This window comes from Alnus glutinosa, chromosome 14 (assembly GCF_958979055.1).
Source record: "Alnus glutinosa chromosome 14, dhAlnGlut1.1, whole genome shotgun sequence".
NCBI classification, from domain to species: Eukaryota; Viridiplantae; Streptophyta; class Magnoliopsida; order Fagales; family Betulaceae; genus Alnus; species Alnus glutinosa.
Genome location: NC_084899.1, coordinates 4,895,744 through 4,967,832, shown reverse-complemented (window position 1 = coordinate 4,967,832; position 72,089 = coordinate 4,895,744). Strand labels below are relative to the sequence as shown.

Here is a 72,089-nt window from a genome sequence, read left to right as displayed (position 1 = left end):
CCCATTTCAAATAACCAAATTCAAAATCAACCCATAATCAAAAGAGAAACCAAAAACCTCCATTTGACAAAACAAAAAAAGTAAAATAGAAACAGGTTTGGCCGGAGAACCGGATATGGAGCTAGACGTACCGGTGGAGGCCTTGTGGGTGGGCTGGACGTACCGGTGGCGGGCTCATGGTCATGGGTGGTTGATGGTAGGGTTGAGGGAAAATGCTTTGGGGAAGAGAATGGGTTGAAACGCTGGAGATCCGGAGATGGCGAGGGAGCTGGATGTAGTGGGCTCGTGGGTGGTCGACGGTGGCGGGCTCCTGTTAGCTCCATTTCAACCCTGGTTTTTCAAACTTTTTTTTTTTTTTTTTTTTTAAAAAAATAATAATAATAAAAAAAAATTAAATTAATGTTGACATGGTGTGATGCCACATTAGCACCGATGGACGAGTGATGGACTTTTAAGTACCGTGTAGAATTGGAAATGTTGAGGTACCCACCAACATCCCACCAAGAACCACCAAGCCACGTGGCTTTCAATTTATTTATTTATTTATTTTTTAAATGTAAAGAATTTCTTTATTTACTTTATTTTTGGATCTGCATAAAAAAAAGAAAAAAAAAAAAAAGAAAAAAAAAGAAACAAAGTCGAGATGTGGCTCATCATTTACCTCATTTCCCCCGAAATTTCTCCCCATTTCTCTTTGCCCCAAAATTTCTCCCCATTTTTGACGTTGACCACCGTCCCCCTCACACACCGTCCGACTGACCTCCACCAAATGGCCGACACCACCCCCCTCAAACCATCGATCTCGACCCGCAATCTCCATAGATCGAACCCATTTCTCAAATCTCCACCGTCTCGCTCCCCCACCCAACCGAGTGCCGGCCACCAACTCACCGACCAAGCGCTGCCCATCTCTGACCAGTACTCTCTCTCTCTCTCTCTCAGTTTCCTTTATTGTTGCAAACCATCAACCGCCACCCATTGAAGCACTGCCCAGCCGACCAGGAGCGCCGACCACCGTATTCTCTCTTTATGGTATCTCTTTCTCTTTCTCTATCTCTCTCCACCAACCAACCACGGCCGGTCATTGCCGGTCACTACTTGTTAACGTTGTGAAAATTTTTTCCTCTTTCTGTTGCCCTCAACGTTCAGGGAGATTCCAAACAGGTAATTTTTTCAAACTTATTTATTATTATTATTATTTTTTTTTTCTGCAATTTAAGATTTGCCTGTGACATTAATTATTTGTGGTGGCTAAGTTCTTTTGAAGCATTTTTTTTTATTTTTTTATTTTTTTAAAATTTTTTTTTTTAAAAAAAGAATCTTTACTTGATTTTTTAATGTTTGGATAATATCAAATAGATTTGCATAGTGAAATTAATTAATTAGTTTTGATACAAGTTGTTCCAGTAAATTATAGTGAATTTAGAAGCCATTTATGGACTTAGCTTGGGAAATTGAAATTAATTGGTTTTGATGATCGGATTTTCATCAGGAGGTTGAAATTATGCAGAAAAAACAAAATGAATGAATAAATAAAATCCCTTTTGGAGCATGTTCATGGATAAAATTTACTGTGGTTATTTCCTTATAAAAGTGGAGGTAATGGGGAAGTTATCCTAAACTTACTACTACAAATTCAAGTAATAAAGAATAAGATCTTCAAATATTAATATCTAGGAACTATTTTCAGTTGAACAAAGCTTATGATAAGGAAAAAACATGAAAAATCCTCTGCCATCACACAGTTGTAGAGTTATTGTAATGGGATTCGAATCTAATATGTTGTTGCTTCATCTTTGCAGTCTTTATTTGTGAGGACCTTTTTTTTTTTTTTTTTTTTTGTTATACAAATATAAAACAAGTCATCACAGTGGCACAACTATTTGTCGCTCAGCTAACATATGACACATGTCCCATAACATGTACCTGATAATCAGAGTTATATTTAATAGCAGAAGACATAATGATACCATCATAATTTCAGCGGAAAAGCACAACTAAAGCATAACTTGTTGATTTTACAAAAGAACCATACACATGTCTATCTGTTTAAGGCTTAACATCATTACATCATATAACAAAATAATGGCTTATACAAAAGAATGCGTGACACCCACGTTAAAAGCAAAATATACCAAAAGAGAGGACACCATAGTCCGACCCATTACAATTGTCGCTATGTGCCTCAGTTGTAATATCACAGATATAACGCTATTGGATCGTCATCTAACTCTGGAGTACCTGCAGCCAAAGGAGCAGCATCTATACGGTTGTGGGGGTTTGCCACATCCGTATAGCCGTATAGGTGAGAGGATGAGTTCACCATCTCAATACATAATACCGAGACCTCAAAGGTATACTATTCACTGAGTTTTCGCAAAGAACCAACTATTCTTTCTAGTCTTGCGTACGCTATAACAGCTACCAATTTTATAGACTTTTGTTTGAAAAACCCCCATAGTTGATATAACAAACACTGACTAATAGAAAACATTTAAAGCATACTATGTAGCTGTGAACATATATAGAAGTTCCAGTCATCCCACCTTGGAAGCTTCTACATATAAACTCATCTACAATATATTACTTTTGATCAGTGGCTTAGACATATGTGCATATGATCATCCCATTATAGGATTCACGCCTACACATAAGTCTTAAGCAAGAATACATGGCATCTTACTCTTCTATACTAAGATATCATTTCTCCAAAATACGAACAACATCATTTCTAATTATATTTCAGCTTCGTGCCTTGAACGTTAATTGATCATGCGAACATTAGAATGGAACTCCAATATGCAAGCACGTCTTTACTGAAGAGGAAGGACAGTTCACCTACTTACTTTTAGACATGTCATTACTCATACATGGGTACGTGAACATCCTTGTACATCAAAGTTCAATGCTTTTTAACACATGCAACTAGACGATAGAAATATACATAGGGAAATGCTTGCTGGGGGACACTCATCCGTCCCCCAGCACCCATTTATAACAAAAAAACCATTTTTTTTTATTAAAAAGAGGCTCACAGGGGACAGATGAGTGTCCCCTGTGTAGCAAAGCTCATATACATATGCTATTTTCCATTAAAACTCATATGTATACTCATACGTCTAGTAAAACTACTCATAGCATAAAAACATCACACTCATGAAAACAATGCTATACATGCTCATGCAAGTTTCCTCATGGGAGTTACCCCAAAGAACTCATCGGATTTAACCCAAGTACCTTATAAAATTAATCCAAGCCTCATGGGATTTAATCCAAGTACCTCATGAAAATTAATCCAAGCCTTATGGGATTTAACTCAAGTATAGTTTTTTGTGGGCTATAAACCTCACTTCGATGCACGTTTAGTGTTCATATACTTATGCCTCATGCGTTAAAACAATATAAATATACTTTATAATTTCATGAACATGCCTTTAACGCATGCTTTCAATGTAAATCCATAAACAGTTTAACACCTCAATTCATCAATCAACATTTGCATAATTTAAATCCTAACAACAGCAAGCAATCAATCTTTTCAAATCAATTCAAATCACACTTTCCAGTCACACATTATTTCTCATAAACATCATTAATATTTCAACATAATTGAAACTACTTAACACATCCAAAACATATTGTCAACATATTGTCGGTTCGGTTATAAAATCATATATCATTTACAAATCTATTAAATACATAAAAGTACATTTTCTCAGTGAGTAGAATACTCACCTTGGCTGCGAGGATTTTGGCTCAATTAGGTTTCCTAAATTATCCCTTGTAATATGCCACTGTAAAATTACACGTTGCACATTATTAACATTTTTCTAATATTGGACTCATTTTTAACTCCTAACTTGCCCCAAGAACTAACCCATGGAAACCCATATAATTTTTTAGGCTTCCAAATACACACCCATAAACCTTATTTATTAATTTAACCACAACCCTACTAACCCAAAACACTAGTTTAGGGTTAGGCACTCAGTGCACTCACTAAACAAAAATAATACTGAACCAAAATATTAAACATTAATCCTCAAATTATATTTTCACTAACCCATTATATAATAATGTTAACCCATGAGTATTTACTTAGGGTTAAACTTATAAAACAACACTAAAATAAAATACCCAAAAGTTAGGGTTAGGAAAAACTTACCAAAAGTTCACCAAACCAAAACCAAAGGTTTGGGTAGTTTCAAGCAAGTTCCAACAACTCAAACACCTAAAGAATAATAAGGATTAAACTCACATTTCAATATTTTAACCCAAAAATCTCAAGAACATGAGTTTAGTGTTTTGCCTCAAAATAAACGGTGGAAATGTAGATTCGAGTACAAGGATCACGTTTCTGAAGACGGATTGAAGATCGGACCGTTGGATCTTCGTAGATAGTGGTTTTTCTATGAAAAAACCCCAAAAGAAAAGTGAGAAACTCCACCCCCCCCCCCCTCCTTTTTTTTTTTACTTCTTCTCGATCTGATTAGAAAATAGGCTATTGCCTCTTTTCTTTTTCACCTGAGGGGCTCACGTCTGTGCCCCACCTCACCAATTATTATTATTATTTTTTTATAATAGAGGCAGGCGTGCTGCCTCTTTAACTGTAGGGCCATACGACCCTTCACTCTGATTCTCTTTTAGGAGGTGCACAGTGCACCCCTTCTTACTTTTTATTGTTATATATATATATTATTTTATTACTTCTTTTCTTTTATATATATATATATATATATATATATATATATATATATATATATTTTATATTATTTTTTATTTCCTTATTTAAATTCTTTAATTCTTTTCTTTTTGTAATTTCTTTTCTTTGGACCTAAAAATATTCTCTTGCATTTTAAAGGCACTAAATTAACTTAAATTAATTATTTACCCTAATTTCGTGTTTTTGTTATTACAATATGTCTTAGACATTACATCCCTCCCTCCTTATAAAAGTTTTGTCTTCGAAATTTGGATATTTATCCGCTTTATGAACATGTAAACATTCATTTTCATTATGAATTAACACGTAATCAGTATGAATCAAAGGGCCATACTTGGGTTCACTCGAACAAATAGGGATATCTATCTTGCATCTGCTACTTAAGCTCCCACGAGGCTTCCTCAACGCCGTGATTTCGTCATAAACTTTCACAAGAGGGATGGACTTGGTTCTCAACTGGTGCTCTTTACGATAAAAAATTTGCACAAGCAACTCTTCATATGTCAGATTCGGTTGGATATCAAGAGGTTCCTGACTAATCACCTGTATTGGATCATGAACACACTTCCGCAGTTGAGAGACGTGAAAAACATCGTGAACGCTCGCCAAATTATGAGGCATTTTGATCTTGTACGCTAGTGGGCTCACTCTTTTTAGCACTTGGAATTGTCCAACATACCTTGGATTGAGCTTGCCTTTATTGCCAAAACGATACAAATTCTGCATTGGCGACACCTTGAGATATACAAGGTCCCCAATTGCGAACTCGAGCTCACGGCGATGCTTATTCGCATAGCTTTTCTGTTGACTTTGAGCGGTAAGCATACACTTTCCAATGAGTGCAATCTTTTCCTTCGTTTCTTGCACCAACTTAGGCCCCAATAGCTGTCTCTCGTCAAATTCATCCCAATACAAAAGGCGATCGACATTTGCGCCTGTACAATGCCTCGTACGATGCCATGCCAATAGTTTCCTAGAAAGTGTTATTATAAGGAAATTCAACTAATGACAAATAGCGTATCCAACTCCCTTTAAAATCCAACACACATAACCTAAGCATATCCTCGAGAGTTTGAATGGTTCTCTTGGATTGGCCGTCGGTTTGCGGATGGTAAGCTGTGCTAAAATTCAGCTTAGTTCCCATAGCACTCTGCAATTTCTCCCAAAATCTTGAAGTGAACCATGGATCACGATTCGACACAATGGAGATAGGCACTCCATGCAAGCTAACAATCTCCCACACATATAACTCCGCTAGCTTGTCCATTGAGTCTGTAATTTTGATGGGAAGGAAATGGGCACACTTCGTCAATCTGTCAACAATGACCCATTTAGCATCTTGTCCGCTTAGTGCTTTTGGAAGACCAACGACAAAATCCATAGCAATTTGGTCCCATTTCCACATAGGCACATCAAGTGGCTTAAGTGGCCCTGCAGGTCTCTGATGTTCAGCTTTCACAAGCTGGTAAGAATGACAAGGTGCAACATACTCAACAATATCCATTTTCATGCCACACCACCAAAACTTCTTTTTCAGATCTTGGTACATCTTGTTATTTCCTGGGTGAACAATATATCGTGTTTGATGAACTTTATCAAGGATGTCTCTTCTCAACTCAGCATCATTAGGGATAACTGTCCTCCCACTGCTTGTCTTCAACATTCCCTCACCTGTGAGATAGAACCCCGTTGCTTCACCACGGTAGGTCCTATCAATGAGATCTTGCAGCTCAAGCTCATCTTCCTGCGCGAGTCTAATTCTGTCCAGACTACTACAAGTACTGCTATAATAGGAGGACCACCTGTCATTACCTTATCAATCTACACCATGGCGAACTACTGTGACAGTTGGTCCATAAGCTCTTCAGGATTAGTCTCATAATCACGAGACTTTCTACTCAACGCGTCTGCAACTACATTGGCTTTAGCAGGATGATAGAACATCTTGTTGTCGTAGTCTTTCAACACTTCAAGCCATCTGCGCTGCCTTATGTTTAAGTCTCTTTAAGTGAAAATGTACTTGAAACTTTGGTGATCAGTGTGAATTTCTCACTCTTTACCATAGAGGTAGTGCCTCCATATTTTCAATGCATAGACAAATGTTGCTAACTCCAAGTCATGAGTAAGGTAGTTCTTCTCATGTTCTTTCAGCTGTCTTAAGGCATAGGCCACCACTTGGCCCTGTAGTGCCTCTATATTTTTAGTGCATAGACAACTGCTGCTAACTCCAAGTCATGAGTAGGGTAGTTCTTCTCATGTTCTTTCGGTTGTCTTGAGGCATAGGCCACCACTTAGCCCTGTTGTATAAGCACGCATCCCAATCCCTTCTTGGACGCATCTATATACACAACGTACCCAACAGACTCTATGGGTAGTGTAAGCACAGGTGCTGTAACTAGTCTACGTTTCAGATCTTGGAAGCTTGCTTCGCATTTATCACTCCATACAAATGGAGTATTCTTATTTGTGAGGGCAGTGAGTGGCCCTGACAATGAAGAGAACCCCTCAATAAATCTCTTGTAATAACCTGCTAAGCCCAAGAAGCTACGGATTTCCCGCACGCTCATAGGCCGTTCCTACTGAACCACAGCTTGCACTTTTGTTGGATCCACTGCAAGTCCATTCTTGCTCACAATATGACCCAAGAATGACACTTCTTCAAGCCAAAACTCACACTTCTTCAATTTAGCAAACAACTTCTTTTCTCTTAGCTTCTCCATCACTGTCTTCAAGTGTACCATGTATTCGAGATGATTAGTTGAGTAGACTAATATGTCATCAATGAAAACCACCACAAAAGAATCTAAGTACTCATGGAATACTCAATTCGTCAAGTCCATAAAGACTGATGGTGCATTTGTTAATCTGAATGGCATCACCAAAAACTCGTAATGGCCATACCGTGTTCGGATTGCTGTCTTTGGAATGTCTTCTTCTCGTACCCTAAGCTGATGGTACCCCGAAAGCAAATCCATCTTTGAGAATACCGAAGCTCCCTTGAGTTGATCGAACAAGTCGTTGATCCTTGGTAAGGGATACTTGTTTTTAACCGTCACCTTGTTCAACTCACAGTAATCTATGCACGTCCGCATAGACCCATCATTCTTTTTCACAAACAAAACCGGCGCTACCCACGTAGATACACTAGGCCGAATGAAACCTCGATCAAGCAACTCTTGAAGCTGCTCTTTCAATTCTCTCAACTCAGACGGAGCCATACGATAGGGTGCCTTGTGGATAGGCTGAGTTCCCGGTATCAGGTCGATAGAGAACTCAACTTCTCGATCAGGAGGCAGTCCTATGATTTCCGAAAAAAAACACATCCGGATAGTTGCATACCATTGGAATGTCTTCCAATTTCACCCTGACTTCAGGCTTGGCTTGAACATAAGCAAAATAAGCTTGTGTACCCTCTCTGACACTCTTGATTGCTTGGACGGCAGAGACAAGTGGCGGAGTCGCTTGCACTCTAGACCCTTGGAACTTGAACTCTTCCATACCATGAGGTTGAGATGTGACTTCCTTCCTATGGCAATCAATGTTAGCTTTGTGCTTCGATAGACAATCCATGCCAAGAATGACATCGAAGCCCAACATGCTAAATACTGCTAGCTTTGCTAGCAAGGTTCTCCCTTCAATAACAATAAGACAGTTGTCCACACATTTTTTACAAGTAATGGTGTCGCCAACAGGAATGGCCACACATATATTCTATTCTAATGGCTCTGTACTCAATCTACACAACTTGACATGTGATAAGGAGATAAGTGAGTGTGCAACACCCGAATCAAACAACACACAAGCAACACTACCAAACAAAGGAATTGTACCTGTGACCACGTCAGTAGTATTCTCCTCAGCAAAGATATTGTCTGGTGTGAGTGCAAACACCCTTGTTGGAGCTATCTGCCTTGGCTGATTGACGCTTGTCTGCGACCCTTGTTCTCTTCCCGTACTTGCTTGCAGACACTCTCTAGCGAAGTGGCTAGTCTTGCCACACTTGAAGCACACATTCAGTCCTAGTTTGCATTCTCCCCTATGCGGCCTCTTGCATTTGTTACATTGTTGATAATTGCCACTACTCTGACTACCAAAAGTGCCCCTACTCCTAATAGGCCCAGCACTGCTACTCGTAGCATGTCTTTTGGATGGGGGTAGGGGAGGTGCCCTTGAAGACATTGACCGTTTCCTATTCACAAAGTCGACGACCACATTTTTAATTCCCTTGTCGGCCATGGTGACAATGTGCACCATATCGGCATAGTCGGTGACCTTGAAGCAGATGACCCTTTCAAGGATTCGTGGTGATAAGCCATCATGAAACCTCTCAATCTTGGTCTTTTCGTTGGGGATGAGGCGTGAAGCATACCTCGAAAGTTTAAGGAACTCCACCAAATACTGTTTAATTAACATAGCCCATTGCTTTAGATCTTGAAATTCTCGCGCACATTGTTGTTGTTGTCCTCGTCAGAAAAAGCGATCATTAAACTCCTTGAAGTGTTCCCATGTAATAGGAACTCTGCGACCCAGCTCCTCTGTGAGCAGAGTCTTTGTGGCCTTCCACCAGTGACGGGCTTCACCCTTAAGTGTCAGCTCTGCATACTTGACCTTTTGATCTTCCATGCAACTAAGTGTATCAGCCAGGTCTTCAAAAGATGTGACCATTCATCAGCTTCAAGTGGTCCCTGACTCCCATTAAACATAGGGGGATTGTGTTTAAAGAAAGCGATGGAGGAACAACCAATGACATCAACATTCTCTACTTGCCTCGGTATGGCGGCTATCAAAGCTGCCACAAATTGACCCAAACCCGGCATGGGAATGCATTGCCATCACTTCTGCTTCCATACCCCTCTTCCACATTACGTTGATGTGGCCTTCAAACTCTACGATACATAGCTCTGCGCAATCACATTGGAGTTAACCTACAATGTGAGAGTGAAAGATATGTCACATAAACAAATGAACGTTATGATAGATGCATTACAATATGTTAGTATTTTATGTTGGCTATATTCTGGATGACAAAAATACTTTATGTAATGACTGCAGATTAAAACAGGATGATTGGTTCTTATTCAGAATCTTCTATTCGGACAGTGCTCATTTAAAATAATGTGACTGATCACAAGCTTCTAGAAAATGTTCATGAAGAGTCCTTGCAAAATTCTAAGCTCTTTCAACCGATTCTTGTACTACTGTTCGGATGAGCCTTTAAAGGCGTCCGGACGCCACGTAGTGTCTAGCAAATAATGTTGAAGACCTCCGACCGTCCGAACACTAGGTCAATCATTATTCAACATAGAGTTGGATTTCAGAAGTCGACATTGTTTGGGAAGTTTCTGCAAGTCGTCCGGACGACATGGCAACACGTCCGGACACTGTCCAGCATTTTAGAATATTCTTGAGTTCCGTTCGAACGCGGAAATGAGTTATAGCAAAGATTGTCCGGACGCTCGGTCAAGTCGTCTAGACATGGACCTGATAAGGATAAAATTACGCTGTTTCTGAAAGGTTATCGCAGAAAATCGTCCGGACGTGGCTAACTTCCATCCGAACGCTCGACAGCCAAAGTTCGTTTTTCAGCAGATTTAGGGTTTCTTTAAGCCTATAAATAGGGGGCTCTAGGCTTGTAAATTGTATGAATTCTGTATCGAATTCCATAGTGCTTTGAGAAGGTGTTTAGGGAGAATTGAAGATCCGTTAACTCTCAAGCTGTTGTTGATGTGTGCTCAATAGTTCTTGTGAAGTCTATCTTAGGGGTTGACCCTAAGGTAAAGGAATCTATTGAAGACCCCTTCAAGTAGAAGACTTGGTTGGGAAGCGTTAACGATAGGCTTCGTGTCAAAGTTAAAGGTATGACTACTGTATAAAGGTATGTGAGTAAGAATGTCTTGTAATTAGCTTTGTTTTCAGTATAGTAGATTTCCTGGGTTTGGCTACCTCAGAGTAGTTTTTTTCTTCACAGAGTTTTCACTTCGTAACAAATATCTTGTCTTCTTTAAATTCCGCATTTAAGATGTTTTCTTGTACACAAACACACTTGGTTGTTTAAGAAGTCATTATTTTATTTTCAATTGGTATCAAAGCTTGGTACTGATAAGTCTTGAAATATTCTATCCAAGACCCCTTAATTTACATTTGTTATGCCTAGTTTGTGTTGTAAATATAATATTTTGTTGTGTTTTAGTGTTTTGTCTTATTTTCAGGTCTTAATTGAAATCTAGTTTTAAACACTCGAATTAGACCTAAAAATACATCAAGTGCGATGTGGTCATTTTCAGAGTTCAAAGTTGCTCTTGCCAAGTGAAGAATCAGCTAAGGCAAATAGATCGATCAACTTTATAATCGATCGATCGAGTCATCAATCGAAGAAAAATCGATCGTGCGAGATGCAATCGATCGAAACAAGGCAACCACGAATGCGTTCGATTGACTTTATAATTGATCAATCAAATTTGGATATTTTCGGAACAATCTGGAACAATGTTGACTGTCACTCTTCCTAGATATTTTTAGATATTTTCTAGATATTTCTTAGATATTTTTAGATATTATTAGATATTTCCAAAATATCTTAGATATTTCCAAATAACTCTTATCTTATCTTATCTTATCTTATCCTATCCTATCCTATCTTATCTTATCTTATTATATCTCCTATCTTATCTCTTCTTTAGATATTATTTTGTAATCTCTTACCTCTATAAATAGAGAGCAACATGAGAGGTAGAGGTATGCATCTTTTGGGGGTTTCATTTTCTCAGGTGTATCTTCTTAGTTAATTTAATACTTTTCATTTCCTTTTGTAGTCTGAATCTTCTTAGATTAATATAGTGTTCTTAGTTTATTTAAATCTCGTTTTCTTTACTGTTTTCTTTTATTTCATGCTTAGATTAGTTTACTTCATGTCTAGCTAAATCATTTCTTAGGGTTTTAATCAAATCTTTTCCAAAAGCCATGAAGTGTTCTTGATGTTCTTGAGTTTTTCTTGATATGTTTGATGATTGTGTGAGGCTAGAGAATTTCAAAACTCATGCTAAAAAGTTTTGTCTTCAATATTCCAATCCATTTATTCATGAAAAAGAATTATACTTGTCTATGAGTTTTCTTGATTTCTTGAATAAAACCAACGTTCTTGAAAGAAAACGATGTCTTTTGCAATGGTTGTTTTTGACATGATATGTGTTCACTTATTAGAGTTACCTAGTAGGGTATGCCAGGGAGCACTGATCATTTCATACCTTTGGTAGTATAAAATGTCTTTCCATTGTAGTTTAATCTTTACATGGAATAGATCGGTGTGAAACTAAGATGCCTTATCATTGTGGCCTAACTAGAGTTTTCACGTATTGTGTATACTTATTAGGATGTTTTATAGAGTAGTAAGCTAGGGAGCATTAATCACCCCACACCTTTTGCAGTGTAAACGTTTTTTAATTATAGACTAATCTCTACGTGGAGTTGTTTAATGTGAAACTATGTGCTTTATGACAGGGCCGGCTTTATATGTTCTGGGGCCTTAGGCGAAAATTATAAATGAGGCCTTTTTATATAAATATAAATATAATTAATTTTAATTTTTATAGCTTTGAAATTTAATATTATATTGTTAGTATCAAATTTATATAATTTATTTTGAGTTTCAGTTAATTTGTTAATTTTTTTATTTTTTAGAGTGTTTTATATATTTAAATGCATATTTCTAACAAATATTTATAAATAAAAAAAATCATAATGACCTAGGCACCAAAAAAAAAAAAAACCTCAAAAACAAAAAAAGAAAGGAAACGTGTGGACGTACAGTGGATGTGGACATGTTCTTGATGAGAAAAAAAAAAAAGGAAAAAGACTAGATCAATCAGACAGGTAGAAAAAGAAGAAGGAAAAAACCTGCCGGCCTGAGTTCTTTTTTATTAAACACCCTCAGCTACAGTGACGTGATGAGACAAAGCCGAAGGAAACTGAGCCACACGTCTAGCCTTATCTCTTGGTGCAGTGTTCCCTTCAAGGAAAGTGAAGAGCACTAAAAAAAAAAGGCCCGTTTATGACTATCTCTTGATGCGGTGCACACCCAAAAAAGAAAGTAGCAGATTTGGTATCCTGATGGTCAAGCTGTGAGAGATTACCGGAGGGAGATCCAGAAGTCGGACGCAAGATCTGGTAGGCAGCGTAGGCTGATGGTCAAGTTGTGTGGTCCTAGCAGCGGTTTTGGGCTCCTACCGCTTGACTGCCGAGGATTGTAGAGCATTTCAGGAAGTGATTTTGGTACTTTTCTGGAGAGATTGAATAAGATTTGTGTTTTTTTTTTAAAAAAAATGTAAAATGTCTTTCTTTGGCATGACAATTTGTTTTATAATGCGGGAGTTCTAGAGCCTCCCGGTGTGATAATAGAATTTTTTTTTGGAATTGTTGTGTTGGTAGGCAGTTGATTTTTTGTGAGAGATAATGAACTCTTTTTTTTTGGCATTAATGTTGTGTTCTTGAGCCCCTAAAACTATTGATTTTTCTGTGGAAGTTTAAGAGTCCCACGTAGAGATAATGAACATTTCTTTTGTCAAAATCGTTGTAGAGGCCTTAAATTTTTATTTATTTTTCTCTTTTTACAAAGTTTTTTATGGGGCCTTAATTTTTTTTTCCCCCTAAGATAATTGTAGAGGCCTTATTTAATTTAATTAATATTTTTTTTTTCACAAGCCTATTTTATCTTATGGGGGCCTTCTTCCACACGGGGGCCTTAGGCGGTCGCCTAAGCCGCCTAGTGGAAGAGCCGGCCCTGCTTTATGATTACGTCTTAACGAAAATATTTTCATGTCAAGGTCGACGTAATGGTTGACGTCCATTATGCGCTCATATCATGCATGTTAGGAAGATCCATATAGACTTTAAGCATTTCATTGATTGAGGATTAGATGAGATCAATACCCTAAGTTTCTTTTAAGTTGTTTCATTTTCCGTCTTTATTACCTTACTTGTTGTAGCTTCAATTGTACAACCTTTACTTTTGTTTTCTTTTCCAAAGTCAAGTTACATAGGATCTATAAGCATCCCATTACGCAAAACAACCCCCAATCTTGGTGGTTCGATAACCTTTACTATCGTACAATTGATTTGTACTATTGTAAAGTGGTAAAACTTATAAATTTAAAATCCACGTAATCGAGTTGAATACCAGGTACACTCTGTTTTAGATTTATTTCTTAAGTGTATTCTTTTGACTTCTGTTTTGATTATTTTTTTAATGTCTCAAAATCTTAATTCAGTTTGACCTTTTATGGGACGAACTATGGCTATTGGAAAGTCCGCATGCGCTTCTTTTTAAAATCAATTAACGTCTGAAAAATTGTTGAAACTGGTTGGATTAAACCAGAAGAAATAGACGAAATTATTGTTACTCAAACAAGCGCACGACTTTCCAATGATAAAACCCTCCATGCACTATGTCAAACACTTTCACCATGTGAATGTGCAAGAATTTCAAATTGTAAAGTTGCTAAAGATGCATGGCAAATTCTAGAAACAACATATGAAGGCACAAAATTGGTAAAATCTGTCAAGCTTCAAATGTTGATTTCTAAATTTGAAGAGATTAAGATGCTTGAAGAAGAGACCTTCGGAGAGTTCTACACTAAGATTGGTGACCTAAGAAACTCGATGGTGAGTCTTGGGAAGTAAATCTCGGATGTAAAACTCATCCGAAAGATACTAAGATCTTTGCTTGAGCGTTTCAGGATTAATGTGACAACTATAAAAAAAAAAAAAAAAAAAAGAAGCAAAGATCTGGAGGAGATGAAGATTGAAGAGCTGGTAGGATCTCTTCAAACATATGAATACTCCTTACCTCCAGCTAGAAAGGCAAAGACTATTGTTCTCAAGGCATCTAAGAACAAATCCAAAGTCTCATCTAATGAAGACTCAGACATTTATGAAGATGCAGTGGCAATGTTAGCCAAGAACTTCGAGCTATTCATGAAAAGTAATAAGTTCAAGAATAAGTTCTCTGACAGACTAAGAAAGGCTCCCCACACAACTGATACAGAAGAAGCAGAGAAGAAAGATCTGAGGGGTCCCCAATGCTTCGAATGTTCAGGCTTTGGGCACATCAGGATTGAATGTACAAATCTGAAGAAACAAAAAGGGAAAGCCTTTAATGCAACTCTCAGCGATGAGTCTGAGAAGGAAGAAGAAACTCCTGAGGAAGAAAAATTACTCGCCTTCGTGACCTCACATGAAGAAAATGAGGATTCTCAGTCCTACTACTTTGAGAATAGTGAAGAAGAAGATATGCAGTCAGCCTATCAACTTCAATATGTAGAATTCTTAAAGCTAAGGGAGAAATACAAGTAGCAGGTATTAGAGCTGAACAACCTCAGGACTAAGAAGACCTCTATGCTAATAAAGATCAATGATTTAGAAGAGAGGCTTCTGGAGACACAATTGCAACTAGAGAGAGTCGTAGATAAGAAACTCATTCACATGCTCTCCATTCAGAAGTGCCAAACCAACAAGACCGGACTCGGGTATGTTCCTCCTTCTACTTCTGATACTCTTTCTACCTCCAAGACTATTTTCGTGAAGCCAGTTATTCTTGAATCTCCACCCCCAAGTGTGGATAAGGGAAAAACTATTATGGAAGGGGAAGTTTTTGTCATCCCTCAGCCTTTGGCCAAGCTTCCTATCAGAAGAAAGCCTCCCACATGCCATCACTGTGGTGAGTTAGGGCACATCAGACCTAAGTGCCCACATTGGCAAGTTCAGCGGAAGAAAAATTGGCAGGCTCCTAAAACTTCCATGTGTCACTAATGTGGAGTTAGCAGTCATGTCAGACCAAGGTGTCCTCCACCTAAGCCACCCAGGCATCATAGATCACTGCCCAGAAATAATGCTTCAAGGCATCAGCAGCTGCAGAAGCCTATTTAAGCAAAAAAGACTTGGGCCCCCAAGAAGCTGTATATAGAAAAACAGAAGACTGCAGAAAGCGAAATCTTTTATGAAGGAAAATCCTCTGTTAGTTTTTTCATGCAAGATCTGGTCAGATATCTGACACTACAGTTAAAGAAGGACGAGACAAGGACAAGGACGAGGACACCCACTCCCCGAGGGGGAGCAGATCTACCTAGTAGGTAAAGTCACACATGCCTAGAATTTTTGTTCCTAAATCCTAGAGCATGACAGGTACACTTGCATAGTTTATATATATATATATATATATATATATCATCTTATAAAAACTTTGCATGTTGTCATGGAACCATCTTTTCTATTCCTATATTCCTTCTTGTTTGTTTTGAGGAAATTTTGCAGGTATTAAATAGGGATGATAGAAAAAGCACTTCGAGCGGCTGTTTTTCTATCTTGATACTATCAAACCTCTCTCCCTGAGGTCAGGTTTGTTTTTACCTTACATGCTTGGACTATACTATCCTCTTTATTGTGAAGCATGTTTTTGTTTGTTTATGTTTTTATTTTTTTTTAATAAAAAAAGGGGGGGGGGGGAAAAGGATGTAGAGTTTTAAATTTTTCTCTTTTATAGCTTCCAGATATCTTATGTATGTTTAACTGATGTCTTAGTTTTTGATGCGTTAATTACTTTTGCCTTTATATAACTGAGAGTTTTTCTTAATATTTGTAAAGTTCCCAGTTACATCCATACTATATAGTTGTTTTTCTCATGTGATGAAAAATGTGCACTATCCAAGGCTCCCTTAAGGTATTTTTTTCTCTCCTCTGACTTTTAGCTTCTAGAAAATGTAAATGAGAGAGATTTTTTTTTTTTTTTTGCTAAAATGGTCAAATTGACCAACTTGCTAGTTAAACCTAGAACCCATAAATTCTAGCATTCTTTTTAGGTTGCAGCACCAAGTGATAAAAAGCATTCAAACCTAAATAAATATGGATAAATAAAAAGATCCATTGCACATGCTATAAATTTGTTCTTGATCTTGTCCCTAAAGAAACAATCAATGACCAAATCATTGTGGAAATAGACGGTCACTAAATGACATAGTAAAAGAAAAGTGCTGCAGCTTAGGGGGAGTGTCTTAGATGATGGTGGCTAAGCCCTAGTAAAATAAGGTTTGACCTTTGACTGATCTAACATTGATTTTCTCTCTTATTTAGAAAATTCGGGTGATTTTTGTCATATCAGTGAACTTTATACCTTATTGAGAAAGCATTCACAAACACACACACACACACACACACACACACGCATTGCATGAGTTAAGTTTACTATTGAAAAATGTTTGTCTACCAGGAATTTTTTTCATCGACTCGTAACTCTCAATTATATCTTGGTATATTTTAGAAATGCTAATTGAACTGGGATATCAGCTTTTTATACATGTGTGTTTTGGAAATTATTTTGGAAATATTGTTCTGCTCATTTTCCTCTCATTTTTAGATTTTTTTCGTATGAAGCATCCGGACGGTGTTACGGGTTGTCCGAACGATCTTCCTGGTTGTCCGGATGGTGGTTCTAGTTGTCTGGACGATAGGGTTGTTTCGTCCGAACTTCCCTGCTCATTGCCCTGACGAGCGTGTTTGTGCGATCTCTTATGTGGCACTACGTCCGAACGTCACTTAAGTTCCGTTCGAATGGTGAACCCTGTAGGGTTAAATCGCATGCTCCTTAGTGCTGCACATCACTTTTCTTCTTCTCTTTTTATTTTTTTCGTCTTGTGCATTTTCCTTATGATATTTATGAGTATTTTTCACGTGCATGTGTCCTCTTTGCAATTTATCTCTGCCCCAGGTAGGTTTGCATATCTTTTTACTGTTTTATTTTAAGATTTTATGCTTAAAATAGTTTGTTTTGGGGATTATCATATTTTGCATTTAATATTGAAAAATGAAATTGACTTCCAAAATAAATAACCAGTGTGTGCAATAGTGTGCAACAAAATATCACAATGCAGAATTAAATGAGATAGATATTTTGTTGATAAAGTGGAAACTCAATTAAGAGAAAAACCACTTAGGGGCAGCCAAGCTCAGGATATCCACTATTCAGAAGACAAAGCTAAAGACAAAGTAATAACACTCACATAACCCTGATGTAGTGGTCGTACCTTGCTCTCTGACGTGTAACCCAACACGAACGCTTCCCAACCAGGTCTCCTACTTGAAGAGGTCTTCAATGGAATCCTTTATCTTATGGCCGACCCTTAAGATAGACTTCAGTTTATAGCTCAATAACAGCACACAATAACAGCTTCAGAGAGGCAAATCAGCTCCAATAATCTCACAAATAACTCTCTAAGCTCTGATGGAATTCAATACCGAATTTTTGTTGTTCTCAATGCTCAGAAGCCTCTATTTATAGGCTGAGGTTCAAATGGGCGACTGTTGTAAAATATACGGGCTCCGTCCAGACAGTGGACATGGGTCATCCGGATGGACAACTGTGGGATCAGAATTTTTGATATTTTTCCTGAAAATCTTTCATGTTTGAGAGCCGTGTCCGGACGGTGAGGCACCGATGTCCGGACGGTAGCACGTCTGCTGGAAGTAATTTTCATATAAGGCTTTGCGGGTCCGGACCATGGGAGATGGCCGTCCGGACGGTTAGTCTTCAACATGCAATTTCCATATTAGATGAGCGCACGTCCGGACCATGATAGGCAGGCGTCCGGACGGTTGAAGTTGAATCCGCAATTTCTATATATGTTGAACGCGCGTCTGAACCATGCTGACAGACGTCTGGACGGTTGTATTTGAATTGAGATTCTTGCCTTATAAATGAGCGCGTCCGGACGGGAATCCACGTTGTCCGGATGGTCGAATTAATCTTCCCTTAATTGAACTTGGAAAGAAAATCTGAAGCTGATCGATCACTGGACAACTTCTGGACGGGCTGCTGAGTCTTTCAGACAGATGCAAGCTGGCACAGAAGCTTCTCGATACAGTGAAGGGTTTGGACGGAAATCCATGTCGTCCGGACGAATAATGCTTGGTCTATCGAGCGTCAGAACGATATGATACGTCTTCCAGACGGATGGAACAGTGGATAGATAAGTGTCCGGACGGGATGACATGTCGCCCGGACGGCTGACAGGGGACCGGAATTCTTCTGACTTTCAAGCAATGTAGAATCTTTTGAAATACTTCTGAATAGCGGAATCCCCTTGATAAAACATCTTTACAAACAAGTGATTTTGTCCAAACACAGAATAAGGCCAATCATAAACTAATAAATATGATTCAGTGCTCTTTTTCAGTATTGATTGGGTTGAGATTTTGACATATTTTCTAAATTTTGGTATTTTGTTATTGTTTGGGTTGTGTTTTATGTAGTTGTAATTTTTGGGATAGTCTATTTTACAGTCGTTATAATGTCCAATTTTTTTTTTTTTTTTTTGGACTAACAGAAATTAACGCTTTCATGGATTTGTTTCTGTGATTTTTTTTTTTTAGCTCAAGAAATATGTCTTCAGACGACTCTCCTCCTCGAGTCAGGCAAAGAACTGAAGAGTCAGTTGCTAACAGGTTGCACCGCATGCAATCGCGGCAGGTCCTATCAGAGCAGAATCTTCTCCGCGTAGATCTGAGAGATCCAGTTCTGCTCCCCATTGCTCAGATGCTACTGGAGAACCACTAGGAGTACTTGTACAACTGTGCCTGCCCGACCTTTCCTAGACTGGTACAGGAGTTCTACAGCAACATCATCATCATCTAGTAGGATGACAAAGGACTCATTATGCAGACCATGGTCAGAGGATAGCCGATTCAGATTGATCCACAGCTTATCAGTGCTGTGATCGGAGTGCCTGTGTTACCAGTCTCAGGAGTTCCTTTTCTTGATGAGGCTCCCAACATTGATTTCCTGCATGATTTCTTTGGGACAAGACCACAGAGAGAGGACGTCACACTCCTAGATCAACATCGGTGCCTTTGCTCCTATGCACTGATTCTTAGCAAAGGTTGTTGTGACAAACCTTTTGCCTCAAGTTCAACGTAGTGAGCTTACTCTCAAGAAGGCCACCCTTCTCTATGCCATTGTGATGTAGACTCCTTTTTCCTGTGCAAGCACATCTTGCACACTATGCTCGAGGTTCATAATGAGAAGAACACGAGTCTGTCTTTTGGGTGTTTAATCACTCAAATCTGTCTTTAGGTCGTGACAGATATTTCAGACTCTGAGCCTCGATCACGGATCCCAGATTCCCTTGGCATACAGACTCGCATGAAGTCTAATGTGCAGTTGCGGCATGAGGCTCAAGGCGCTATTCCTCAACCTCCACCAGATCTCTCCACAGCAGCTGCATCATCATCACAGGTTGTGCCTCCCACTTTTGACATTGAAGCTGCTTTTGCACAGCTTATGTCTTCAATGTCAACTCTTCAGCGGGAAGTCAATCTTATAGGAGAGTGTGTCGAGCATAGCCAGATCGACATCCGAGAGTGCCTGACGTATCATCATCCAAAGCCAAATGATGATGATGATTGAGTGGTTTTTATGTTATGTCTTGTTATTGTTTATCGAACAATTTCTTTTTTATAAGACTTTGTTTAAAAACGTATATACTTATGGTTTTTTTTATTAATACTTTGTTTACCCTTTGTCCTTGTGTGACAAAAAGGGGGACTATTTTTTGGTTTTTGGATTGAGAATGTATTTCCAAACCGGTCAAGTGTTTTTTTTTATCTTAGAATGGCCAAATGGAGAGTTTGTTAGTATTTTATGTTGACTATATTCTGGATGACAAAAATACTTTATGTAATGGTTGTAGATTAAAACAAGTTGATCGGTTCTTATTCAGAATCTTCTATTCAAGCAGTGCTCATTTCAAATAATGTGACTGATAACAAGTTTCTAGAAGATGTCCATGAACAGTCTTTGCAAAATTCCAAGCCATTTCAACCGGTTCTTGTGCAACCGTTCGGACAAGCCTTTGAAGGCGTTCGGATGCCCCGCAGTGTCTAGCAAATAACGTTGAAGACCTCCGGACGTCAGAGTAGCACCGTTCGAACGCTAGGTCAATCATTATTTAATAGAGAGTTGGATTTTAGAGGTCGACACTGTTTGAAAAGTTTCTAGAAGCCGTTCGGACGACATGGCAACACGTCTGGACACTGTCCAGCATTTCAAAATATTCCAGAGTTCTGTTCGAACGCGGAAAGGAGTTATAGCGAAGACTGTCCAGACGCTCGGTCATGCTGTCCGGACATGGACCTGATAAGGATAGAATTGTGCTGTTTCTGAAAGGTTATCGCAGAAAACCGTCCAGACGTGGCTAACTTTCGTCCTGACGCTCGACAGCCAGAGTCCATTTTTCAGTAGATTTAAGGTTTCTTTAAGCCTATAAATAGGGAGCTCTAGGCTTGTAAATTGTATGAATTTTGTATTGAATTCCATAGTGCTTTGAGATGGTGTTTAGGAAGAATCGAAGATCTGCTAGCTCTTAAGTCGTTGCCAGTGTGTGCTCAACAGTTCGTGTGAAGTCTATCTTAGGGGTCGGCCCTAAGGTAAAAGAATCCATTGAAGACCACTTCAATTAGAAGAATTAGTTGGGAAGCGTTTATGATGGGCTTCGCGTCAGAGTTAAAGGTATGACTATTGCATAAGGGTATGTGAGTACGAGTGTCTTGTAACTAGTTTTGTTTTCAGTATAGTGGATTTCCTGTGTTTGGCTACCCCGGAGTTTTATTCTCTTTACAAAGTTTCCACTTCGTAACAAATATAGAAGTTCCAGTCATCCTACCTTGGAAGCTTCTACATATAAACTCATCTATAATATATTACTTTTGATCGGTGACTTAGACATATGTTCATACGATCGCCCCATTATAGGATTCACACCTACACATAAGTCTTAAGCAAGAATACATGGCATCTTACTCTTCCATACTAAGATATCATTTCTCCAAAATACGAACAACACCATCTTTAATCGTATTTCAGCTTCGTGTCTTGAACACCAATTGATCATGCGAGCACTAGAGTGGAATTCTAATATGCAAGCACGTCTTTACTAAAGAGCAAGGACAGTTCACCTACTTACTTTTAGACATGTCATTACTCATACATGGTTCGTAAACATTCTTGTACATCCAAGTTCAATGCTTTTTAACACATGCAACCAGACGATAGAAATATACGTATGCTTTTTTCCATTAAAACTCATATGTATACTAATACGTCTAGCAAAACTACTCATAGCATAAAAACATTACACTCATAAAAACAATGCTATACATGCTCATGCAAGTTTCCTCATGGGAGTTACCCTAAGAACTCATGGGATTTAACCCAAGTACCTCATGGAAATTAATCCAAGCATCATGGGATTTAACCTATGTACCTTATGGAAATTAATCCAAGCCTCATTCGATTTAACCTAAATATAGTTTCCCATGGGCTATAAACCTCACTTCGATGCACGTTTAACGTTCATATGCTTATGCCTCATGCCTTAAAACAATATACATATACCTTCTAATTTCATGAACATGTTTTTAACTCATGCTTTCAATGTAAATCCATAAACAGTTTAACACATCAATTCATCAATCAACATTTGCATAATTTAAATCCCAACAACAGCAAGCAATCAATCTCTTCAAATCAATTCAAATCACACTTTCCAGTCATACATAATTTCTCATAAGCATCATTGATATTTCAACATAATTAAAACTATTTAACACATCCAAAATATAATGTCAACATATTGTCGGTTCAGTAATAAAATCATATATCAATTGCAAATCTATTAAATACATAAAAGTACATTTTTTCAGTGAGTAGAATACTCACCTTAGCTGCACAGATTTTGGCTCAACTAGGTTTCCTAAATTATCCCTTACAATGTGCCATTGTAAACTTACATGTTGCACATTATTAACATTTTTCTAATATTGGACTCATTTTTAACTCCTAACTTGCCCCAAGAACTAACCCATGGAAACCCATAGAATTTTCTCTGGTTCCAAACACACTCCCATGAACCTTATTTATTAATTTAACCACAACCCTACTAACCAAAAACACTAGTTTAGGGTTAGACACTAACTAAACAAAAATAATACTAACCCAAAATATTAAAAATTAATCCTCAAATTATATTTTCACTAACCCATTACATAATAATGCTATCTAACCACAATAATGTTAACCCATGTGTATTTACTTAGGGTTAAACTCATAAAACAACACTAAAATAAAATATCCAAAAGTTAGGGTTAGGAAAAACTTACAAAAAGTTCACCAATCCAAAACCCAAGGTTTTGGTAGCTTTAAGCAAGTTCCAACAACTCAAACACCTAAAGAACAATGAGGATTAAACTCACATTTCATTTCAAGATTTTAACTCAAAAATCTCAAGAACACGAGTTTAGTGTTTTATCACAAAATGAACGGTGGAAACGTAGATCCGAGTACAGGGATCACGTTTCCGAAGACGGATTGAAGATTTGACAATTGGATCTTGGTGGATCGTAGTTTTTCTATGAAAAAACCCTAAAAGAAAAATGATAAACTCCCCCTTCTTTTTTTTTTTTTTTTTTTTTTTTTTTTTTTCTTCTTCCCGGTCTAATTAGAAAAGAGGCTACTACCTCTTTTCTTTTTCACCTGAGGGGCGCACGTCTTTGCGCCACCTCACCTATTATTTATTTTTTAGAAAAGAGGCAGGCGAGCTGCCTCTTTAACTGAAGGGCCGTACAACCCTTCAATCCAATTCTTTTTTAATGAGGCACACATGTTCTTACTTTTTGTGTGTGTGTGTGTGTGTGTGTGTGTGTGTCTATATATATATATATATATTTATTTATTTTCTATTTCCTTATTTAAATTCTTTAATTCTTTTCTTTTTGTAATTTCTTTTCTTTGGACTTAAAAATATTCTCTTGCATTTTAAAGACACTAAATTAACTTAAATTAATTATTTACCCAAATTTCGTGTTTTTATTATTACAAAATGTCTTGGACATTATATTATTTGGTGTATTTGATGGGCATGGAGGTGCAAAAGCTGTTGAGTTTGCGGCAGAAAACTTGGATAAGAACATAATAGTCTTAATAGATGAAGTGATGAGAAGGGGTGATAAGGAAATTGAGGAGGCCGTCAAGCAAGGTTACTTGAATACGTACTCTGATTTTTTGAAAGAAGATGTACACAGTGGCTCATGCTATGTGACAACGTTGATCAGGAAAGGGAACCTTGTTGTATCTAATGCTGGTGACTGTCGTGCTGTCATGAGCAGAGGTGGTGTTGCTAAGGGTCAAAATTGAGGCCACGGTAAGTGTTTGTGAATCAATTTTTCATTGCTGAAATCTTGTGTTAATTGCATGTATCGCGTTTCATTGCCTTCGGTTTGAATAATGGGTTGTTTTGAATTTCATTTTGTAGGGTGGCTATGTTGATTTTTGCCATGGTGCTTGGAGAATTCAGGGATCTCTGGCTGTGTCTAGAGGGATTGGTGATTGGCACCTTAAACAATGGGTCATAGCAGAGCCGAATACAAAAGTCATTAGAATCAAACCAGAATATGAGTTCTTAATCTTAGCATCGGATGGTTTATGGGATAAGGTATGGTTTCTTTTCCTTTATTGCTTGAATCCTTTGAAAGATGTAAGTACCAAATTATTGATCAGATTCTTTGTTTTCTTGGTTTACAGGTTAGTGATCAGGAAGCAGTAGATATTGCTCGTCCTTGGTGCATGGGCATTGATAAACCAGAACCATTGACTGCCTGTAAAAATCTTGTAGACCTTTCGGTTTCACGAGGCTCTGGTGACGATATAAGCGTGATGCTAATCCAACTGCGGCGCTATATTTGATGTTCCCGTTACCTGCAGAATAGGAAATCAAACTGACATATTGGTTGAGGAAATTTTCATTCTTTGTACGTCCTATTTGTAAGTGGTTTTTATCACAAATTGGATGGAGAGATATAATGGCAGTGGTGGGAAGTGATTTTTTCAATTATTTAGAGTAGCCTGATTATTTATTGTAGATATTTGACATAATTCTGGAGATTTTTACAATCATAGCTAAAGGAGATTCAAAACAGTCAGATACTTGTATTATTCTTTATTTATACACACCTCCAATAACCTTCATATATTTTAGTTTATTCTTTTAGAATATTTGTACCTTTATTCTACCTTCTATTGGCTAGTTTCTGCTTAACATCTGCACTAACTATCGACTGGTGCTGAGAATAGCCAAGGGTGAATTTGTTGTTGACTACTAAGAAGTTAAAAAAAGGGCCTGCTAATTGGTGCTCTAAAAAGAGGTAGTTAAGCCCTGAATCCTGCTAATTGAAATTTTTGGTTTCAATTGGGTAGCTTCTGAGCACAGTCTTTGTGGAAAGTAATGCTCGCCTTTAAGGTTTTTTTTTTTTTTTTTTTTTTGAATGATGACTTCCAACAATTTTTTATCCAAATTACTAGTAATTTGTGCAACATATGTGAGATAATGCACATGGGACCATTTGTCTGAATAAGTAGTTAGACAGTCTAAAATTTATTTGAACAGGAGGGTCTTATAAGGGCTGTCACACAAAGTACTACTTAGTCTGCTTAAATTGCTACAATTTGGCCATCAAATTGCTGAAGATTCCATTTTTTTTTTTTTTTTTTGCCTATTTCTATACCTTCTTGTGTTTCAGTTAAAAGTGGTTTCATCAATCCATTAAGATATCAAATCTTTTTTTTTGCGAATTTACCACCTCCCCCCCCTCCCCCTTTTTCTAAGCAATTGAGATGTCATTGACGATAATTTTTGAGACTGTCTAATGAATTGGCTGCTTTGAGAAACAATTACTATTACAAGATAACTTCTTAACGCTAAAACCAGTTCTATTGAATTACCCCTTCTCGTAATTTGTTGCATTAGCTACAACTGTCATTCAAGCAAGTTTTTGGGATGAGTTGTTGATATCACAAGCTAATTGCCACATAAGGTAGAGTAGTACTCCTTGGCTAAGAGGGAGGAACTACAGACAATATCCATTGTAGATCAACCTGAAAAGAAAGCTTTCGTTACATCAATCATATGCGTATCTTAAATGAACACTTCAAATGTCAAAGAAATAGTTGCTAATTCTTTCACCAAAAATAAAAAATAGGGGAAAGTACACTTTACCCCCGTGATGTATCCACCTATTAGCAATTTGATGCCCAATGTTTAAAAAAATGGTAGATGACCCCCCTAATATAACCAACTTTAACACTTAAAACCTTCTGTCTACTTAATCCATCCAAAAAGACGGAAAAGAGGTCACATGTGTGAGTTTGGCCAAGAAGCATCGTTTAAATTAAAAATCTATTTCTCTCTCTTGCAACTCCATTTCTCTCTCTCGCTCTCTCTCAGAACACCATCATTGTCCCTCACAGACCTAAGTCATTTTGCAAGCAGCAACAAAGAGAAGATGAAGCTTTCGTTTCTCGCAAGGTTGCTGCTCTTCCTCTCTTTTAACCATTTGGGTTTTCCCATCTTTTGATACAATACTAACCACAGTGCCAACCTCAACGCGTTGATTTATAAGAACGTCGTAGATGGTTCTGTTGCCCTCGTATGGAATGCATTGGATTATTCGCCAATTTTCCCTCACAAAATTGAGATCAAAACGGAACCTCATGGCTCCCTTTCTGGATGTGGGCCACCCCACTTCAAGCTTAGCATCCAATAACACAAGAGCTGTACTTATCTGGGCATCGGAGAAATCATCGAACAGTTATATGTTTTTTTCTCAAAAGATCTTGTTTTGCAATCTATCCAGCATTGGACATTGTGTTCCCATAACCCATTTCTTGTTAAAACGCGTCCTCTGTTCGCACACTATAAAACAGGGGAGAACAAAGGGATTTCTAGCTCTATATCAAAGCAAATCCCAGAACTTTGGTGTAGAAATTTATGGACTCTTTCACAATTCTGAGTCTTGATACGTGATTTAAGGCCATTAGAGGAAGTGGGTGGTGGTTATTCTCCTTCCCTTTTCCTTCTTCTTTCTCTCTGCTAATTTTCTCACTACTTCTCACTACTACTTCGTTAGCCTCATCTTTCTTTTCCATTAGTTGTTGCAATATTCTCAGTGCTATTATTTTCTTTTGAAATGAAGAGACTCTGCTTGGATGCTGAACAGAGGACCATTTCTCAGCTTCTAACTACCCACTCTTTTCATAACTGTCAGCTAATTCTACCTTTCCATAACTGCCATTATGGGAGAAAAAGTTTGAATATAAATAATAAGGATGTAGTCGTTTGCATGTTTGGGTTTTGTGTCCACGTCTAAATAATGAGGATGTAAATAGGTAGTGTGTCGATTTCTTGTTTCTTTTTCTACTTAATTGCTTCTCTCTCACTCTCTTAACTATGATCATCCCTATATATAGTTTCTCTCCATTAAAAGATAAAAGACGAAAAGAAATCATACGCAGCAAGTGTTTGCAAACTAAGTTACATAAAAAGATGGAGTTCGCATGCAAGTGGTCTTGATCGAAGACAAAAGTACCTTAAGTCAATTTGTTTTTCACTGTGTTCTGGCCAATGTGGCCATTGGAGGTGAAGGATACGGGGCTTCTTGAAACGGTGTGTATTGGCTATTAAATGAAACGGTGTGTTTTGAATAGAAGTAGTGGTGATTTTGGAAAGTTAGGCTTTAAAAGGTCATGTGCGTGTCATGTGACATCTTTTCCGTCACTTTTGACAGATTAAGTGGACAGAAGGTTTTAAGTGCCAAAGTTGGTTATATTAGGGGGGTCATTTACCAATTTTTAAACATTGGGCATCAAATTGTCAATGGGTGGATACATCAGGGAGTAAAGTGTACTTTCCCCTAAAAAATAAAAATAAATTTTCACATATTGTTGAGTTTGTGCACATTGTTGATGAGACAAATTCACATGTGAACATAGCCAAGACACAATTGACAAATCACATCTTGAAAGGGCTATGTGGAAAGCTTGTTCAAAATTGTGCTTATATACCAACCTTAATAACTCTCTTACATCAAGGGCCACTCCAACCTAACACACAAATGAAACAACCCAAAGTTTTTGGAAAGAATTTAAAAATGGCATCAAGTAAATCGTCATATTTGTCCACATAATGAAAATACCTGAGTACGAACTAAATGACCGTGCTACAAAATGAATCATGAATTGTAATTATTAGAGTATATATGCTATGCACCAAACAAAATAAGGAAGCATACTACAGGCTGCTCATGACCCAAACACTAAATACAGATTTTGTTCTTTTGACAAATTAAGCACCTATAAATAATGAAAATGGAAATAAATCAACCCTTAACCTTAATTAATCTCTAATTTAGTTTTAGTCAAGCGGAATGAAATTTGTGTATTGCTGCTTCTACAGAGTCTACTAGAGCCCAAAGCACATGCACAGTTGCACTAACTAGCTAGATTTCATTAGAAATTAGATGAAAAGAAAAATGAACTATTCGGGCCAATTGTCTCACACTTTTCTGATGTGTGATTTCAATCTTATCTGCATTTTTGAAGTTTTGTATTGGTATGACTGCTAGAAACACAAGGATCAAGGCCCTTTGGCCTACCAAATTGACAAAAGAAAAACATGAGATAGTCACTATAGCATAGACCCGGAAAGCAAACCAAATAAATTCAAATAACTCGTATCAGGCATTTTGTCAAACACCCGGCAAGCATCTTCAAGAACCAAAAAAAGACAACAAAAAGCACAAAAAATTATCACAACATTGACGAGCAGTGACCAACCGTTGAGAAAGAGAGAGAGAGAAAGAAAAAAAAAAAAAAACACAACAACAATCCACAGTGGCCGGTCGTGAAGAATGAGAGAGAGAGAGAGAGAGAGAGAGAGAGAGAGAGAGAGAGATACCATAGAGAGAGAATAAGATGGCCGGCACTCCTGGTCGGTTGGGCGGTTCTCCGATGAGTGGCGGTCGATGGGTCTGCAATGATAAAGGAAGCTAAGAGAGAGTAATGGTCGGAGATGGGCGGCGCTCGGTTGGTGGGTTAGTGGCCGACGCTCGATCGAGTGGGGGAGCAAGACGGGGGAGATTTGAAAAATGGGTTTGATCTATGGAGATTGTGGGTTGAGATCTGTGGTTTGAGGGGGGCGGTGTCGGTCGTTTGGTGGAGGGTGGTCGGACGGTGGTCAGTGCCGGAAATGGGGGGAATTTTTGGGGAAAGAGAAATGATGGGAAATTTTAGGGAAAATGGGGTAAATGACGAGCCACATCTTGACTTTGTTTTATTTTTTATTTTTATTTTTATTTTATACGCAAATCCAAAAATCAAAATACATAAAGAAATTCTTTACATTTAAAAAATAAAAAAATGAAAGCCATGTAGGCTTGGTGGGTTCCTGGTGGGTACCCAGCATTTCCCGTGTAGAATTACTCGAAGGGAAATGCTAGAATTCCCACTCTCATCCCACTCCAATTCCACCAACCCTAAGTGTAAAATGTTAAAAATTGATTTATTAAATAAAAAAATTAAAACACTTAGAGTCGGTGGGATTGGGGTGGGAATTCTAGCATTTTCCTTACCGGAAACAGAGAGAGACCACGAGAGCTCCAGCAATGGCGTACTTCATCGTCCGGCTCACTCTAGCATCACTCGCAAGTCAAATCCTTTCTTCTTCTACACTCTCTTCTCGTTCTCGCTTCGCTTTCGCACTCCTTATCAACCAGCAAACCCACCGATTCGCGCCCGACCCGGTCAAAGTACAGACCCGCCCCAAGACCTCCGGGCCGGGATACTCGCCCGTCAACGATCCACCTACAACCTGCAGCAAACCACGAAGAAATAGAACCGATGGCTGCGACTACGAGCACTGGCTCATCCTCATGGAGTTAACGACCGACCCAAAACCCTCCGAGGAGGAAATGATGGATTCCTTTGTCAAAACTCTAGCCAATGTTGTGGGAAGGTGCTGATTTGACTCGGTTTTTGAAGGATTTCTTTTTTCTTTTTTTAATTCGATTTTTTGAGTTTGATTTCTGTGGGGTTATTGTAGTGAGGAAGTGGCGAAGAAGAAGATATACTCGGTTCTTTATTCGCCAATGTCGACGTATGCAGGATTTGGAGCTTTGATTTCCCGGGAGCTATCTGAGAAGGTTAAAGGTAAATCCTTTCTAGGTTTTTTGGACCTAGGATTTTAGGGATCGGGTTTAGGAATTAATGGTTTTTTTTTTTTTTTTTTTTTTTCATTTAATGAAATTTTGGCATTTGATAGAACCCGCCGCCTGGTTGCTTTATGGGTTTAGCGTTTATTGGTTAGGTTTTGGGATAATTACTTTCTTTCCTATTGACTATCAAAAATTGCGCATGAACTCCCAAGTCGACTGAAATCAGGGGTGGGGGGAGAGCGGATCGAGAGGAGTCAAATCCCCCCACCCCCAAATCCAAAAATTTACCTTGTCCCATTAGAAAATTTCCTGCATGATGTGCTTGCCCGCCTTTAACAACAGATTAGGGGCAATCAACACCCGCTCATCAAACTTCAGGCTAGGGCAAATGAGTCAAGCAGCTCTAGGACGTCTGAAATTTTTCACAGTTACAACATTTTCAGGCTTTTAGGTTTAGGTTAAATGAAAAGGAGAAGAAGACGATTAGAGGAGATCTTTTTATTAAAACACACCGTTTAAATAACGTGCTGGTGGACCATGTGCTGGCCTTGTTTATTTTAACGCGTCAGTGGGCTTAGAAAAAAAATTTCTAATGGGCTTTCCCTGAGCCGTCAATCCAAAGACTCTAAGCCACTTAGCTCTTATAATTAAGCACAACTAAAAACAAATGCCATTTTAAATAAATAAATAAATAAAAGCCTAAAGTATAGGTCTCAATAGATAAGGCGCCTACTTAAAAAACAAAAGCAAATATATAAGGTCCTAAACTAGAAGGAAAGGTCAAGCAATACACAAAAGGCATTTACAGTGAAAAGCAAAATTCTAAATTGAGATTTAGACACTTGCAAAATTAAGAAGACTGAATTACGAAGTCGTTCTTTTAGTCTGTCAATTATTTTTTTTCAAGCCTTCAATAATTTAGATCAATTGCTTTTTGATTATTTCCCTTTTCTTAAAAAGTTTCAGGTATATAATCAAACCTTAATATTGATTAAGCTTTTATTTGTTTATGAAAATATATAGTTTTTGTTACATATTTTAATTATATAAAAATTTATAATTGAAGTTAGCTAAGACTGTGGAGAATAACAATATATGATTTCATTGAGCTCTAATCAAATTTTAAATGAGCTCGTGTCGAGATAAATTTAACATATTTGTCGGTAGATCATTGTTTAAGAAAAAAAATTCTGATTATCATTCTAATGATAGAGACCAAATTGAAGAGTGGCACAAGAAATTGTATATTACATTTATATGTTTTTTAAACAATAATTAAATTTTGTTAAATTATTTATTTATTTTGTTAGTTATATTTTTTTTTAATACTTTAATCAATTTGTTTTTATTCATAATTTTTCTTTAAAAAAACTCTTGATCCCCCTGAACAAAAATCATGGCTCTGCCACTAACTGAAATAGAGCATCCAACTACCAACGTTATATGTTTTGGCCCCTTTCGTTAGGGAATCTCGTTAACTTGGACGAAATCTGATGAAGCAAGTATGTTTGATGAGATCTACATATTGAAAAAGTGTTTTAAGGGCTATATATATATATATATATATATATATATATATATATATATATATATATATATATATATATATATATATATATATATATATTTTATGTTTGCATTTGTTTCGTTTTGATCTATTGTTCGTTTCCAATGTTGTGTTTTCTCTATAGGGTCAGCATGATCATTGATCAATTGTAGTGGGTGTCATGGGGTTTTTGAATTAAGGTTGTAGGGGTTGGTTTAAGGCTTTCTACTGGTTTCATTTGGTGGGTGTTTGATTGAATTAGCTGGATTTGTGATTGGGTTCTTCCGGTTGAATAGGGTTAGCTGGTGTTCGTTCGGTGGAACCGGATTTTTATCTTGATCAAGCCAACAAAGATTATGGAGGTAAGTTCTGTTTAAAACTTGAATTCAATTAGGAAATGGCAATTGGTTTTGGTGTTATTGCTTTGTAATCCATGTTTTTCTTTTCTTCTACTCCTTTCTTTTTCTGGGTTGATTTTAGGGTATTTGGTTGTTGATGGGAAAGTTGTCCGGTGCGGGGAAACAATTGTAAGTTCAGAGAAGAGAGGGAATGCAAAGACAGACCATGGCTTATGATCAGGGAACACCTGCACAGCAACCAACATCAATGGATAGCCAGAATTCGGAACGGGGTGGAAGGACAGACTGCCAGGTGAACCAAGGAGAATTAGATCACTTGCTAATAATTTTCCGAAGCAAAATCACTCCATCAGTTTTTGTCGGCTTAATTAAGGTTATGTTTCAAAATGTGCATGTTGCTTCTTCTCTTTTTGGGGTCAAACATCAAAATTTGAGAAATTTGTTCTCATTGGTTTAATTGCAGATATATATATTATTGCGGTTTATATTTTTTATTTTTGTTATTTCGATTAGCAATTGTTAACGATTATTAGCGGTTGTACGTTTGCAAATCCCTGATCACTCACTGTAATTGTGTTAGCACCCGGCAAGATTGCCATTCCAAGCAAGAAGCTTAATCTTGATCTATCAGCTAGATGTAATGTGTAATCATGTTTCAAAAATGAGTTTCATGAATATTGCTCAGATCTTGTAATGTCTAGGTTCTTTGTGATGCCTTCATTTGATTCCTGGTTGAGCTTAATTTGAGATAGAACTGTCATGTAGAAGTGAGCCTAAATTATTCTATGGCTGAAAACTTCCATGTATAGATGTACTGTGTATTCTTTGGCCTAAAAAAAAGGGATAATTGCACCATTGATTCTTGTAGTATGCCATAATTATTTTTCAATCCCTATGGTTTAAAAAGTTCATGAAAAGTCTTTGTGGTAAGCAATAATTATAAATCGATCCTAGGCGTCAAATTTCGTTAAAATTTTTAACAAATTCTGTTAAATGCCACGTCAGTGTCATGTCAGACCAATAAAAATGCGACACGTGTCTATCTTAATAAAAAAAATAAATTTATTAAAAAAATAAATAAATAAACTTATTTTTTTTAAAAAAAAAAAAATCAAATTCAAATTCAAATTAAAAAAAAACCAAAAAAAGGAAGGGGTGGCCTGCCTTTGGTGGTGGCCGTGCGCCACCCCCAGCCTCTAGGGAGGCCGCGGCCAACCCCAGAGGTGGTCGGGGGTGGCGCGCGGCCACCCCTTGCTTTTTTGTTTTGTTTTGTTTTGTTTTTTGTTTTTTGTTTTTTTTTGTTTTTTTGTTTTTTTAATTTTTTTAAAAAAATTAGTATATTTATTTATTTTTTAATAATTTTTTTATTAAGATGGACACGTGTCGCATTCTTATTGATCTGACGTAGCGCTGACGTGACATTTAACAGAATCTGTTAAAAATTTTAACGGAATTTGACGCAAGGGATCGATTTGTAATTATTGTATACCACAAGGAATTCCCATGAAATTTTTAAACCATAGAAAGTGAAAAATAATTATAACATACCACAGAAATCAATAGTGTAATTATCCCTAAAAAAAATGAAAATATTGGAGATGAAACACACTCCAAGCACTATGTGTCTAGCTTAATGATTTCTAGTAATTGTGGTCGCTGGTATAAAAAAGCACAAGTCAAGACATCTTCTTGGGGACAATTTTTCATCAAATTAAGTTGGAAAAACCTTTGGTTTAGTTTATAAATTTGTTATGTGTACTGTGTTTTTTAGTATACGAGAAGTATATATTTTTTTAATAATATTAGAAGAATTGAAAAAAAAAAAATTATTAAAGAATAGTACGAGCTGATTATATGCTATTGAAAAAAATAGAATTGTCACATGTAAAGAGACATAACAAATTTATAAACTGAGATAGAAGAACTTTTTTCAACTCGATTTAGAGAAAATCTTTATCTTTTTTGTGGAGCTTGGCCTTATAGCTTAAATTAGCCAAACTTTGAATCTCTAATTTTTAATTTTTTATATTTTACTTTTATCTCTAATCAATTCAAATTTTTAAGGGGAAGGGAAAATGGAATATCCAAATATTACAAAAAACAAAATACAAACAAATGTAGACGGTCCATACAACACTTCATGGTTGGTGACTACCTTTTACATGATTTATGTTCATACGGAACCATATATTTTTGGTGGAGAGAACAGTTTATATATACTTTTGGAGAGTGCTTTTATAAAATGAGACCTAGTTGAATATGTCTTTGGGATGCTTGCCACGTGGTGGGCTAAAAGCCGTTTGATTATTACGATCTTATGGGCTATTTTAGTGGATCCTCTATGTTAAATGGGCTCTAAGCTTGTGCCCTATGCTGAAGGGCCAGCTATTGGGTTGCTATGCTCAACAGTGCAGCCAGGCCCAATAGTACTCAAAAATAATTTAGGCATATAGAATGCAAATCATCCGGGTCGTCTCATTATAGGACTATGAGCGGATCTATCTTCTAGTCCACATTGGTCCACCGTATGTAACCTTTACTATTTTTGTGTTCAGCCTTTCCTACGCTCCTATCTAGCTTTCAAGCAGTAAAAAGTGAAAAACGTTACTTGGGTGTTTGGTGGCACATTTTGAAACCCTGCCTGCAAGTCCTCCTTCCATAGATAATATACTTCTTCTTTCTCCTGCTCTCTGTCTATGCAGAAAACCCATACCTAAATCTCATTGTAAATTCTTTTTCAATCTTTTCTCTTTTCTTTCTTTTTCTTTTTATATATATTTCTTCTGAATCTAGCGGGTTTGGTTATTTGGGGGTTCTCCTCTACCTTGTCCCTCTCTCAACTCTTGTTAATTGCTGTGTTTTGTGATGTGAACCAATTAATTAATGCAAAACACATGAATTGATAGGTTGGCTGTTTCGAGTGAGCTAAGAACTCTAAAAAAAACATAATAAGACTGTATTTTACTTAACAAAATTCAACATAACATATATTCCATAATCATTCATTTAAATACACAATAAAGCTAGCGGAGTGTAACTCTATTCTAGATAGAGTTATCCCATACATTCAATTGGATAACCTATTGCTATTTAAATGGAACTTTAAATGAAAACAAGTACTATTACTCGTCTTCTCTCACTAGAAGAAATAAAACTCTTATTCAAACTGCTATTTCTATTTAGATTATATTAGATATTTAGATAATGATGTAATCCTTACATGTTAGAATTATATCACTTTGATGCCCATCAATCTGATTGGATAGAGGGTTTTTCTTTCAAATTTTGTTGCTTTTCACAATATCCTAGCAGGACATTGTTTGAAGATGCCACTGTTGAGTTGGTGGGAGATCTCATTTGGGATGAGGAGTACCGATTAAAGTGGGATGACATGCTTGTACATTTTGCAACCTTGGAGGATTGTCCCACCACTAGAACCATGGTGGTACAGTGGATGTGAAAGATAGCGAGAACATTTTCTTGTTATCTTTAGATGCTTGAGTTGCCCCCATTTCATTAGCTTGCTTGTTACCATGTTTTATTTTTATTTTTTTGGCACAATTCTGCTTCTCGATCTTATTGCGATAGAGAGTATATAATAATAGGCTGTTAAATATGGGGATCTGGACGATCTTAATTACTATGCGACAAAGGTATGGGAATGTATTTATGCTTCTTACTATAAATTGGGGAGGCTATACATTTCATCTTTCAACTCTTAATTTTCTCTGGTCAGAGGAATTTGACATTTTTATGCATTGACATTCTTGTATCTGTAGGAAGGAAAATAATCTCACGTTCCATTTGAAATTATTTTAGTTTTTAGATTCTATAAGTACATGTATGTGTTTGTACCTTTACGTTTATATTGTGCAAGAACATATACCCACAGGTGCAAGAATATTTTGTAGGTCAGTCAGACCAATAGATTATAGATGCAGTCAACTTGGATACTTGTTGCATTCTATCCACTTGTGATTAATGCTTAGTTTGGATAGGTACTGTTCCCCATATCATTATAGTTACTTGTTAGGATTCGGCTTTCATGCAGCAGTTTTGTTGTAGTGTTTCACAAAACGGTATTGTTTTCCACTTAAAAAATTTCACAAAATTATTAATAAATTTAAAAATTAAAAAAATAATAATAGTTAAAAACCAAAAATATTAAAAAAAAAAAAAAAAAAAAAAAAAACCATAAGGGGTGGCTGGCGTTGCCCAAGGGGGTGGCCAGACCACCTCCAAAGCCGACTGGGGTGGTTCGGCGTTGGAGGTGGTCTGGCCACCCCCAAAAAGCCAAAAAAAAAAAAATAAATAAAAAAAATTAGGGGTTTGGGGTGGCCGGACCACCCCCAAAAGCCTCGGCCACCCCTAGATCGACAGTATGGGATGGTCAAAACCATCCTCAGGCCTTTGGGGGTAGTCCGGCCACCCCTAAAAGGCCTAGAAAAAAAAAAAAATTGGGTTTTGGGGCCTTGGGGGTGGCCGAGCCACCCCCAGATCGGCCGTATGGGGAGGTCAAAACCACCCCCATGCCCTTGGGGGTGGTCCGGCCACCCTAAAAGACCTAGAAACCAAAAAAAAAAAAGAAAAAAAAAAAAAAAAAAAAAGAAGGTTTGGGTTTTGGAGGTGGCCGAATCACCCCCAAAGGCCTCGGCCACCCCCAAATCGGCCGTATGAGGTGGTCGAAACCACCCCCAGGCCGGACCACCCGCCAAACCCCTAACTTTTTTTTATTTTTTTTTATTTTTTTGGCCTTTTGGGGCCAAAGCCGACTGGGGTGGTTCGTCCACCCCAGATCGGCTAAGGGGGTGGCTCCAGCCCCCTTGGCCAATAATGGGGTGGCCGGCCACCCCCTTTGGCAACGCCGGCTACCCCTTAAGCTTTTCTTGATTTTAATATTTTTTGTTTTTAATTATTATTATTTTTACAATTTTTAAATTTATTAAAAATTTTGTAAAATTTTTTTAAGTATAAAACGGTACCGTTTTCCACTACAACACCCATGTGGTAGTTTTAAACTACTGCATAGAAGCCCGATCCTACTTTTTAATGTTTGAAATATTAAGATTTATGTAGCTTTTTAGTCACTTTGTAGCTACATAAATCTTAATATTAATATGGTTAAAAGTATATGGGTAATTGCTTCCTAGTTCCTCAACTACCCATATATATAGGACAAAAAAATAAAGGTCAATTAAAAAAAAAAAAAAGGAAAGTGAAACCCCGTCGTTTTGTCCATTAAGTGGACCCAATTCAACCCTAAAACGGAACACCCACACGGCCACACCCAGTGACCCACGCCCTCTCTTTGTCGCTCACAGACCCTATTAAAACTTTCGTCTTCTCTTCACAATAAGTTCCGGGATATTTTGCTCGTGGATCCAATTCGCAATGTCAGTTAGATCTGGTTTTCCTTCCCTTAACTTTTTCTAATTGTGTCTTTACTTTGGAAAATTTTCAATTTTTATTTAATTTTTAATTTTTTTTATCAACGAGTTTTTTTCTTGGGATTCTTTTACTATTAGTCTATTATAACCTACGTTTGGATGCCGAGAAAGTCGAGGAAACAGAGAAGGAAAAAGGGAAAATATCGGAATGTAAATTTGTCTAGCTAAGTCGAAAACTGTGTCACAAAAGGGTGGGGTTAGTTTTTTTTCGGTTGGGGTCGGAATCAGGGCCGGCTTTATATGTTCTGGGGCCTTAGGCGAAAATTATAAATGAGGCCTTTTTATATAAATATAAATATAATTAATTTTAATTTTTATAGCTTTGAAATTTAATATTATATTGTTAGTATCAAATTTATATAATTTATTTTGAGTTTCAGTTAATTTGTTAATTTTTTTATTTTTTAGAGTGTTTTATATATTTAAATGCATATTTCTAACAAATATTTATAAATAAAAAAAATCATAATGACCTAGGCACCAAAAAAAAAAAAAACCTCAAAAACAAAAAAAGAAAGGAAACGTGTGGACGTACAGTGGATGTGGACATGTTCTTGATGAGAAAAAAAAAAAAGGAAAAAGACTAGATCAATCAGACAGGTAGAAAAAGAAGAAGGAAAAAACCTGCCGGCCTGAGTTCTTTTTTATTAAACACCCTCAGCTACAGTGACGTGATGAGACAAAGCCGAAGGAAACTGAGCCACACGTCTAGCCTTATCTCTTGGTGCAGTGTTCCCTTCAAGGAAAGTGAAGAGCACTAAAAAAAAAAGGCCCGTTTATGACTATCTCTTGATGCGGTGCACACCCAAAAAAGAAAGTAGCAGATTTGGTATCCTGATGGTCAAGCTGTGAGAGATTACCGGAGGGAGATCCAGAAGTCGGACGCAAGATCTGGTAGGCAGCGTAGGCTGATGGTCAAGTTGTGTGGTCCTAGCAGCGGTTTTGGGCTCCTACCGCTTGACTGCCGAGGATTGTAGAGCATTTCAGGAAGTGATTTTGGTACTTTTCTGGAGAGATTGAATAAGATTTGTGTTTTTTTTTTAAAAAAAATGTAAAATGTCTTTCTTTGGCATGACAATTTGTTTTATAATGCGGGAGTTCTAGAGCCTCCCGGTGTGATAATAGAATTTTTTTTTGGAATTGTTGTGTTGGTAGGCAGTTGATTTTTTGTGAGAGATAATGAACTCTTTTTTTTTGGCATTAATGTTGTGTTCTTGAGCCCCTAAAACTATTGATTTTTCTGTGGAAGTTTAAGAGTCCCACGTAGAGATAATGAACATTTCTTTTGTCAAAATCGTTGTAGAGGCCTTAAATTTTTATTTATTTTTCTCTTTTTACAAAGTTTTTTATGGGGCCTTAATTTTTTTTTCCCCCTAAGATAATTGTAGAGGCCTTATTTAATTTAATTAATATTTTTTTTTTCACAAGCCTATTTTATCTTATGGGGGCCTTCTTCCACACGGGGGCCTTAGGCGGTCGCCTAAGCCGCCTAGTGGAAGAGCCGGCCCTGGTCGGAATAGTTGTCTCGGTGTGGAGGTAACAGAAATTATCCTAGCGGTTTTCTTTTTTTGTTTTGCCACATTTTTTTCAGCAGCCAAACGGTGGGTTTGGGCAAAATTGTGGAAGATGATGTTTGCAGGTTTGGGGAGTTGCATCTGATGCTAAATAGAACTGGGGGTTTGTTTTAAGATTTTAATTTTTCATCTCTGGGATAATCTTTAAATATACTTATTAATAATAGGTTAAAACTAACTAAAGACTCTTAATCACAATTGAAACTGAAACGACTCCTACTCCAACTGACAAACCTAACTAAAATACTACGACTCCAATTATCTCCTCAAGAGATAGACATAAAGATGAATTTTTAGTCTGTCATGATCCTTGTGTCTTACATGGGTTAAGTCTAATATTTACCAGCTGTATATAAGTTCTTTGACACTTTTTACTTGCAAGCCGGCTTTCATATATAGGTCGCCACTTCTATGACTCAAACTCGTGATGTGATGTTTGGCTCTAATACTAAATGATACAAACTTTAGGTAGATTCACTCTTAAAAATCGGCTTGCAATGGGAGGGTGGCCAAGAACTTATATACACCTAGTAAAAATTAGACTTAACTTATGTAAAACACAAGAATCGTAACATAATCTTAAGTACGTAAGATTGTAACATTCTGTCTGTTGAGAATAAATGACGAAGCTCTTAGAGTGTTATGGAATTAATATGAGAATAAGTTAGAAGTCATATTAGAGTAGAATTATTTTAAATAATGATAGTTATCTATTTAAGTAAGTCTTTTAATTACTCGTAGGATTATGGTGTAAAAGTAATTTAGTAGTAGATTTATATTGTTCTTTCTAGGAGTTTATCTCCAAGTTAGAGTAGGAGTTATTTCTGAGTAATTTATTTGTATTAAGGGTTTTATCTTCAGGTAGATATAGGAGTTCATCTCCTATTCTATGTCTTTGTAATTCTATTATTTATAAGTGGGCGTGAGTGATTAATAAAAGGTAAACAAAAATTAATCTTAAACCTTGTGTTTTAAAAGCTGTAGGTTCCCTCTGAATCTAAAAGGTCTAAGTTCTCTTATAATCTCAGATTGGTTCCCTCAAAACCTAAAATCTATCATGTTACCTGTTTGTGAAACCATTCACGTCAGCTCTTTAGCTGGTGTTCTGTTGTTCTGAATGTCAAATATGGCTTTGTTTTCTGTTGTCATTGATTCAGTTGCTTTGGGGAAAAAAAAAAAAAAAAAAAATTCTATTGCAGACCATTTTAAAAATAGTGATTTTTGCAACCTGTGAAGGTGGGATGGGGGTGTAAGTTTTACCATTTCTCGTCAAATTATTGAACTTATGGCACATCTTTCATGAAGTTAATTTCATAATTTGATACTGTCTTTCCCTTGCAAATTGCAGGGCCAAAAGGCAGTCGTCATTCACTTGGTTCATTTTTTATTGTAGAAGATTTTGTCCAGCCAAACCTGCATTTAATTGCTAGGCAGTAGTGCTGCATATAATAATGATTTTTAGAAATAGCAAGACGAAATTTGAACTAGATGATTGTGACTCTCACTTTGTTAGTCGTCTCTTTAAATAATTACTAGCTAGACTTCTGTCGATTTCAAGTTGGTTTTTATTATTACTATTATTATCTTGATATGCAGTCAGTCTTTATTTGCCGATGTGTATATATTTTCTTAATCCTGTTCTTGAATTCTTGTTTGGTCTTGTTTATCATATGTTCTTTCATACAAGTGCTTCTTATTTATTTTCAAGAAAAAGTGTCTATGGCGTCTGTTTTAAAAATAAATTGAAGTGTTTTTACATGCATGCAGGTAGTTTTAATTTTCATATTCTCAGCTTTCACTTGAGTGATGCGTGAATTCTATTGATCAGAAACTGTCGACCCTGATTCCATCCTTCTCCTCTTCCGATCCCTCCAACTAGTCACTTCAATCGGCTCTCCTTAAGGATGTATTTAAAGCAGTTGTTTCAGCAAAGTTTCTCTTACAGCACATTGTCTAGGAGTTCATTAACGCCGTCAGTATCCTTGAACGCAATCTCTCTTTATTTCCAAAGAAGCCAACTTATTTCCTCTCTCAAACACGCTCTCAGGTCCAACGCACCTCTTGAGTCGCTTGCATCTCTTGTGAACACTCCTCTTTTGGACTCCTTTGTCGTCTCTCGTGCCCTCCAGTACGCGCCATCAGCAGACTCCGCTCTCTTGCTCGTGAAAACCCTAAAGAATGTCCCACATTTTTCACATACCCGAATGACCCTCAAAGCTTTAGGCATAGTCCTCGCCAAGTTTCGAAGATTCCCCGAGCTTCAAGGCTTGATCAGCTCCATTCGTAACAAGGACTTCCCTGACGTTAGCACAAAAAGCATTGATATGGATGAATTCTTGTGGTACGCTGTTTCCGGAGACGTCGACACTGTACTGCATGTTTGGGATAAGATTAAAGGGTCCAGGGGCCGTCGATGCATCGAGGCATACAACATACTCATGGGTGATCATGCCAAAGCAGGCAACAATTCTGAGGCCGTGAAGGTTTTCTATAAAATGATGGAGGAGAACGCGGTTCCTAACTCTCGAACATACACCGCCATGATTGAGCATCTTGTAAGTTCAGGCAAATTGGACTCTGCCATAGAGGTGTTTTGTATATTGCCGAGAATGAGGATAAGGCGCTCCTCAAGGATGTACGCCCCTTTGTTTAAGGGGCTTATGGATGCGAGACGGTTCGAAGTTGTTAGTGATCTCAAGAATGAAATGCAGATTGATGGAGTAATTTTGCCGTCGCGTCAATGTAGTAATGAGGAGGGAGAGGATGAAGATGAGGATGATGCGGAGTTGGCGTCTAAAATCAGAATTGAACCGGAAATTATATCGACATTGCGTGACACAAATGAGGGAGTATCACTGGAAATTTTATCGGCATTGGATGACACAAATGTGGCATGGACAAGTGTCCTGGTTTGCAAGACTCTTTTGCGAATGTTTGACGACTATGAAGAAGTCGACAATATATGGGCGTTTTATTGTTGGTTGGGCAATAAACCAGGACGATTCACTCATGATGCACACACAGCATCAACAATGTTAAAAATCATAGCTTTTTGGTGTAGTGATAAGGTGCCTGATTGGTCCTACAATTGGAAGAAGTGTAGGGATACATGGTGTAGATATGATTTGCTTGATGAATTAATCACAAAAATAAAAGAGGGTGGAATTAGCTTATCTTACATTACTCTTAACTATATCATTGACCGCCGTAGGGCAAAAGGTGCTGTAAGAATTTTCCGTCATGTGGAAGAAATTTGCAACCCTCTATCAAAATTCCATCTGATGATTTTGTACTCCTCTCTTATACGAAAATTGACACAAGATATTTTTTGTCCTCTTGGTGCATTAGATATGCTTGAAGAGATGATTTTTCGTGGGGTTCTTCCAGATATCCCAACTTTTACTGGATTGATGTATTATTTCTCACGAAAGAGAGACTTGCTCACAGTGGTGAAACTTTTTCGAATGGTTCAACGGAATAATTTAAGGCCAGATGCATTTATGTTTCAGATTCTCATCCGTGCTTATCTTAGGTGTGGGAAGGTTGATCGTGCATTTAAGGCTTTCAAAGATATGAGGGATTCTAATTTCATGCCTGATTCTGCCACAAAAGCACTGCTTGTTAACTGTCTTTCCAAGGAAGGTATGTCGGAGGAAGTGGCAGTCGTAGAAGCTGGAAGCGACGAGATTAATCATCTTCCTCCACTTCCATTGCATGCTTATATATGGAATGTTTCCTCATTTGATCTCAAAAGAGTTTACGAAATCTATTATCATAGCTTCCGAGCTGCAACTAGTTAGAATTATGAATGCGGTATATGTTAGTGATTGGGATTGGGTGTATCAAGGGATTTTTTACTTGAGGTTGGTTTGTTTTAATTTATTGGGTTAAATACGTTCGACCCCCTACATATGGTTTAAAGATTTTATTTTTTTCTCATTGTGATTCATTTCTTATTGTAGATGATACTGCACATCTTTATGGACTTCCATATCAATACCATCTCTGTGTGTCTATATATATATATATATATATATATATATATATTTTCTGATTGTGTCTTTGCTTGGGAAAATTTTCAATTTATTTTGTTATCAACAAGTTAATTTTGTTTTTCTTGCGATTCTTTTATTATTTTACCCTGCGTTTGGATGCTAAGAAAGTCAAGGAAATGGAGAAGGAAAACGGGAAAACATCGGAATATAAATTTGTCTAATTAAGTCGAACATTGTTCGGCTCAAAAGGGAAATATCTATGGGGTTGTTGGGTTGAGAATATATAAATGATAGAAAATCTCAAGGGTAAAGTATATGAGCCATGCTTGTTTCAATTTTGCAGATTAATTCTCAGCTTTCACGTGATGAATAGAGCAGCTATTCTGAGAATGAGAACATCAAGCAGGGTTGGCTGCATGTTAGAATCGTGTGTTTCTCGTTTTAGCACACTACTACTCTATCTATTCGACTCCGATATTTTGAAATTCCGTTCCAAACGACAAGTAGCAGAACTTGAACCCCATGTACGCTTGCTTGGCCCAGCGCCTGAGTTGCTTCCATTTTACTAAATCGATGGTATACGGCATACCCAAGTCTCAGAACCTAAAGAGCCGTGGAAGAACGATGGCTTCAGTCCTCTGCCTAATAAATCCTCAAGAAACCCATGTTTGGATCTTTTCTTGTTTGTGGTTCCGGATTCGTAATGTTTGACCGTGCATGCTCTATTAGAGTTGGCTTGGAACGACGACCCGTTGACCACTTTGAAACTTATCCTCAACATGACAAAACTACTTAGGGAACGGTCTTATTTTCCTCTCGTTTGGCTTTACCATAATCATCCGAGAACCTTAGCATTCAACGTGAGATCATTCGCCGATTGTGGTTATTTGAAGGATTTTTCTCCACTTCTTTTGAAGTTGCTGGGATATAATGATTATAGTCAGGAAGAATATGAGTATAAAAAAATTTACAGGTTTATACGTGCGTACTATGAGGATGCGAAATATCATTTCCTGTACAATCGGATATCAGATGTCTTCAGTGACCTTCTCAAGTCCGATCTTGACCTATTGAAATCTGGCAATCTTCAGAAAATCACCCTGCTGCCAAGTGTTTTTTTGATGAATAAGTGAGCACTTTTATTACAAACAACCAAACATTACAAATAGAAACTGTCCAACCAAAACAGAGGACAAAAACAGAGCATACCAAAGCTCGCACCCACCAAACAAACAAAACAGCAAGAAGAACTAAACCAGAACAGAAAATGAAATGCTCCAGTTTAAACAGAGATTAACACTCTCCCTAGTCTTTGTGAATCTACCCTTTACAGAAATTCGGGAACGAACTTCCCAATAGATCGATTGAAGTACCTGCTCTTTGGTTTTGGGACAACCATTGTGCTTAATTTCATTTCTAGCTCTCCACAAATGATAAACAGCAGCTTGTAGAACTAATCTGCAAAGAGCACCCCACATTCTCTTGATTTTCCACTGCCCACAGCCTATATCCATCACATTCAACCAGTCAATCTCAGGATTTTCAATATTACATCTCTGCATACAATTTTTCCAGATTCTGGAACTAAAGCTGCATTGAAAAACAAATGGTCCCGGCTTTCCATCCCATGTCTGCAGAAACCACACTCTGTGTCCCCTTTGTATCCCCAAACCGTAAGCCTATCTCCAGTAGTAAGACGGTTTCTCACAGCCAACCACAACAAGAATGCTTGTTTAGGAATTGCATTAAGGGAACCAAATGAGAGGCCACCAAATAACCTCTGGTTTCTTCTTCCTCAAAGCATTCTAGGTAACTGAACTCACATATATTCCTTTATGAGCCACAGTCCAAACTGGATTATCAGAAGCTCCTAAAATAATTTTCGACAGCCTACTCTAAATAGTGACTAACTCTTCAGACCGGGCTGGTTTCCAATGCCAATTTTCATTCTTTAAAACAGAAGCAACCTTGGCATCAATGCTACTTTGAGAGTCATAAATAACTCTAAAACTGAAACTCTCAAGGAGAGGACCACAAGGATGCCAGTCATCATGCCATAAATGAATACCATGTCCATCTCCCACTTCAAACTTAAGAAAGTCTCGAGCAAGATTTTGGATACGAAGTAGTTTCCTCCATGTCCATGAGCAGTCTTGGGGGAGTTTTATATTCCAAAAACTTCTCCACTTCAAAAGATACATTTGAATCCAAGCAACCCAAATAGATCCGGGCTTAGCAAATAAGGACCAAATATGTCTCATCATGGAAGAAATATTCCAAGTTTCTACACATTTCAGCCCCAGCCCACCTTCAAATTTAGGGAAACAAATATCACTCCATGCAACCTTAGCTTTGGCAGAATCACAATCCTTGCCATTCCATAAAAACCTAATAAATTTTTGGAAAATATTCTTTAGAACACTCTTAGGCAAGATAAAAATACTAGTCCAGTAGACTTGTAAGCCATAAAGGACTGAGCTAATCATTTGCAACCTTCCTTGCAAAGGAAAGCTGCCTAGAAGTCCAAGACCCAATCCTGCTTGTGATCTTTTCTATCAACACTCTATAATCCATAGCAAAAGGCTTGGACGAAGCTAACGGAACCCCAAAATACCGAACCGGCAGCTTTCCTTCCTCCATTTGCAGATCATCCAATAAAATAGTCTTTAACTTAGAGGAAATACCACACACACACACACACACACACACACACAAAAAAAAAAAAAAAAAAGAACTCTGTGAGGGATTAGCTTTTAAGCCAGACAATTTCTCAAATTCAAGAAGAGCTGCCTTCACAACCTTGATGGGAAAAACCTACATATCATCAACAAAGTATAAATGCGTAGGCTGCAACTTAAAGCATCGGGGGTGAAACTTAAAACCAGAATTTGAACAAGTGAGCTTCCCCATAATTCTAGAAAACACTTCCATTGCAATGATAAACAAGTACGAGGAAAGAGGATCCCATTGCCACAAACCTTAAGACCCTTTGAAATAACCAACCAAGGTGCCATTTATAGAAATAGAAAACCGAGGGGAAGTATTGCACTCTTTAATCCAATTTATGAATCTCAAAGGAAAACCAAAAGAAAATAGAAAATGGATAATAAAATCCCAATTTACTGAACTGTACGCCTTCATCAAATCAATTTTCATAGTACATTTAGGCTTCCCATCCTTACGGTGGTAGTTTCTAACCAATTCCTGGGCCAACAACACATTTTCAGCAATGTTCATGCCAGGGATGAAAGCTGATTGGGTCCTACTAACCATAGAATCTACAATAGGAAGCATTCTATTTGAAAGGATTTTAGTGATGCATTTATACACTACATTATAGCAGGCTATTGGCCTAAAATCCCCCATAACAGTGACATTTGGCTTCTTTGGCACCAAGGTTAAAATAGTAGCATTCACCTCTTTTAGAAGCATACCAGTTTCAAAAAAAACTTTTAATAGCTACCACCACATCTGCCCCCACAACATCCCATGAAGCCTTGAAAAAATCAGCCGTATACCCATCCGTTCCAGGAGACTTATTAGTCTTCATGCTAAAAATAGTATCCTTGATTTCTTCCGCCGAAACATCCCTCTCCAACATAGCAGCCTTATCTATTGAAACAACAGAAGATACAAATTGACTAACCCGAGCAACATTTTCTCCAGAAAACACCATTTGAATAGACCCAAAAGCTTCTTATAAAAATTCTCCACAACGCTTTTAATCTCAGTAATACCTTCAACATGGGTTACATTCTCATCACATATGTGAGTGATAGAGTTTTTGGCATGTCTCCCTTTTACCACCTTATGAAAATAACCCGAGTTCTGATCACCCAACTTAAGCCATTGATTCCTAGCCTTTTGTTTAAGAAAAGCCTCCTCAGCTCTAGAGATGGAAACATATGCATGTAAATATTCCCTCTCTTTACTCAAAGAATCAGCACTACCATGAGAGTTTAACGCATCTCTTTGAGCTATATCCAGACACTCCTGGGCATGCAGAACTTTACTTCTAATATCTCCATAACAACTAAAATTCTTGCCTTTCATAATGACTTTAAAAGCTTTAAGTTTCATGTACAGTCTATATATAGGAACCCCTCGGCATTCTTGATTCCAACTGGTATTTAACCAATCCATATACTCCTTATTATCTAGCCAATAAGTGAAAAACTTAAAAGGCTTTAGACCAAAGCTAACCATGGTACCAACTGAAATAATTGCAAAAGAATGATCAGAAACTCCACTGGATGGAAAATCTATGCAAGTTCTACCAAATTTGCAAACCCACTCCTCATTCACCAACACCGTATCCAACTTCCTAGGCACAAAACCAGACCCTTCACTTTTTTTGTTCCAAGTGTAATAGCAACCACTAAAATTTAACTCCATAACTTAAAGATTATTCAGACAATCCCCAAATTCCAGATCATAAGAAGTCAAACAATCCGAGCCCCATTTCTCCTCCAAACATCTAACCACATTAAAATCTCCACATAAAATCCAAGGGTCAGAAGCCACCCTCAATTTCATGAATTGGAGACTGCCATAGCCCTCTTCTATCAATAGGGTTATTTGTACTATAAACAAACGTTTGAAACCAACTAACTTTCTCATGATTAGAATAGAAAAAACCAGAGATACTTTGGTCACTTTTATCCACCACAGACACACCATAATCCTCCTTCTTCCAGCAAACCCAGACACGGCCCAAGTAATGCTTTTCATAATTGAAATGGAAATCCCAAGTAATGCTTGCTGCAAAGTGTTGCCCCTCGCTTAACTCGTTTCTTGATCCCTCAACATTTATGTGCGAGAGCAACGCCAGAAGGCTGTTCCCCCAAGATTCACATCCAGAGTACAAAAAGATTTCAGAGCCTGATTACTCTTACAGAGTTAGAGATCGTCTACGTAAGGAAGTCATTGCCCCGCTTCGTAGAGCCCTGAGTTTGGGCAAGAGGAGCTTGCACCCTTACATTAATTCCAGCCACCGAGGTTACCACAGAAAGATACACGAATTACAGAAATCATGTTGAAGAATTACTTCCTCACAAGATCTTGGCTTGTTTTTATGATGAGGGATGTGCAGAACTTGCTAATTTACAGTGGGAAGGAAATGATTGAACACCTCACAATGAAAGGGAAGTTTAAAAACTGTCTAGCCAGTTGCGATGTCTCACCTAACATGAATGGTTTTTGTACGACGGTTAGCATTGCACTGGGGCTTCTAATTTCAGATTTGAGCCAAGGTCCATGGAGAGGAAAGATTATGACATTTAGCCATGATCCTCAGCTTCAAAAGATTGAAGGAGATGATCTACAAAGTAGGACTGATTTCATGGAGAGAATGGACTAGAGATTGAAGATAGATCTTATAAACGTATTTATTCACATCTTGGAAGTTGCAACCAAAGAAAACATTGATAAAGACAATATGGTGAAGACCGTTTTCGTGTTTACTAATATGGATATCACTGAAACGTGCTGCTCCGATAATTGGGATAGTGAGTATCAGGCAATTAGAAATAAGTTCCATGAAAGCGGATACACTTCTCTGCCAGTTATAGTTTTTTGGAATTTAAAAAACAAAAACGATTTGAAGTCATTGCATATGAATTAGGGTCGGGTTTAGTGCCTACTGGGCGACAGGGGTTGACTCTGATTAAAGGCTTTTCAGATGCATTATTGAGATGGGCTATAGAGGATAATGGGGTTTTGAACTGTGAGGCCGTCATGGAAATGGCCATTTTTGACAAAAGATATGAGAAAGCCGTGGTCTGCGATTGATGAGAAAAGCTCTTAATTGTAATAGTTCTTATTTGGCATACCCATTTTATTATTGGTAAATTCTTATTTTCATTCTAGATATTATGATTGTTTCTGTGGAAAGATTTAGGCTTTTGAGATGGATAAGTTGATGAAAATGACTTTCTTGGTAGAATTTTAGGCAATAGCAGTATCTTGATTATAGGACAAAAGTTTTAACTTTATTTTGAAATTCCTTTTTGACTTATTCAAACATAATCATTTTGTCAATTTTCAAACATAACTACTTAATTCCTTAAATAGTGCAGCTCCACACAGGGTTGCACTAATCACATCATTTTCATGCTACTAATGTCACTTATTCATTTGTTTAATCATTAGTAATAATAAAAGGATAATCTTTTTCTTTTTTTTTTTAAATTGGTATGATCGTTTAAAAATTATTGCGTTAGAAAAATGACAGATTTAATAAAATGACAATTAAAAAAAAAATGACTATTAGAAAAATGGTGAAAATGACCGTAAAAAATTTGCATTAGAGAAATGACCGTTTTAACAAAACGACCGTAGACAAATATGACTAAATATGACTATTTAAAATAAATTTTTTTTTTAAAAAAAAAAGACTCAAAAAATACGATAATGAAAAAAGTAACAAAAAAGAATATAGAGTTAAGAATAGATAATCGGATGTATGGTGCCTTTTAAAACACATTAGTTAAACTAGATAAAAAAAAAAAAAAAAAAAAAAAAAAAAAAAAAAAAAAAAAAAAATAGTTAATTATTCTAAATTGAGATAAGCATTAGTTATTAAGAGTGTTATAAAATATGCCGCCAGGCTTAAAAGAATAATAAACTCTGTAGATGAAGTGATTAAAAAATTTTCAAATTTGATTAATAATTCAATGGGTTGTTTATTACATTGCAAACTCACCTATAAATAATAGAGAAATATTTGTAGAGAAAGAATTAAACTTATTCCTAGTAGTAAAAGTAATCCTAATCTTAGTAAAAAAAGGAAATGCTTGTTGAAAAAATAAACATATTCCTAGTAATGAAAGTAAACATAATCTTAGTAAGGGAATGAAATCAATAATTAAAGCAAATCTAGTCCTAGTAAGGAAATGAAATAAAGTCTTAATTGTATATAAGAAAAAAGCAAAAAATAAAATCCCGACTTGACGATCAAGTATTTTTTTTTCGTATTTCCATTGTCTGAGAATAAGTAAAATTCTAATCCAATGGCGCTGCTCAAATATTATTTTTGAAAATTTTCATATTTTCAAGTTCTTCGAAAATATGGGTAGATTCCGTCCTACATCATACTCACTGTAACTTATCTTTACGAACTTCTATTTTGTTTTGATTTGAACCCCAGGTTAGATTAGGTCGTTGAAGTTGACAGAATCTGTCACACGTGAGTCTCATGTAACGCAAAGTTTTATATATATAGTTGAATTTAGTAATCGTTACAAACAAGTATGATTTAACGGTCTTAGAGTAATAATGCTACATATCACTCCATGTTCCTCTTGTGTCTTCTTAAATCTGATGTGACTTTTAAAATCACTATATAATCAATATTGAATTTTGATCCAATGGTAATTTTAAAAGTACATCAGTTTTGGGGAAACACAAAAGGAAAATAGGGTGATATTTAGAAGGACAGAAATTTCCTATAAACCCCAAATTTCCTACAAACCTAGGAAACCGGTTTGTAGGAAATTTTTGTCCTTCTAAACATCAACCTATCTAATTTGTAGGAAATTTCATACAATCCACATATAAGATTGGCATGTGTCCATTGGCATGTGAAAAGCACATATTGATTTAATTAATAGCATGTGTTTTCTCACATGCTTTTTCAATAGCATTAATAAAAAAACATATGTTTCTTATATGTTTAAAGGACATATATCAATTTTATATGTGAGTTGTATGAAATTTCCTACAAACTGATTTGTAGGAAATTTCTGTACTTTTTAGAATTATTAAAGTTCTTCATATCACTAATTTTTTTTTTATTATATATTGATATAACGATTCTTCTTGAATACCTCCATTAATATCACTCTTTCTTTTTTTTTTTACAAAAAAAAAAATCATATTCGCGCATATATGATCATTTGAAGCCATCCCGTCAATAATTGAATATATATATAGCTCATATTATTTCCAAGGATGACTCCCTCTCTACATTTAATTACCTCATGCATGCAAGTAGATCTTGAACCATTAACATTTATTTTAAACCAACTTCGCAAAGGAGAACAATATCATCAAATAAACCTCGATCTTTACCTACCAGAAAAGGTCGAATGATTGGGCAAGTGCAAGTTGTGCAACCCTAATTATGTTATATATTATCCCTAAAAACTTAACCATTATACAACTTAAGAAGATAAAATAACTTCTCCCAACTGATCATTACTTGTGCTTCTTCTTTTTGTTGCGGTTTTTGATCATCTTTGTGTCACTCATGAAGATGATATTACTCTCAAAGGCTAAATTGCTACGCCGATCGAGTTGTATGAGAATGGTAATGTGTTTAAACAATTTTCATAGATATATCTCAATTTCCAATATAAGGACTACCTTCTTCACTTCATCCTTGTTTCCACACTACATGTGTGTGTGTGTGTGTGTGTGTGTGTGTGTGGAATTGGAAATGGCAGTAGGCATGTTTAATTTAGACCTTCTGAGAGCATCTCCAGAAATAAAATCTAAAATAGCTGTTGAAAAGTACGAGTCTCTACTTTAATTAGCTACTACTTTTTTTATATTCTCTCTAACAGATTATTTATTCTACTCTCTACTTGCATTTAAATATTATTTCTCATTCTTTTTTTATTATATTTTTGCAACACTCAATTTCCACTCAACCAACCTCCTTGAACCCAAACAATCGCGAAACCTAAATTCCAGTCACCAGGATTCCACACCCAATCAACTTCGGACCAAAACAACAACAAACACCAGTTATCTCCAGAATTGATCAAACCCAAATCTACAAATCAGGGAACACGGGTAAACAGGGATTACAAAATCGTTCCCAACAAATCTCATGGGTTTGTCTAAAATCCAACAAGAGATTCACACACACAAGGCCGGATGTTCAAATGTTCACAACACAGCCACCATAGGGAACACACCCAATCGGCCAACTAAAGAAAAATCCACAGAAAAACCCCTTTCAACCGCTTGAAGTCGCTGGAAATCACTCTTCAAATCGTTGGACGACGGCCAGCGGGAAAATCGGCGCCTCTGCTCGCCGAAAATCTGGTCTAGGTCACGGCTCCTCTGGTTTCTCAGTCAACCCACCTCTCTCGCGTCTCCTTCTCTCCGATTCTTCTCCTTCCTTCTTTGTCAAACCCTAAGGGTTGAGATAGGAGATGTGAGATTGAAAGAAAGGGATGGAGATGAGAAGTGAGGGAGAGAGAGAACCAAGGTTAGAGATAGGAGATGCGGGTGGAGTGAGAGAGAAGGGGAGGGAGAGGGAGAGAGAAAATATTAGTAAAAAAAAATTTAACTTATATTCACTATTCATGTGTTAAGAAAAAAATGATAAATTGGCTATTCTATTGGAGAAGAAAAAATACTAATAATAGTCAAATTTAACTATTTTGAAGGGTTTAGCCACTCTGCTGGAGATGCTCTGAAGGCATTATTGTGACTGATCAATTTCCAACCATCAATTCATTAAAATTCATCTCAAAGTCATTTTTTGCTCACTACTCCAATCAATTAAAAAAAAAAAATAGCTTCACCATCTTTTACTGTCTGTTCAGACTATTCCCAATTTTTCCAAGGAAAATTTTGAAACTCAAAATTTCTTTAGCCTTTTTGGTAGTAATGTGTTGAATAGACAATTATTTTTTACCCATAATAATAAGGGAAATCAAGTCGAGAGTCGGGACCCTTGTGCTTTTAGTTATTTGGACTTTGACACTCCAATTTCCAATAACATAGATTCAAATTCCGAGTTTGGGCTCTATCTAAATTCAAGATCTCCGTCATTATTTCTATCAAATAGATAATCGAAAAAAAAAAAAAAAAAACAAAAAAAAAAGTCACGGCTCACGGTCACCCCAATGGAGGTGGAGCCACAACCACCCCGGTCCAATCAGAAGTGGTGGCATTAGAGGGTGGCTGGGAGCCACCCCCTTGATTAATTAAAGGGTAGCAGCGCATGCACTTTGGGATCTTCATCTGATTTCGGTAATACAAATAACGAATACATTGGGTATACGTACGTTGATAATGGCTACCATATCAGGATGTTGTAGATCATATAATGATTTTATATGATTTGTTTATGGCGAGAATTAATGTTGGAAAGTCAAAGGCATTAGCATCTCTTGTTGCAGAAGAAGCAAGATCTGTATTAATTTAATTAATTAGTGAAAACGGAGAAGTGGCAGTTGTGCAAGGTGGTATATATGTACGTACCATATCAAGAGCAATATCCTTGATATACGTTGTAAACTACGTACTTTATCATCTCGGTGATTTCCATGCTCCTAGGGTTTAGAACCATATCGTACGTAACGACCAGTAGCATAAACTCTTTTGGAGGGTTTAAGGCAATGCAAGAGTACTCATTAAAATTTGTGAAAGAATTGTAACATGCATGCATGATGGTATATATAAATAGTAGTAAGAATGGAGTAACGTATATGTATATATACTATAAGAACATTATTAGCCCACATAACATGCAGGTACGTACACATAATTTGATTGGATACTATTAGATCCTAATCTTAGTCTTTTTCACTCTTTTATTTTATTGGTCAATATATATATATATATATGAAAAAGAGAAGTGATTTCTATTAAACGCCTCCTTTGGTGGGAAGTGGAGTTTTCTCTGCCCTATAAATTTATGCAACTTCCATCATTTTGTGTAACCTAAGATTGAGGGTAATTAAAGTGAATTATATATGGATTTTGGTATGTTCTTTACATTTTCTACATTATTGGTTTATTGTGGAAATAATAATTTAAGTTTTGGAATTTAATGAATTTATATATATACACCCTTGTTAAAAAGTTTAACACCAAAAAAAAAAATAAATAAATAAAAAAATAAAAAAATCATACATATTCCCAGTGAAAATAACTAAAGACTCCTAAGCAACCTTAACCAAACAGTTAACCAAATATGTAAAGCAGTTAAAGTAAATAACACAGATATTTGGTTACAAAGTGAAAACTCTTTACAACAAAGAAAAAAACCACTCTAGAATAGTCAAACCCAGGAAATCAACTATCAGAAGAAAAAGCTAATTACAAGAAGTTTGCACTCACAACCCTTTGCAGTAGTTACTAATCTCTTGAATTCTAACAAGTGTCTATTTGTCTGCCTCACTACCAGACCCTTCTGAAAAGTTCTTCTATTAACTTCCTTAACTGAAACTCCTCTCCATTTAGACTTCAACGATTGAACGGTTACAACACAAAATACTCTAAGAGAAATACATATAACAGCTTAAGCCTAAATAATCTTCTCTTAGCACATTGGAATTATCTATAAGAATTCTTAATAAAACACTTCCTAGAAGCCCCTTTAAATAGGGTTTGGAAACCCTAAAATATGACAGGAACGATTTCCTAGGCGGCAGTGTCCGGACAGGTCAACGAATGTCCGGACATCTATCAGTAAGTGAATATTTTGTTGAAACATGTCTGGACAGGCAACCCTAGTGTCTAGACATCTGCATGGAAAATCTTCTATGTCCACAGTCTTCACTTATGTGTCCGGACATCTTGCAGACAGGGACTTTCTGAAACTTGTGTTTGCTGGGCTGTCCAGACATGTAGGGGACATGACCTTTCTATAACTTGCGTTTGATGGGCTGTCCAGAAATGCAGGAGACACAGACTTTCTGTAATTTGTGTCCGGACACAGTTGGAGGCTGTCCGGACATGGGGTAGGGAAATCCAGATTTTCAGAACAAAAATATCTTCAAAATATTTTCCAAATCAGTGCACCTTCATTTCTCGATTAATATTCTTCGATACTCTCATTGTTCAACCATTTCCATTTTTGATTAATATTCTTGCAATATTTCTGCTAATTCGACTCTCTCTTTGATTGAAAAATATTTTTGCAAAAAAATTCTGAAAGTCTTCTGAATAGTATGTGTCACAATATGGTAACCTTTTTGTAAACAAAATTTAGCCAACAATAATAAAAAATGTAACCAACATTTAGCATGTCAAGATTCATATATATATATATAGTCCCAAATGATAGACAGCCACCACAAAAAAAAAAAAATAAAAAAATAAAAAAAAATAAAAAAAGTAGGCAATCTTTAATTATGAACAAATTGCAATATCAGATTCATTCATTCATTCATTCATGAGAGAGAGAGAGAGAGAGAGAGAGAGAGAGAAGCCAATTAAGTTATGTTCAACCACTGATGCCTAGAACATGCATTATTACAAACCCATAAGCAACCACTAATAAGGTGGTTCCCATGACAATAGACATTCGAATTCAACAAAAATCATGACTCTAGCTCGGTAGAAATATTTCCTAAGGAGCCATTTAAGTCATTGAATTACTAAAACAATATTATTCCAAAATGATCAAGTAGTTGTTACTTCTTAATTGGAAACAATGTAAGAAAGAATGGAAAATATGGTCTGTGTTAAAGCAAGCAGGAGCAAAAAGGCAACTGTAAGAAATGAAATCAATGCCTAAGGACTGTTGAAATAGTTGTGCCTCAAGTTTGCTATCCACACATTCTTACGTCTGCGTCAATGATTGTTCAAATCTCTTAAAATTTGAGCATAACAAAAGTTTGATAAAGTGACATTCTCACCAAGCTTGTTAAACATGGTGGAGACAACTTCGTCATCACCTAGGCCATGATAAATAATTCCTCATTGACGAAGTAATTCAACATCCTTTGGAGAGTTGATGAGATAATCCATGAAGATCATATAGTCTGTGATGTATTTGACATCATTTTTTTTTACCGTATTGCTGATATGCAATCAAATTTCGAAAGAGATATTCCGATCGATCTTCTATTATCAAAGATGGAATTTCCAGTACCCCATTGTTGAACTTTATGTCAAAGAAGCTACCACACTGTAGCTTCTTCAATTTGACTCCAGCCTCTTGAAGCTCTGTGGCATTAGGTATCGAATGATACTGATCTGCAATCTTCGGCCAACCTATCAAAGTTTCTACAGATGGTGGAGTGAAAGATTTATGAACCAAAGCAAGTAGATGCCCAATGTTTTAGAGCGATTCATGACTTGATGCAGAGATACATTCAAATGCTGATGATGAGTCTTGGAGGAAAAACATGGCTTGATCAATAAGGTTGTTCTGCTAATTAGAAACTTTAGTCATCTCGAACAATTTAGCGAGAAGAAAGAATGGAATTTGGTTTTCAAATAACAGTAGGTCACACTTTAAGTCAAAAAACATCCAATCCAATCGGAAGATTGGGTCACATTGATCATCTCTTAAATTTGTCCATGCGAACTTTCGAAACAGCTCGATGATGAAACACTCATCAAGAAGCATCATTTCTACGAACTCATCAATGGTTAGGCTAATGGGTTCTGCATAGCATCTATGAGCTCTTCCTTCCAATTCTCTAATGGCCTTAATGTATGTTTCCACACTGCTTTCATTTCTCCTTTGAAGTAGTAGTTGTAAATCGCGCAATTTGTGCTCTTCCGTAAGCCTTAGGTCATCCTTGTCACGACAGTAAAGACCGATGGCAAGCAGTTCAGGTTCGTATGCTTTCTCATTTACCCTGCGTAACTGGTTATGCACTTTAAATATACAAGACTCTGGAGCATTTGGAGCCAAGCCAACAAGCTTTTCATCAATACGCATGGAGACAAGATCAACTCCATCGACACGCCTCATGTTCTAAACAAATTGTACATTTCACAAAACCAATCACTAATGTTAATGAATTTGAAGCTGACAGTTAAAGTATGCATCTCTATTGGCCGCGCGGATCAAACAGCTATTGCATCTAGCTACTAATAAAATCAAAGAGTTCAATTTACCAAGCATTATCTTAGAGAGACAATTATTTTATTTTATAGCTAATAATTAATAGGATTGTAGCAACATATTTATTTCACTTTCATGGTGATGGGATAGCTAGGAAGTTACATCCTATTTCCTTCAAACTTCTTACTTCAATTACACAACATAATATATACGACAAGGTGTTTCTATATTTAGCAAGTTTGAAAAGGAAAATAAAATGCTAGGATGCAGCACTAATATGAATATATATCTTTCTTTTTTCTTTTTCTTTTTTATAAGTTATGAATATATATCTTGATTTTCAAAGGAAATGGAAGGTGAAACTCAATATATATGAGAACTTAAAACTCTTCTGTTAGGAAATATTCTCAATAGTAAGTAGATGGGCTTACTTAATTCATGCAAGCCCATTAATATATATTAAACCTGAAATCTAGTTAAGGCTAAGGCCTATCAAGAAGCAATTTTAGAAGAAGTCCAGAAATATCTCGGAAGCATCAAATCTCGGGATATTCGAGCTGTACGAATCGATCCCAAATATGTTGGGAAGTGATCTCAAAGTCAGGAAATCAGTTCTCACCCGATCCGGAAAAACGGTTAAAATCTCATCTATAAATAAGTGCAAACCACCAAGTATGAGATATATAAATTTTTCATTAGGGATAATTGTATTACTAGTCTCTGGGATTGGCCTAAATTACGAATCACTCCCTGTGGTATAAAAAGTTCATGGAGGGTCCTTATGGTAAACTATAATTACGAATCACTTCCTGAACCCGTTTTATGTCTACCAAGTTAACAAAATCCGTTAGTTTGTCACGTCATATAAATAGTGAGACAACCTCTAAACATCATTTGAATTGTAATCCACTGACAGATTCTGTTAACTTGGTGGACGAAAAACAGGTTCAGAGAGTGATTTGTAATTATAGTGTACCACAAGGATCTCCATAAACTTTTTGTATCCTAGGGAGTGATTCGTAATTTAGGTCAACCCCAGGGACTAGTGGTGCTATTATCAATTTTTATTACAAAGACTTGATCTGAATTCTCTCCAGAAGACTGGCTTAGCCATCAGAGTGGGTCCTGCTGGCACCCCCGACGAACTTCTTTATTGATATTTATTATTTTGCATTTTGCAGGAGTGAAGGAAGAATTTTACAAAAACTTGTGCCGTCGTACCAAAAACTGTCCAACATCTTTAAAGCTAGGATATTAAAATGTAATAAACGTACAGGAGTTGAGATCAGTAACACGAGAATTGATAGAGAGGGGACGTTTAACCGTCCCCTCTCCCCCTTTTAATATAAATAATAATAATAATAATAATAATCAATAAAATAAAATAAAAACAATAGAAAAGTGTACTTTTGTTTTTAAAATTGATTTTATTTTTTATTTTTTATATTAAAAAGAGGAGAAGGGACGGTTAAACGTCTCCTCTCTATCAATTCTCCAGTAACACATTGGTACCCAACTTATTAATATGGTCAATAGATTAAAAGAATCATATTAGTGATTCTACACATGCTTCCTCGAGAAAGTTAGGCCAGTCCATCGACATTTTAAATTAGGCTCCAATTAATGTAACATATTCATGCGGGATGCCCAACAGATCGATCAATATGCCCAGTACGTAGTTTGAAAGAATTATATTAGTGAAGAAAGTCAACTCCGCCTACATTTTAAATTTAGGATTCGTTTGTTTCAACATAAAATCTTTTTTTTTTTTCTCATATTTACCGGCGTTTACTTTTTTTTTTTATAAGTAAGAAGAACTTTATTAAAGAAAGCGTAAGGCGCCCCTAGGTATACAGGAAGTATACATAGGAACAACCAAAGCTAACCCAAAAAATAAAAAACCCACAACACCAAGGCCCCAAAACACAAAAGAACCAAAATAAGCTACAAAAAAACCCAACTAAGAACAAGAATACCCACTACCCGTCAAGGCACAACAAACCTACAACATGTGTGCCTTGCCTTTCTTACGCCTAGAGGGGTAGTTCACGTCACCATAGTTGATGGAACTCTGCAAATTTAGAAGCTCCCTTTTCCCTTTAGACTTCTGGTACGCAAAAAACTGGAACTCCTCTTCCATGGCATCCCGAATAGCCAAAGCCTCCTCCCCAAAATTCCCATCCATCGCCCAATTTAAGGGCAAACCATCCCAATAATCATCTTCATCCTCCTCCCACACCACAATCTCCCCGTTATGATCAAAGCCAACTGGCCAATTCTGAGATTGGGCAAAACCATTAGAGCAACCACTCGAGGGGAAAGAAGGACCTACCATCCCGCCATTGTTGACCTCCTGAAGCGCCACGGAAGGGACTAAAATCGGGGGAAGGTTGAGAAACCCCTTCCTAAAAATGCTCTGATTCACTGGCGTCACTGACTTCTTCATTGCAACAGGCTTAGCCGCTTTCTCAGCTGGCGGCTCTGCACCTGTAACCCTCTTGTCAAAGTAGCCAACTGACATCTTCACGACTTCCAAAGAGTCAGAAAGCAGCCCATCATTCCACTTCACAGAATGCCTTTCCCTCAATTTTTTTGCTCTCCTGTAGTAACACTAAAAAGGCTTAGAAACCACCACAAGGAGGGGAGAAAGCAGCCCATCATATTTACCGGCGTTTACTTCAAAGAAAAAATATTAGTCAACTAAAACAATTTTCAAAGCCAACATAAAATGAGGCGCAAGTCATTTTACACCCCTCATATTAACACTAACATGCTAAGACTTTCTCATAAAAAGTTCCTTTAGAGCTTGTTCTTTTATTAGAAGACATCTATGCCAGAAATCTTTCACTTCATATATATATATATATAATTAGCAATCTATCAAATTTTTTAGGGTTAAGTGTAATTAACCCAATTTTTTGTTTTTACTGTTTTCTTCATTAGAAAAGTCATGAATTTATCTAGTAATTCAATTGATCTTTTAGTTTTTATTATATTTATTATGAATGAAACTATTAATTATATGAGGTAATAAAAATATGTATGATTTTCAGTCCGGAACAAATGTCAAAAAAATGTTTCCAATATCATTTTCGAAATTCCAATCAAATACCAGAAATTAATTGATTTCGCTGAAATATATAATATTGCTAGAAAACATTTTATCGTCGAAAGAAAATGAAATCCTTTTGGTCGTTGGATTCAAAATAACAAGTTCCATAATCTTTTAGATGCACAACTTAACAACTCTCGTTTCTTTATAACCACGGGTTAAACGAAAACTAATTTTATTTACATGCATTTTAGTTTTATGAACCTTATCTGATATATGTACATATGAGCAATTTGAGCTGAGGACTGAAATCCAAATTGCTTCCTCTAGATTCTAAAATATAAACAAGAACACGACCATGGAGATTAGCCAATTAATCTCATGAGTTAATCTTTTATTACTTACTATTTTAAACCATAACTTATTTGAAAGGTTTAAGCTTATAAGAATAGCAAATTTAATCATTTAATTAATATTCATCATAACGTGTGGACTCAAACTCTCCATCAACTAACAAGTAAGGTTCAACACGTGAAATATTTAAATAACTGAAATGGGAAGGAATGATAGAAACAAAGTTCAAACTCAAAACATTTGCTCTACCTGATACCATATGAAATCACTGGTTATTATAAAAAATTAAGCCGATAAGAAATGATTTAGTCATTTAATTGATACTTTAATAGACTAAAAGTATGATATCTCAAGAATTCTATCTCTGAATTCTTACAGGAAAACCTATATTGGCAGATCTGAGTGAAATACAGGCTAATACTCTTGAAACAATATATGCAGTACGTAGGGGGAATGAAGCCAAGATGAAACATGCGTATTAGTTCCAAATGATTTGCTTTTCCATGATGCTGCAAGGGTTTAAACTAATTTGACTTGCTGCTCAGGGTTAGTGGTAGCGAGTCCAAATAAACTCAATCCAAACTGAGTTGCAGTCTATGTCTACGTACGTCTGGTTTCTGACTTCTTTCCCTCAAAATTCGCTCATTCCTTCTTTTCTTTCCTTTTTTTTTTTTTTTTTTTTCTTTTTTTTCTTTTGATATGGAGTGTTCCATTTAATTCCAATTATTTCACTGCTCTCGCCTCTCACATATATAGGCACATTATGGCTAACGTTTGGAAACTAGTTTGTCTTATATTAAACTTTGAGTTAAGATAAAAATGCAGTCATTGCTATAATAATTAATTACCAATCTATTTTGGACATTCAAAAACCCGATACTCTAGCATGTTAGAGAAGAAAAAAATCGCAAGAAAAAAAAAAAAAAAAAAAGGATCGAGGAAGGGTAATGGAACTTTCTTGTTTAAAGCTAAAACTGACTGTAGATCGCCTAATATCGCCTCTGCAGATTGTTACTTGGCCTTTAATCAAAACGCTAATTAAATCATGGAATACTTGGCCTTTAATCAAAGGCAGTAGCATCTCTTGTTGTACAAGCAACAAGACGTGAAGAGATGTACCACTGGCTGTTGTCAACAACAAATTCTTTATAGACCCCCTATCGTGACGGCCAGTAGTATGAACGTACGTACGCCTTCTTTCAAGGGTCTAGCTAGGGGAATGCAATAGTCGTCATTAAATTTGTGAAATAATGGTAGTACAAGAATCTTATTATAGCCCACATATGATTAGTAGTAGAGGTTGCCTTTTCATTTGTTTTGTTAAAGAATATATTGATTGATCCATATTTTGGGTAAGTGAACGAATGTCTCCCTAAAATTTTTAAAAATATTATTAAATATACTAAAAAAAATAATTTTATCCTCTCAAAATGATATTTTTGCCCCCAAAATAATATTTGTGTTCCATGTTAACTTACTTTTTTTTAGTTTTGCCCCATCTCTATTGGGCATCCATGACCCAAAGGAGTCTCGTGGGCCATTGGCCAAGCTGTATCCATGCATAATTGTTATGAGGGAACAATGACATATGGGCATCAGTTTAATTTAATTAATAACATTTACTATTATTATAATCCAATTTACTATTTTTTTTTTTTGTCAAGAGTAACATTACACGATAATTTAAGGTGCCATATAAATTTTTTCAAATCTCAATCATTATTTTTAAATTAAGTAATTAAAATTTAGTCATATTAATTTTAATACAGAAAAATATGTAAATATTGAGGTCATAAAATGTTGAGTTAATAAAAATGATAAATGTTGATTTTATAAAATTTTATTTATTTAATTAAAAAAAATGATGGAGATTTGAAGAAAAAAAAAATATTCATACAAGAAAAAAAGTAAGAGTTGAGTGACAGAGAAAAGAAAATTTTATATGTTAGTTAGCAGTTAGCCTTCCGTTCTTCCCTAGAATTCATGATGCGTTATTTTAAGCAAAATGTTTGTTGTCCGACGCCCTCGTTTGAACTCTGACTCTTATGCAACGGCCTCTCTCTCCCTCTCAATTAAGAGAAAAACCACTTCAGGGTAACCAAACTCAGAATTTTCACTATTCAAAAGATAAAGCTAGTACATAAATAGTAACACTCACATACTCCGATGCTGCGATCGTACCTATTACTCTGACATGTACCTATACGTGAACGCTTCCCAACCAGGTCTCTTACCTAAAAGGGTCTTCAATGGATTCCTTTACCTTATGGCTGCTTCCTAAGATGGACTTCACATGAACAATAAAGTACACACCAGCAACCGCTTGAGAACTAGCTGATCTTCAAATCTCTCTAAACATCCTCTCAAAGCTAATATAATTCAATACCGAATTTTATAAGTAATACATGCCTAGCGGCCTCTATTTATAGACTACAAAAAACCTAATTCTACTTAGAATCGGAGTCCTCTGGGTGGCGTCCAGACGGTCTTTTACGACCGCCTTTCCAAAACAGAAGTGATTCTTTCTTTATCAAGGCCGCGTCTGGACGGTATTGCCCTGGCTTCCGGATAGTCACAAATAGTTTTTCTTATTTGAGTCTAAATATGAGTTTGAATTCTTCTGGAACACTAGGAGGCATCTGGACGTTGTTGTCGTAACCTCCGGATGGATGAACTGAGTGAGCTTGTTCAGAATCTTCTCAAATACAGGAGGGCATTCGGACATGTCTGAGGGTTGTTTGGATGGTTGCTATTCCCAAACCGTGTTTGACTAGGAAATTCAATTTCTTCTCGGATTCTAACTGGCGTCCGGACGATGTTGAATTGGTAGTCCGGACGAATGCACTGATCTGCCGAGAATCATCTAGACACTGAAGAGCGTTTGGACGGTATCAAGAGCCCATTTGGACGGTTGCAAGGGAATCGTCTTGGGAATTGTGCAGAATCCTCTAGAACTCTGAAAACACTGAATAATTGGAAGACTTTGGAAAAATGAGGAATCCTTGATAAATAACAACCTTTACATAAAGTAATTTTGTCAACCAAAATGTTGCCAATATAAAATACTAACAAAAACAAAGAAAAAAATATATATTTTTTTTAAAACAAATTAAAAAAAATAAAAATGAAAAAGATTTTTTTTAAAAAAAAAAAAAAAGGAAAAAGAATATTTTTTTAAAAAAAAAAAAAAAAAGAACTCAAAATCATTAAAAAAAACAAACGAAAAAAAACCATTTTTTATTTTATTTTTTAAAAAAAAATGAAAAAAATAATTTAAAAAATGAAAAAAGAATGATTTTTTTTAAAAAAAAAAAAACCAAAAAAAAAAAAGAAAAGAAAACCAATTATTTATTTATTTTTTTAATTTTTTAATTTTTTGTTTTTTTTTATAACTTTTTGTTATAATATATATTTTTTAATTTTTTATAATTTTATGGAGGGTATTTTTGTCATTATGGGGAATATTTACATTTTTTTGGTAGTTTGAGGGTAGACATTGACACAATTGGTAGTTTAGGAGAGACATTGACAATGAGGTGGTAGTTTGAGAAAGTTATGTGTACTTTTTCCAAAATAGAAAAAAGTACACATAATATATTTTTTAATTTTAATAATTTTATGGAGGGTATTTTTGTTATTATGAGGAACATTGACATTTTTTGGTACTTTGATGGGGGTTATTGACAAAATTAGTAATTTAGAGGAGATAAGCTGATAGTTTGAGAGGGTTATATGTCATTTTTTCAAATATATATATATAAATTAAGGGGTTTTGGCTATTGGGGTGGCCGAACCACCCCGAGACCCCCAAGGGCCATTAGGGTGGTTCGGCTACCCCCAATCCGGCCAAAAGGCCACTCATTTTATTTTTTTTTTCATTTTTTTTGAAAAGGGAAAGTACATTTTACCCCCCTAATGTATCCACCTATTGGCAATTTAATGCCCAATGTTCAATTTTTGGTAGATGACCCCCCTGAAGTTGTATCTGTGTGCCATCGTGGACCTTCCGTCTACATGCTCGTCATTTTAGACGGAAACTGTGTCACGTGCACCGCATGGTCACGTTTAACACAGTTTCCATCCCCAAATTACTCCCGACATCATCTAACCCACTCAACCCAAATATCACTTATATTGTCGGAACATTGTGGGGACTTGTTGGCTTATTTCTTGTCTTCTCCCACACCGAAACAGACCGTAGGAGCTGGAGAAATTAGGTTTCGAAGTCCTGCTATTGCCGATAATGCAACCGTCTGGACCGTCGGGGACTGCTCCCTCAGAGTCGGATTCTTCAATGAGTTGGGTAACATCTGCAGTGAAGCCACTCTGTTATTGCGAGCGTCCGGCTTATGTGTTAACCTCGTACACCGAAAAAACTTTCGGTAAAAGGTTTCGAAAATGCGAGAATTACAAGGTATAAGTCTAACTAAAACTCTCATTAACTGTAAATTTATATGATGGGGATGTTGCAGATTTTTAGTATTTTGAATATTAGGGTTTAGGTTGTGCCCATTGTTAAAGTGGGAAGTGTTCATGACTTTTGGATTTGGAAAATTAATTCGCATTTATGGGTTTGCTTGATTTTGGAACAATAAAAAGCAATTATTTCATGAGTTTTTGTTTAAAGGAAACAAAAATTAAAATACGCACACAACCAATCTGCTGAATTATGGGAGGCTTGATGGAGATTCTTGGGAAATACTGAGTTGTTAATGAACTGTCCGAATCCACTGTTTTGTTAATGTAGGTATGAGTTTTTGCATGAAATTGTGATCGTTAATGCATAAGAATAGAGATGATTGAAAATGTAGTTTCTTAGCAGTTGTAGTTGTAGTTGTAGTTGTAGTTGTAGTTGTAGTTGTTTAAAATGTAGTTTATTAAAATGGTCATAACATTTTAAGTGCAGTTTTGTTTAACATTTTAAGTGCAATTTTATTCTAATTTATAGGTACATTTGGTGTTGTGGTTTGTTTTTAGGGTTAAGGGAATGTTCTTATTTTATTTACAGTTTTTTTTTTTTTTTTTTTTTTGTGTGTGGGTAGTTTTGTAGATAAATCGGGCATGTGGTTTTTGGGAATGGATTGATCCTAAAATGTGTCAATATGGAGAGAGGGTAGTAGGCCGTTTGCGGGAATGGCATGTAAGTTTGATTCAAGAAACCGACCGCTGTCGTACAATGGTTGAAACCGAAGTTGCAAAGTTTAAGGAGAAGATGGAGAGTGAAGCAGCTGAACAATGTCGTATAATGGTTGAAACTGAAGTTGCAAAGGCGGAGGCAAAGATGGAGATTGAAAATGCCGCCTTTCGTAAAGAAATCGAGATTGGGCAGATCAAGTATCAAGCAATAAAGAAAAATTATAGGACAATAATTCTATGTACATGGATATTGATCGTGGCGTATCTTTTAATGGCAGGATCAACTTCAAATGGTGCGTTTTAAGTTGGACGTGGTCATATGTTGTTACCTTAAAGACATTGGCCTTCTGTTTTGTAATGTAGACCTTTTCGATGTAATGTATGCCATGTTATGTTGTAATGTAGGCCATTTTTTGTATGTGTATAGGGTTGATCTTTTGGACACAAATTTGTAACCTAAACATGAAGGGATGTATGTGATTTGGTAGTTGGTTATTTTTTGTATGTGCCCTAGAATTGTTGATCTTTTAGACACAAGTTTGTAACCTAAACATGAAGGGATGTATGTGATTTGGTAGTTGGTTATTTTTTGTATGTGCCCTAGAATTGTTGATCTTTTGTACACAAGTTTGTAACCTAAACATGAAGGGATGTATGTGATTTGGTAGTTGGTTATTTTTTGTTACTATTTTACACAACGTTTATTAGCTATGGTTTGTTATCAACTTATCATAAGTCTCATCCCCAATGGCCATGGCATAAATATGTGTGTTACAAGTAGGGCAGCGTTAAGGAGCCAGGCCATAGTCCCTTTTCATTTTTCTTGAACAAGAGAAATTGTGCATTATTGCAAGCAATCATATGGAGGTAAATCATAGAATTAAGTAGAAGAATATTCGTCTCCTAGTCTCAACATAGAGTTTCTTAGCCTCATCTAATCTTCCATATTTGTCATACCAGCCTGAGAACAAAACTGTTGGTATCAAACACAATTGCATCACGCTTTTCACACAAATCAACAATGCACTACCCAAAAACAAATTGTACCTCTAAACACATAATTACATCGCACATAGAAATGGAAAAAAGATGCAACCCTACCTCCAACCTTATAATTACATTGCTCATTTCATTGTCCAAAAAACCCTGCAGTTTTTACCATGCAACCCTACCTCCAAACACATATATTTCATTGTCCAAAATAAAACATTACACCAAAAAAAGAAAAATAAATAGAGCTAATCAATGCTTCCACTCTGGCCTTTTCTTCTTCATCTTTGAGTCTATGATCTGTATCCCTTTCTCAATCGAATGCACTATTCTTTTTTTACCGTTCCCTTTCTCCTTGGCAACCGTTGATGATATCACAACTGGGGTTGCTGGGTTTTTACCATACACTTTCCCTCCGCATCCATCAGTTGTTCTTTCAGTAAGGTCAATCCAAACTGGTGGTTTGGGATATATTGGAACTTTCAGTCTGCTTGACATCCTCCTGGGTGGTGGAGGTGGTCTAGGTCCAGGTGCAGGAGGTTGCCTATTCCAGCTTGGCAGTGTTAATTCCTTAGTATTTTCCTGCCATCAATTTAGTGCCAGTTAAAATGTTAAATAAATAGTCAAAAGACTGATACATGTGAAGTTATAGAAAAACAAGAATAAAGTAAAGTAGCAGATAAGTACCACATCTCTTTGCACAGATGAAGAAGGTGGTGCAGTTGGTTGTTGTGTATTCCTACTACAACCAGGTGTTGAAACACCTGTACTTATACATTTCCTTGCACTTGTCTAATAAACACAAACAAATAGGATTAATCAATATCATGCAAGTGTGCAATATATTATTCAAAAATGGGACCCTATGCTTACTCTTTTGTTATGTGGCTGTGCACCTCCCCTTTTACTGTTCTTCGCTGGATTTGTGCCCTCCCTAATACTACTGCTGCATCCTTCAGTCTGGGTCTGAACCCCACCATGATGAAGAAAAAAAAAATGCCAAAGGTAAGTAATCCAAACCATGTAAGCATCAACAACAACAAAATACAATTAGGTATTAAACTCACACTGGCCGGGGGTGGAGTAGGCAACTCAACCTCTGTCGCAGGCTGCTTCTTACTTGGACAAGTCCTGCTATTGTGGCCCAACATTTTGCAATAACCACATTTACCCCTTAATCCAAACTTCCTCATCTTGTGAGGATTTTTGGGATCTCTTGACTCATCAGGAGCTCTTGTCCTACCCTTTCGAGGTCTGCATGGGGTCACTCGTAATCTAGGCGGTTCTAAAACACTGTGGTTGGTCCAAATCCACTGTTCCTCACTAGGAACTGGATATATAATGGGAGCATACGCCTTCTTGTACATCTCAATGCTATAGCAGTGATCCACATAATCCTCTGGTTTGTGTCCATGGAAGGTAATTGCAGAATGTGCATGTGCACATGGGATCCCAGTCATCTCCCACTTCCTGCACCCACATGTCCTCTTCCCCAAATCCACGACATACGTTCTACGTCCCTACTCTACTTCAAAGAGGTCATCACCAGCATAACGGGAAAGATAGTTTGTTGCCTCTTCCCCAATCGTCTCAAGCTTGTCAACAATTCTAGGGCACAACTTGCCCTTCAAAGTTTTAGTGCCATCTCTTTTTAGTTGGTACCTTCTTTGAAGTTGCTTCCTAATCATCTCCAACATTGTCAAAATCGGCTTCTCACGAGCCTTGAGGATATATGAGTTGAAACACTCAGAGATGTTGTTGACAAGAAGGTCGCACTTTGGATAGTCATTAAACCATGATCTTGACCATCCACTGGGGTCAATCTTCTCTAGATACTCGAAGGCCGCAGGATTCAACTTCTTAATCTCTTCCATGTGATATCTGAACTTAATATCAGTATAAGCTGATGCTGCAACCCACAATAATTCCTTCAGTGCCACCCCTCTAAACCCTTTATCCCGAAAATTGGCATATAAATGCCTTACACATATCCGGTGGTCTGCCATAGGTATAACAGCATCAAAGCTTGGAATAAGACCCTGCATCATTCCAATGTAAAATTATGTAAGTAATAAAATGTAAAATTTTTTAAAATTTTTTTAAAAAAAGTTATGTAAGTAATAAAGCTAACCTTCTGCCGATTAGAAATGAAAGTAGGCCTAACGTGCCTTGCATGGGACCCAAGGTCTGAAACAATGCACTCCAAGAACCAAGTCCAGCTCTCTTTTATCTCAGCTTCCACAACGGCAATTGCAATAGGGTACATGTTGTTGGCATCTCTGCCAACTGCAGCTAGTAGTGTTCCCTTCTATGTATATGCACATCTATGGACCCTTCAGAAAGCACCCATCTAGCCTGATAACAGGCCTACAACCCTCCAGGAACCCTTGCTTCATGGCTGCCAGGGACATATAAAGTCTTTGGAACATAGGTTCCGAGGCAAAGGTAGGTCTCTCAACCTTCATCATAACACAACTGCCCTTATTTGTTTGCCTTATAGTTTCACAGTAATCCCACAACCTGCTGTACTGTTGACCCAGATTACCAAAAATCTGCTTTCCTGCCCTTCTTCGACCCCTATACATTTGGCTCTTGGTCACTTTTACGTTCCATTTTCTCTTTACTTCATCTTGTATCACCTCAAGTGGCATGTCTGGTTGAATCTTAAACTTGTCAAACAACTTATCTGATATCCACCTAGAATTTACAATTGAGCTCTTGTATACACGAGTACAAGAGTGTTTAGGTCTTAATGACCTTACTTCGAAAGACTGCTCATCACTCATCTGTCTACCAGAGACTCTGTAGTCACAAGAGGGATCTCTACAAACAGCAACACATCTAGCTCTTTCATTTTTTACAAACTGTATGTCTTTGCCCTTTTGTACATTGTATTGCTTAACAGCTTCTCTGAACAGCTGTAAAGTAGAAAATTTCATCCCCAGCTTTAAGGTTGGATTGACAAGGTCCATCGCATGGAACTCCGAACCAAGATTAGATGAAATCTCACAAGAATCTTCATCACTAAGAGGTGGTGACAACAGGATGTCACTTCTACCCATTTTAGAAACATTGTCAACCACTTCAACATCTTCAAATGACTGCATGCCGTGGTCAGATGTAGATGGCCCACTTCTACCCTCAGATGTAGATGGCCCACTCCTACCCTCAACTCCAGCACCACCCTCAAACCCATCCCCATCCTCACTCTCATTCCCATCCCCATTCTCCCTATCACCCTCCACACACTCATAAGTTGAAGGGCCAGCCCTATTGACATCATAATTAACTTCAAAAACGTCTTCATTATCGCTAATTTTATCATCCCACCATGGATCATTAAGAGCAACCCTACCTCGAACATCTTCCTCTTCATCATCTTCCCCACCTTCCCCATCCCCATCATCTTGTAAAGAAACAATATACAGTTCAACAACATTGTTCTCCACATGTACCGATGACATATAATGCACATCATAATCCGAGGACACTAGATGCAAACCCACAACTAGATCTTTATTGGGGTCTCTAAAGTAAATTAAGTCACCCGGATTGTACCCATATTATTCCACAATCGACTCAAGTATAGAAAAAGTAAAACTATCCGGATCAACACTTTGAGGATGAACAACCATTTCACCCCCCGAATAGATGACTCCATATGCTCTGCCGAACCTACCCCCATAATTTATCTCAAACACCAATTTCATCTTACACATTCAAAAATATTACATTATCAATTGGACTAGGGGACCACTAGTATACAATTTTAATTTTACATTACATTTACAACATAATTCATCAAAGGAAAAATAAGCTATGAACCCACTGCCCTCAATATGCCCCCAGGGAACTAATATGTTATGCACCAAGAGAGAACATGTGACCACTATATGCTTTGGATGCTTGGACTACATCATTGGTTAGTTTTAGAATGTTTTGAGTTATTTCTTCCTTGGTTAGTTTATGATTGGGCTGACTTTAACCTACTACTGAAAGTTAAAGACATAATAATTATGGAAGTACTATGTGATTGTTGTTCCTCTTTAATCCGTTTTCTCAATTTGCTTAACATATCAAAGATGTAATTAATTACTTTTCAAGCTCTATAGTGGCAATGCTTAATTGTTTTTCACCTTGTCTGAGCGGGATTTTAGATTGTATATTTACCCAATTGGGGAGTAGGTTTGATATTTTATATATCTAATTTCTTAAGTTTTTGAGCATTTTCTATTTGACCTATGTCATTAAAGCACAATTAAACTATGGAAACAAAATACAAACCCTCAACTCAAATCAGTGTCAACAGAAACCCCCAAATTCCCGACACTTGTAATGCTTTTATCTCAAATCCCCAACAACCTCAAAACCCTAGAAATTAGTAACAGTTTTATTACAATCACAATTAAACTAAGCAAACAAAATACAAACTCTCAACTCAAATCAGTGTCAACTGAAACCCCCAAATTCTAGACAGTTATAATGTTTTTATCCCAAATCCCCAACAACCCCCAAACCCTAGAAATTAATAAACAGATCCCATACAACCGAAACCCCCCAAAAACTCGACATTTACTGTGCACCCCACCCACTCTTCAAAACCTAAATGCCGACAAACCTAAACTATATAGAAATCACAAAAAAAAAAAAAAATGAATGAAAAAGACATTCACCTGCCTTTTCGGTTTGGTCAAGAGAATATCGGTGTCGAGTGGGGACCAAAATTGAGAAATCGATGTCACCTTCTTCGTCGCCTTCTTCCTTTTAAGTGGGAGAGTGTAGTCGAGTGGGGAACAAATTTTGAAAGTGATGTTTTGAAGGGGCACGAGACAATGATATGTGTGGGTTAGATGATGTCGGGGGTAATTTGAAGATGGAAACTGTGTTAAACGTGACCGTGCGCTGCACGTGACACAGTTTTCGTCTAAAATGACGGGCATGTGGACGGAAGGTTCGCGGTGGCACACAGATACAACTTCAGAGGGGTCATCTACCAAAAATTGAACATTGGGCGTCAAATTGCCAATGGATGGATACATCAGGGGGGTAAAGTGTACTTTCCCATTTTTTAAAAGTTTTAATATTTTTAGGATTAAATACATTTTAGCCCCCCAAACTACCACTCTTTCTCCAAATGGCCCCCAAAACTACCAATACTTAGATTCTGGCCCTCCAAACTACCGTTTTTCTGATTTTTTGGCCCCATTCATTCATTTATGTCGTCAATTCTAACAAAAATTAGATCATGTGCACATCACGTAACCCTTTTAGCCCAAAAATTCGAAAATACCCCTCCTACACTTTGAAATTCCCACGGTTAAGGGAATGGTATTTTCGAGTTTTTGGACTAAAAGGGTCACGTGCCGTGCACATGACCCAATTTCTGTTAGAATTGACTACATAAATGGACGGATATGGCCAAAAAATCAGAAAGCAGTAGTTTGAGGGGCCATAATCTAAGCATTGGTAGTTTGAATGGCCATCCAGAAAAAGAGTGGTAGTTTATGAGGCTAAAATGTATTTAACACATATTTTTTATATTATATTTTTTTTTATTAATTTTTAAAGTTTTTAATTTTTTTTTTTTTACATTGTGACACGTGTGGCAAGTTGTTTAGGTTTGGATGAAAAATATCATATGTGATACAAATTAAAGTATAGGAGCAAATAAATAAATAAAGACTTTAAGCTACCTGTATTAAAAATGTATTTAAAAGAAAAACCAAAAAAAAAAAAAAAGACTGGGCAAAAGGAAACGCCGTCGTTGAACTTCTAAACTAATCCCCCCCCCCCCCCCTCCTCTCTCTCTCTCTCTCTCTCTCTCTCAAACCCTAACGAAAGTCTCGTCTTCTTCACAATCAAAGATCCGGGATATTTCTCCCCGTGTATCCAATTCGCGAGGTGAGTTATCTACGTTGTAATTTTTTTTTTTTTTTTGGTGGTGGGGGGGGGGGGGGGGGGGGGGGGAAGGGAGGGGTGGGGTGGATTTTGATTATTGTGTTTTTTTGGAAAAATTAGAGCTGATTGTTACATCACCCGTATCAGATCTGGTTTTCTTTCTCCTATCTATA

At 36.7% G+C, this 72,089-nt stretch overlaps 3 protein-coding genes and 1 pseudogene across 3 annotated transcripts; 3 read left to right on the top strand and 1 right to left on the bottom strand.

Annotated features, from left to right (window-relative positions):
* Nucleotides 1-23,660: 23,660 nt before the first annotated feature.
* Nucleotides 23,661-24,570, top strand: LOC133857559 (probable protein phosphatase 2C 25; the record flags this gene model as incomplete). Its single annotated transcript, XM_062292822.1, has 3 exons — nucleotides 23,661-23,940; nucleotides 24,113-24,252; nucleotides 24,342-24,570. Coding segments are annotated over 3 exons (582 nt in total), but the record flags the coding sequence as incomplete, so codon positions are not given.
* Nucleotides 24,571-29,203: 4,633 nt separating this feature from the next.
* LOC133856570 (multiple organellar RNA editing factor 3, mitochondrial-like) lies at nucleotides 29,204-32,115 on the top strand. Its single transcript, XM_062291628.1, has 4 exons — nucleotides 29,204-29,604; nucleotides 29,692-29,798; nucleotides 31,646-31,711; nucleotides 31,830-32,115. Exons 1-4 carry the CDS (start codon nucleotides 29,255-29,257, stop codon nucleotides 31,922-31,924), a joined length of 618 nt encoding a protein of 205 aa, XP_062147612.1. The 5' UTR covers nucleotides 29,204-29,254; the 3' UTR covers nucleotides 31,925-32,115.
* Nucleotides 32,116-37,014: 4,899 nt separating this feature from the next.
* Nucleotides 37,015-42,639, top strand: LOC133858091 (pentatricopeptide repeat-containing protein At5g66631-like). The gene is made up of 2 exons (XM_062293535.1): nucleotides 37,015-37,101; nucleotides 40,497-42,639. Exon 2 carries the CDS (start codon nucleotides 40,634-40,636, stop codon nucleotides 42,527-42,529), a length of 1,896 nt encoding a protein of 631 aa, XP_062149519.1. The 5' UTR covers nucleotides 37,015-37,101; nucleotides 40,497-40,633; the 3' UTR covers nucleotides 42,530-42,639.
* A 12,469-nt stretch (nucleotides 42,640-55,108) lies between these two features.
* On the bottom strand, nucleotides 55,109-59,007 carry LOC133857556 (UPF0481 protein At3g47200-like; annotated as a pseudogene).
* Between the last annotated feature and the right edge of the window lie 13,082 nt (nucleotides 59,008-72,089).

What these genes read in the sequence shown, in the direction of transcription:
- LOC133856570 (XM_062291628.1), top strand. Translation starts at nt 29,255, where the DNA reads ATGGCGTACTTCATCGTCCGGCTCACTCTAGCATCACTCGCAAGTCAA. An exon ending in CTAGCCAATGTTGTGGGAAG is followed by an intron (nt 29,605 to 29,691) that starts GTGCTGATTTGA and finishes GGGTTATTGTAG; the next exon opens with TGAGGAAGTGGCGAAGAAGA. An exon ending in GCTATCTGAGAAGGTTAAAG is followed by an intron (nt 29,799 to 31,645) that starts GTAAATCCTTTC and finishes CCGGTTGAATAG; the next exon opens with GGTTAGCTGGTGTTCGTTCG.
- LOC133858091 (XM_062293535.1), top strand. Translation starts at nt 40,634, where the DNA reads ATGTATTTAAAGCAGTTGTTTCAGCAAAGTTTCTCTTACAGCACATTG.